Source organism: Nicotiana tabacum, chromosome 3, assembly GCF_000715075.1.
Source record: "Nicotiana tabacum cultivar K326 chromosome 3, ASM71507v2, whole genome shotgun sequence".
Taxonomy (NCBI): domain Eukaryota; kingdom Viridiplantae; phylum Streptophyta; class Magnoliopsida; order Solanales; family Solanaceae; genus Nicotiana; species Nicotiana tabacum.
Window position 1 is genome coordinate 177,267,555 of NC_134082.1, and position 71,392 is coordinate 177,338,946.

The 71,392-nt window shown below is 38.0% G+C and overlaps 5 protein-coding genes and 1 non-coding gene across 9 annotated transcripts; 4 read left to right on the plus strand and 2 right to left on the minus strand.

Moving 5' to 3' along the window:
* The first annotated feature begins 22,943 nt into the window (after positions 1–22,943).
* On the plus strand, positions 22,944–26,525 carry LOC107758994 (peroxidase 19-like). Its single transcript, XM_016576850.2, has 3 exons — positions 22,944–23,368; positions 23,638–23,838; positions 25,745–26,525. Exons 1-3 carry the CDS (start codon positions 23,093–23,095, stop codon positions 26,321–26,323), a joined length of 1,056 nt encoding a protein of 351 aa, XP_016432336.1. The 5' UTR covers positions 22,944–23,092; the 3' UTR covers positions 26,324–26,525.
* A 1,941-nt stretch (positions 26,526–28,466) lies between these two features.
* On the plus strand, positions 28,467–31,884 carry LOC107792835 (uncharacterized). Its single transcript, XM_016615086.2, has 7 exons — positions 28,467–28,637; positions 28,724–28,815; positions 28,949–29,015; positions 30,004–30,034; positions 30,234–30,374; positions 31,393–31,418; positions 31,517–31,884. The coding sequence occupies exons 1-7, from the start codon at positions 28,596–28,598 to the stop codon at positions 31,577–31,579; spliced, it is 462 nt and encodes a 153-aa protein (XP_016470572.1). The 5' UTR covers positions 28,467–28,595; the 3' UTR covers positions 31,580–31,884.
* A 268-nt stretch (positions 31,885–32,152) lies between these two features.
* On the minus strand, positions 32,153–40,476 carry LOC107792834 (negative regulator of systemic acquired resistance SNI1-like). 2 transcript variants are annotated; one of them, XM_016615084.2, is made up of 15 exons: positions 40,243–40,476; positions 40,093–40,159; positions 39,853–39,946; positions 39,553–39,642; positions 39,387–39,464; positions 39,185–39,253; positions 38,500–38,581; positions 38,363–38,412; positions 38,017–38,238; positions 37,873–37,943; positions 37,724–37,793; positions 37,442–37,507; positions 33,639–33,791; positions 33,333–33,466; positions 32,153–32,520 (listed from the first exon to the last, which is right to left on the minus strand). In XM_016615084.2, exons 1-15 carry the CDS (start codon positions 40,352–40,354, stop codon positions 32,448–32,450), a joined length of 1,431 nt encoding a protein of 476 aa, XP_016470570.1. In that variant the 5' UTR covers positions 40,355–40,476; the 3' UTR covers positions 32,153–32,447. The 2 variants fall into 2 exon arrangements, with proteins under 2 accessions (XP_016470570.1, XP_016470569.1); XM_016615083.2 differs by having other exon boundaries at positions 39,333–39,464.
* A 53-nt stretch (positions 40,477–40,529) lies between these two features.
* Positions 40,530–40,602, minus strand: TRNAE-CUC (transfer RNA glutamic acid (anticodon CUC)). Its single transcript has one exon. It is a non-coding gene; the product is annotated as a tRNA-Glu (tRNA).
* Positions 40,603–42,520: 1,918 nt separating this feature from the next.
* On the plus strand, positions 42,521–46,267 carry LOC107792833 (GDSL esterase/lipase At5g45950-like). Of its 3 annotated transcripts, none has more exons than XM_016615080.2 (5): positions 42,521–42,895; positions 44,268–44,398; positions 44,527–44,760; positions 45,118–45,370; positions 45,867–46,267. In XM_016615080.2, the coding sequence occupies exons 1-5, from the start codon at positions 42,607–42,609 to the stop codon at positions 46,055–46,057; spliced, it is 1,098 nt and encodes a 365-aa protein (XP_016470566.1). In that variant the 5' UTR covers positions 42,521–42,606; the 3' UTR covers positions 46,058–46,267. The 3 variants fall into 3 exon arrangements, with proteins under 3 accessions (XP_016470566.1, XP_075106357.1, XP_016470568.1); XM_075250256.1 differs by lacking the exon at positions 45,867–46,267 and adding an exon at positions 45,820–45,848; XM_016615082.2 differs by having other exon boundaries at positions 42,764–42,905.
* Positions 46,268–52,161: 5,894 nt separating this feature from the next.
* Positions 52,162–53,373, plus strand: LOC107802747 (uncharacterized). Its single transcript, XM_016626303.2, has 2 exons — positions 52,162–52,696; positions 52,790–53,373. The coding sequence occupies exons 1-2, from the start codon at positions 52,162–52,164 to the stop codon at positions 53,371–53,373; spliced, it is 1,119 nt and encodes a 372-aa protein (XP_016481789.2).
* Positions 53,374–71,392: the final 18,019 nt, after the last annotated feature.

Here is a 71,392-nt window from a genome sequence, read left to right on the forward strand (position 1 = left end):
ATGCTGATTTCAAACAATGAAAGAAAACAGAAGATTTTTTATTTGTTTTTTTTTATTTGAAAGTTTTAATATTTTTCGGAATTTTTCTTTTTCTCTTAAATATTCAGCTCTTTTTTTTCTCTCTCTTATTCTCTCTGTCCGTTCTTTCCCTTATTCTCTTCCTCTTATTCTTATTCCCTTAAAATCTGATTCAAGACCTCTATTTATTTCCCATCCCAAACCCTTTAATCAATTAAAATCAACCACTTTCTCCTACCAAACTCATTATCTTCCCACTCATCCCCCACTACATTAAACTAATATATCAAACCAACCCATTACGTTTTGTCCCCCATGCCTACCATAAACAATTACCATATTCCCCTCCACTACATTTTGTCTTGTCCCCCATTTATAATAAACAACTATATCACCCACACCCCATTACATTTTGTCCCCCATGCTTAACATAAAGAATTATTCAAAAATGTTCAATTATCAAACTACCCCTCCGATCTTATTGCAATTACCATTTTACCCCGAATGTACTGCAATTTACCAAACTACCCCCATCAGCTATAACAAATCAATTAATCAAACTCAACCAAAATATAGCCAATATGACCAATTTCTACACAAATTCAAACAACAAATCATATGAACACGGATGAACAACACAACAACAATATCACATGAACACAAATTGAACAACAAAGAACAACTAAAATTTTGATTGAACAATATTTTTAGCAACAAACAAAACTTTCAGATTCAACAACAACAACAACAAACAAGTATATTCAGATTTCTAAATTCAATAATCATTTGAACTTAAAATCAACTCTAACAACATTACAACCAACAATTCCTATATTAAACTTAAACAAGATTATGAGACAAACTCAAGAAATAATCATAAATGATAAACAATAAATAAGAAAAATCAAACTTATACTAATTTCGGATTCAAGAACAATCAAACAAAGTATGAACATAAATGAAAAGATTCAATAACAATAACAAGCAAGATTCACATGATTAAACCAACATACTCCCCGACTACAACTAGATTCTTTTTATTAGACAAATAACAAGATCGAACAAGAACCAATTATGAGCTTAAACATGAGTCTAACAATATTAACAATTTCTGAAAAATACATAAAATACATGAAACAAATTGAAAAAATAATTAATTAAATTTCAATTTGAATCTAACAAATATTAAACTAACAATTTCACATGAACAACTGAAAAATTAACAAAACAATGAACATGAACAAAACAAAAATCAAACATCTACCGATTTTAGATTCGAGAAATATCAAAACGAAATACGGACAAAAATAAAACTCAAAATCTACTAACCGGATTGAAACGACGAACAACGACTAACCAACGACGACCTCGGACTATGTAGGGACTGTTTTGACGACCCCCAACCAAAACTCGAACAGAAAACTCGACGTACCGGACCTCAACTCAACGAAAGACCTTCGAACTTTGACGAAACGAAGAAGATGAAGCAACAGCAGAAGTAGAAACGTGAAGCAGACGCAGCTGGCCATGGCGAAGAGGCAGCAACGGTCGCGAGCAGCAGGTGAAGGAGCAGAAGTCGCGACACAGTAGAGCTGGTCGACGTAGGGGCAGCTGCTGCGACGAGGAAGCAGCAGTGACGAGGGTCGTTTTGAACGCGTCGAACGTGGGCTGCTGGCAGAGACGCTGGCAGGGTTTGGTGTTGGAATAAGGAAGAAGAAGCAACAAGGGTAGTCTATATGGTAGCAGCTGCCATGGAAAGAAAATAAGAAGTCACAACAATGGTGGTTTGGTCGTGGTGCTAGGTTGGTTCACGGCGAGGAAGGGTGGTCGTTTTTGTTGAATATGGAAGACGAAGAAGTGGGCAACAACCGTGTTTGGGTGGTGAGGATGGAGGGGAATGGGCAGCCATAGATGGGGAGCTTGGAGAGGATGAAGAGAGGGGAGGGGGCGGGTAGTTTAGGTTTTGTTTTTTAGGGTTTCTTTTTTTTGGTTTTTTGTTTTGTTTTGTGTAAGATAGGGGGGGTGTTGGGTATTTAGGTTATGGATTGGGTCGACCCGTTTTGAAGTGGACCGGGTCATGAGAAGGTTGGACAATATTTTTGGGCCTGTGGCTCACAATTGAAGAAGTAGCCAAATCCGATTTTCCTTTGTATTTTTGCTCTCTTTTCTTCTTTTATTTTACTAAAACTAAATTATAAAAATACTTAAACTATTATTAAGAACTAAATTAAGTTATAAAAGTGTAAATTAACTCCCAATAATAATTAACGCACAATTAAGTAATAATTAAGCATAAAATTGTATATTTGGACATTAAATGCTAAAAATGCAAACGATGCCTATTTTTGTAATTTTTATTTTTTGTAAAACAAACTTAATTACTAACAATTGTAGAATTAAATCCTACATGCAAAATGCGACATATTTTTGTATTTTTATTAATTTAACAAATAAACATGCACAGACAAATACAAATAATTATTCAAAAATATCACAAAATTGCACACCAAGGAAAATCATTTTATTTTTGAATTTTTGGAAGTAATTCTCATATAGGGCAAAAATCACGTGCTTACAGAGGTATGCATTTTACCTTACATTTCTGGAGAGTAGTTCAGCAGGAGTTGGGCATACGGGTTGAGTTGAGCACAACATTTCATCCTCAGACAGACGGGCAGTCTGAGCGTACTATTCAGATTTTGGAGGATATGCTTTGAGCTTGTTTCATTGATTTGGGGGCTCGTAGGCTCAGTTCTTGCCTTTAGAAGAGTTTGCCTACAACAACATTTACCAGTCGAGTATCTAGATGGCTCTCTATGAGGCTTTATATGGTAGGCAGTGTCGGTCGCCGGTTAGGTAGTTTGAGCCGGGAGAGGCTCGGTTGTTGGGTACGGATCTAGTACAGGATGCCTTGAACAAGGTCAGGATCATTTAGGATAGGCTTCATACAGCTCAGTCCAGGCAAAAGAGTTATGCCGACCGTAAGGTTCGTGATGTGGCATTCATGGTCGGTGAACGGGTGTTGCTTCAGGTGTCGCCTATGAAGGGTGTGATGAGATTTGGGAAGAGGGGTAAGCTTAGCCCTAAGTTCATTGGTCCGTTTGAGATTCTTGATCGAGTGGGGGAGGTGGCTTACAGACTTGCATTGCAGCCGAGCTTATCAGCCGTGCATCTAGTGTTTCATGTGTCCATGCTTCGGAAGTATCACGACAATCTATCCCACATGATAGACTACAACACTATCTAGTTGGACAAGGATTTGTCCTATGGGGAGGAGCCGGTAACTATTCTAGACCGGCAAGTTCGTCAATTGAGATCGAAGAGTTTCCTGTCTGTTCGTGTTCAGTGGAGAGATCAGCCTGTTGAGGCATCGACCTGGAAATTTGAGTCCGATATGCGGAGCCGTTATCCCCATCTTTTCTCCGACTCAGGTACTTCCTTCTTATGTCCGTTCTAGGAAGAAGGGTTGTTTTAGAGGTGGAGAATGTGATGACCGAAAAGGTCATCACTTGTTTTAGAAATAAATTCTGTGTTCCGAGGCCTTAAAACTTCCTTTTTTTCTCACCTCGATTTACATGCACAGTTCAGGCATGTATCCGGAAAGCCATTATGTGAAAATCTGTGAAGAAAATGATGAATTTTGCTTTTAAAATGAATTTAAGTTGACTTTGGTTAACATTTTGCGGAAATAGACCCGGACCCGTGATTTTGACGGTTCCGGAGGGTCCGTAGGAAAATATGGGACTTGGGCATATGCCCGAAATTGAATTTCGAGGTCCCAATCCCGAGAAATGAATTTTTGAAGAAAATTGTTTAACGGAAATTTTAAGAGTCTTTGGAAATTTGAATGTATTTGAAATTGATGGTATCGGGCCCGTATCTTGGTTCTGGAGCCCGGTATAGGTCTTATATGGTGTTTAGGTTGAGCCTATAAAATTTGATAAGAAACGGACTTGAAACGACGTAAATCAGACCCTCGATTGTGAAATTTGAAACTTAAGTGTTCTTGAAATGTTTCTTTGATTTTGATGCTAAATTCGTGGTTAAAGTTGTTAATTTGGCGATTTGATCGCATGAGTAAGTCCATATGATATTTTTGAGTTAGTATGCTGATCGCGGCAAACTCAACCTAACGCAACGATAGGAAGAGCGGGCGCTAAGACTTTTACCCGAATAGTGGTATCGGGGTCAATTTCCACAGGGAGCTTGGAATGGAGTTGCGTATTTGTTCAGACTAGGAATGCGTTCTTGCTCCTAATTGCACTTCTAACATTTTTTGGGGGTTTTGTTTAATAACTACTATTATCAACTACAAGTTTAAGCTAATTTATGCTGAAGGGATATGTTCTAGGTTGTGATTAATATAGAGAAAGGCACTAGGGTCGTGGCATCACCTAGGTGGTTAACTAACGGTAGAAACTACTAATAATAGATTGACATATTTGGGATCAATGTTATAACCGTTGCACAATTGTACCCACTCTCACACCTCTCGGTAGGGAGAGCGAATTTGCCCAATTGACTCTCTCGAGACCAATTGGGTAGGTCAATTAGACCAAGCAACTTGGGTTCAAGTAGGGTGATTACTCTCTCGAGGTTTAACCCGTTAATTGGGACTACCATTTCTCATGGGTCCACCCCAATTCCTTGTTGGGTCAATTTTGGGGTCATAGACTCTCTTTCTCAAGAAGAGTCAAGACCCACTAAGCTAGAATCAATGTTTGCAACCATCAATCCTTAATTAAACCATAAAATTAACCCAAATAACAAACACCCAATATCAATCTATCATTAAGAAGCAACACCCATTAATTACCCACACTAGGGTTGAGCCACAACCCTAGCTAATGGGTTTAGCTAGACATAATTAAAGAAGAAACTGAAGAAATAGAAGATGAAACAACCATATTAATTAATTACTAATGTTAAACTACAATAATCTATGATGAAACCAAGCTATAAATGCCCAAAATAGGCCAAAACATAAGTCTCACGAGTGCAGCAGCTATCAGATGTAAAAAACTTGACCTAAAAATGGTAAAATGTTCTATTTATAGTGGGCTGGAAAAACTGGACAAAAATGCCCCTGCGGGATTAGTGCGGACCGCACAAAGTTGGCACGTGGCCGCACTGGGTTGCTTGACCTCTGAATCTTGCTCTCTGAAGATGGTGATGCGGACCGCACAAAGTTGGAATGCGGCCGCATGAAGACTGGCGCGAACCGCACAAAGTTGTTGTGCAGCCGCATGAATGGTTTTGGCAGCTTCTCTGAACTTCACTGACGCGGTCCGCGTGACCATAGAGTGCGGCCACATGGAGAGGGACGCGGGACGCCTGAAGTGGGACGCGGCCGCGTGGTTTGCTTCTGGAATATGACACTCTCTGAACTTCTTGGACGCGACCGCATAGCAAGATTGTGCGGCCGCATGAGTGAGACGCGGGCCGCATGAAGTGGGACGCGGCCGCGTGGTTTGCTTCTGGAATATGACACTCTCTGAACTTCTTGGATGCGACCGCATAACAAGATTGTGCGGACGCATGAGTGAGACGCGGGCAGCATGAAGTGGGACGCGGCCGCATGAATTTGACTTGTAGTTTCACAGTCTCTGAACTCCTATGGTGCGGCCGCATGACATGATGGTGCGGTCCACACCAAGTTCTGAATGTCCTTACTTTAATGATCTTTGACACTTGAGCAGGTTTCACTCCGATTTGAGCCGATCTTTGATGATTTGTCACTTTATAGCTCAAACCTGCAATCAAGCGCAATCTGTAAGCATTTTGGGACTATTTTGTAGCAAATTACACTCAAAGCACAGGCAAGTATGGGTATAAAACATGTTAAAATCCTACTTATCAACTCCCCCAAACTTAAACCTTTGCTTATCCTCAAGCAAACAAAATAAGACCTACCCCTCAAAGGCAACATCCAAGCAATTTCAGCTTATCCTAATGTAACCTCAACAAGCATCAATTGGGACTAACAATTGCCCTCAATGCGAATGCATCATTAACACATTTAAACTTTGAAAACTTGTGGATCAAGTGTGACACAAGAGCATCAAGAGTTGACACATTTCATCAAAGAACTTTTCTCAATTACTTTGATCATTGTGGAACCCAAACTCACACATCCTCAACTCTCCCTAAGTGAACCTCACCTTTTAGAGTATTGACACACAAACCGAGGTTGATGGATTTTCACTCATCCCTCTCAAGGAAGAGGCCACAAGTCCGGCTCTATGTACCATATGCTTGCCCCTTATATAAGTATCCACTAATGTAGGTTCCCTTCAACTCAAAATCATGTAGGGCTTTTGTGGAGTCATTGTGAAGGCTTTTGGGTAAGGGTAGGACATATTTTTGTTCAAGTGGGTTCAATCTTCCCTTAAGCACTTCTTTTGATTCACTTTGGCACATTTTCTTGACTCATTTGAGTATTCACTTTTTTTTCAAGGGGTTAGAGAGACACATTGTCACTCTTTCTTATGCAATTCAACACATTTCTCCTTTTTCTACTCTTTTTTTCACACCCTTTTTCATTTTTGTTTTCTTTGAATCCCCTTTCTGACCTTATTCAATTCGGTCTTTCTTTTTTGTCTTATCTTTTCTTTCTTTTTCATTACCTTTCTTTTCTTTTGCTTTTGTACCTTTTACCACATTGTTTCCTTTCTTGTCTCCCCCCCCCCAAACTTAAACATTTTCCATCTACTCAAAGGAAGATTTGGGTGCCAAGAGAGGGTATCATTAAGAACGGGTATAGTCTTGTAGCTTTGGTTCTTGAAAGAAGAAGGTTCAAGGCTCAAAAGGGTTAACTAGAGATCATTTCATTGGTAGGTCATGGAATTGTTCAATCTTAGCATTTTGGATCAAGGAGAGCCTACAATCACTTCTCAAGCCAAATTTTGCCTAGGATTTCGCCTCAACAAACATTCGGGGCAAGTTCTAGACCATCGGCTCGGGACTTGGACTCGCAAATCAAATTCTCACCACACACACTCAAGGATTGCTAAAGATATCGAGTCGGGGGCCCACAACGACCTTATTTAGGATTCAAGCGCACAATGGTCCAATACGACCACATGATGACTGTTTGGTCAACACAAGAGTCTCAAGTCCACGACTTTCACCATCCTGAGCACAACACTATGTCTTTGACCATGGGATCAAAGGCAAATGTGTTAGACCCAAGTGAAGCTTTGCCTGAGGTACCCTTGACCGCAAAACTTGAAAATCAAAAAAAAAAAGAAAAATCAAAAATGGACTCAAACTCTTAAGAAGGTTGTCACGCCATCTATCATTGGGAAGAGCCACCTGGTTCGCACAACACTCTACCCTTGGAAAGAACCGTGACATTAAGAAAACCAAGGGCTTATTGCAAACGCCAAAACAAAACAAAAAAAGGTACGAGCCTCCTATGAAGCTAAAAACGAAAAATGTTAACGAAAATAGAAAAACTGAATAAATATGTACAATAGGGGAGTAGAATATACAGCGGGGGAAGTGGATATGTACATAAAGTAGAAAAGTAACTAGAATGAAAAGTTATATACATACCAACTATCAACTAGCAACATAAGTTAAGAGTCAAATAAATATGTACAGTCATCCCAAATGTATCAACCATCAAAATAGTAGGGCGCACCCCCACGAATAAAAGCTGGCATCGTCCCCAATGCCAACTACCAAAATAAGCATATAAACAGAGAAAGGATATCGAGTGGCTCCTCAAGCCTGATCCGTCGTCATGGGCTGATCAGTGGTCCCCTGGTCCTCTGTACTGGTGGGAACCTCAGACTAGTTCCCGGCCTGCTGCTGCTCTGCTGCTGGGACAGGGGCCGGGTCATGGACCGGGTGAATATCTGGTAGAGCACTGGAAGTATCCTCTTGAACCTGTGCTACCTCTATCACAACACCCTCAGTGCTAGGAAACTTCTTCTTCTTCCTTGGGTGCCTAGGCTCCTCCTCCTGCTGTGGCTCAGGTACAACTACTACTGGTGGAGTTGCTAACTCATCAAAGAACAAGTCTAAAGGCAGCTGGTCTACCGTTAGCTTGTCAACCTTAGCTCGGAGCACTTTCACCTCTTCCTTAGATGCCCGGGATTTTCTCATCTTCTTTTGTTCTCTGGCAAGCTCCTTTAGAGCTTTGCCCTGTGCATCAACTGCCTTTGTCAAGGTAGCCTGAGTAGCCAAAATCTTCTCCTGCTTGGCCAGGAGTTTCTTCAATGTCTCCTCAATGGACTGAGGAATCTCAACGGTGGCTGGAGCAGACTGGGCCGCAACTGTGGTAGCCAAGGTGGACAACTTGGATGTCGAGACTGACATCCAGTTGTTCAAACTGGCTAATGTCTTTGCTAACTGCTAGGCCGTGAAGGGGTTGGATTTGGAGGTGGGAACCACTGGGCCAGTTGAAGAACTGGGACCCGCAGAGGAGTATGGGATGTCCGGAACAGTAGTGGCAGCAGAAGTAGGTGGCTCAACAGAAGACTCTACCGCAACTAGCTCCTCAGACTGGCCAGTCGGGGCAGAGGTGGATGTTTTTCCCTTCTTATCCCCCTTCGGGTTGTCTGGCCCCTGAATACTAAACTATAAAAACGGGGACACCGACCGGACTCCAACATCGAAGGGGTATTTCTTCACCTTTGCATCTTCAAAGTACATTGTGAGGGTGTTCGGGTAGGGGTAGTTTCTGTCCGTATTAATGCCAATGGATGTGATCACACTGTACATAACATTCCCCACATTGATGGGGAAACCTGCCATAATGGACGCAATGAGAACCGTTCGGGCGATTGGAATGGTCTGGTCATGGGACGAAGGGTCCAACCTGTTGCATACAAAAGTTAACCATCCTCTCGCCTCAAAATTGAGGTCCTTTCGCAGTATTTTCTTCCCCGCCTGAATCCACTCCGGAACAGTACCCGGCTGAGCTAAGAACTGTGCCACCCAAGGACGAGTTTCCTCTTTCAACTCTAACTTCTCTATGTATAGAGAGTCATCCTCCTCATTGAAACCCAAATACTCGTTCAACGCCTCTCCCGAGAACACTATCTTCTTATCCCGCACTTTGGTTGCAATTGAACCTTCTGTGGTGTGGGCCACATTGCTGTAGAATTTTTTCACCATATGTTCATTTGCATCGACCAGCTCATCTTTGAAGAAATCCCACCCCACTCTAGTAATAAATTGTTCATGGACTCGGGGAAGGTAGGGTAACAAATCCCGGGTGACTACTCTTCTTTCTGGAATCACCTTCTTCTTGGGCCACACTTCCCGGAATTTATGAAAGGCCACCTCCTTGACAAATCTGTCCTGCCATACAACTGGGTTTCTAGTTCTTTCAATTCCCCCAACTCTAAGTACCCCACTATTTGGGACCTCCTCATCACTCTTATTTTTATCTTCTGCACCCTCCCCGGATTCTGATGCTGTGGGGGAGGTGGAGTATTTGGCACTGCCTGCTTCTGAGCCCTCAGACAACTCAGGTTGTATAATAGTTGGAGCTTTAGCTGGGCCTGCGGGGGCTTTCCCCGAATCAGTTGAGACATCCTGGGAGGGGAGGTACTCACTCCCCGACTGCTCCTCACCACTCATCACCTGCTTTCTTGTTTTTAGCTTTGGTTGGGGAGTGAGTTTATTCAATTTTGCTTTACCTCCCCAGGAGTGGTCACCTCCTCGTCCGGGTTGCTTAGCTCCACGCCCTCAATGTTTAACCATTTTCTGCACACAAATAATTCTAACATTGTTAGTTCAGGCAATTGCAGAGTTTAAGTACAGAACAGAAACACAGACAGAGAACAGATGATAGCAGTGCGGACCGCACAAACAAGGCATGCGGACCGCACTGACCAAGTTGGGAAATGAACACCTCTCTGATTAGGAACCATACGGACCGCATGAACAAGGGGTGCGGCCGCGTGGGGGCCAACGTGGTCCGCACAAATTGGTCATGCGGCTGCATTGGCCATACTATTAAATACTGGTGCCCTCTGAACCTCACCCACACGGACCGCGCAAACATGGGATGCGCCGCGTGAGGCATGGGGCGGACCGCACAAACCAGGCATGCGGCCGCACTGGGAAGTATCAACCTTTAGGCTCAAGGCTTACGCAGACCGCGTAACAGAATGATGCGGCCGCGTAAAAGGCGTGTGGACCGCATAATCAGGGAGTGCGGCCGCGCTGGGCTTTCATTACAGGGGCAATTAGGGTTTTACAAAAAAACTCAAGTCTTTCACGTTTTAGCATCCTACTTTGTCCCTACTCATTTATAACATGCCCATCATTTTAAAGAACAACAAGAACAATATAAAACTATCCTAATCATGAAACGACGAAGAACAAAAAGAAAAACGAAGAAGTTATGACTAGGGAAACATGTATAAAGTTTAAATTAATACTAAGTAAAGACTAATGTGAGAGATATGTTACCAGGAAAGCGAAGAAATGCTCTTGATATTAACACTAAGAAGGGTCTCTGATGTGAACAGTAACTTTTAGGGCTTAGGGGTCAATTTTTGCGAAAAGTTCTAATGAAGACCCTAATGGCCTATTTATAGGAAACACAGCGGGGTCCAGCACTTACTGTCCAGTGCGGCCAAGTGAACACGACCGCGCTGGGACTTTACCATTTACCTGGTGCTGAAACGAAAGCACGCGGACCGCATGAGACGGGTTGCGGCCGCATGAGAACCACACGGGCTGCTCAAAATGGGTCGCGGCCGCGTGAACGCAGTTCAGAGACTGATCATTCTTTGCCTTTACCGGTGCGGACCGCACAAGCAAGGGTGCAGCCGCACTAGCCATCATCAGAAACTTGGAAATATTTTTTTTGGCCGGTGCGGACCGCACAAAGTGGGATTGCGACCGCACGGTCACTGTTCAGAGACTGTGCACTTTTTGCACAGTTGTTTTTCACTGGTTCAATTACAATTCCCACAACATCTCACAAACCATTAGCTCAAAAATCCTAATCTACAACAGAAATCAAAAAAGAAAGAAAAAGACATGGGTTGCCTCCCAAGAAGCGTCTGATTTAATGTCGACGCATGTTACCATCAAAGTCACTTCAAATGAATGAGTGCCACCATGTGGCTATCATCAAACTTTCCCAAGTAATGCTTGACATGATGCCCATTGACCCGGAAAACTTCACTATTTTTGTTCTTGAGATCAATAGCACCAAATGGGGTTACACCAACAACTTCAAATGGACCACTCCACTTAGACTTAAGCTTTCCCGGGAATAACCTCAACCGGGAGTTGAACAGAAGAACCATGTCACCAACTTTGAATTCATTCCCTCGGGCATACTTATCGTGAAGGTACTTCATCTTGTCCTTGTACAAGGACGAGCTGGAGTAGGCATGAAATCTAAACTCGTCTAGCTCATTGAGTTGCTCAACCCGGAGATTCGCAGCGACATCCCATTCTAAGTTCAATTTTCTCAAGGCCCACATAGTCTTATGCTCCAATTCCACCGAAAGATGAAAAGCTTTCCCAAACACCAACCAGTACGGAGATATACCAATCAAGGTCTTGTAAGCTGTCCGATAGGCCCAAAGAGCATCATCTAATTTCTTCGACCAATCGGTCCTATTGGCATTGACAGTTTTGGACAAAATACTCTTGATCTCTCGGTTGGAAACCTCAACTTGGCCACTCGCTTGAGGATGATAAGGAGTGGTCACCTTGTGATTTACACCATACTTGGCAAGCAATGAATCAAAAGCCTGGTTGCAAAAATGAGAACCACCATCACTAATAATAGCACGTGGAGTGCCAAACCTTGTGAAGATACTCTTTTTCAAGAACGTCACCACACTTCGAGCTTCGTTGTTGGGCAAAGCGACGGTTTTGACCCATTTCGACACATAATCAATCGCTACCAAGATATAGGTGTTCCCACAAGAACTCACGAACGGCCCCATAAAGTCGATACCCCACACATCAAAAATGTCCACCTTTAGAATTGTGTTGAGAGGCATCTCATCCTTTTTTGAAATCCCACTGGCTCGTTGGCATTCATCACATCTCTTGACAAAATCACTGTCATCTTTAAACAAGATGGGCCAATAGAAACCGCAACTAAGCACCTTAGAAGCCGTCCTCACCCCGCCATGATGGCCACCATAGGGAGAGGAATGACAAGCCTCCAAAATACTCAATTGTTCTTCTTCCGGGACACATCGGCGAATCACACCATCGGTGCAAATCTTGAACAAATATGGCTCATCCCAATAATAATCCAAACTATCCCGCTTGAGCTTCTTCCTTTGGTTAGAAGGGAGCTCATACGGGATTATACCGGTCACAAGATAATTTGCCACATCGGCAAACCACGGCATATCATGCATAGATACCGCAAGGAATTGTTCATCCGGGAACGCATCATTGATCTCAAAGCCGTTAGAAGGCCACCCCTCTTCCTCCAAGCGGGACAAGTGGTCCGCCGCTTGATTCACTTCCTTTCCGGTCCACAATTTCTAGATCAAACTCTTGAAGAAGTAGCACCCATCTCATCAACCTTGCTTTTGAATCTTTCTTGGTCATCAAATACCTAAGGGCGGCATGATCGGTATGGATAATCACTTTGGCCCCCATTAGGTATGGTCAGAACTTTTCCATGGCAAACACAATAGCTAGCAACTCCTTCTCAGTGACTGTATAGTTTCTTTGAGCTTCATTCATCGTCTTGCTTGAGTAGTACACCGGATGGAACATCTTGTTTATCCTTTGGCCCAAGACCGCCCCTACTGCAACATCACTAGCGTCGTACATGAGCTCAAATGGCAAGCTCCAATTGGGTGCGGTAATGATAAGGGTAGTTGTCAACTTGTGTTTTAGAAGCTCGAACGCCTCCATGCATTTCTCATCAAAGACAAAATTGGCCTCCTTCTCTAACAACTTGCACAACGGGTTAACTACCTTAGAGAAATCTTTGATGAACCTTCGGTAGAAACCCGCGAGCCCCAAAAAGCTCCTCACCCCTTTGACAGAAGTAGGTGGAGGTAACCTTGAAATGACTTCAATTTTGGCTTTGTCAACTTCAATACCTCTCTTCGAAATCTTATGACCCAATACAATACCCTCTTCTACCATAAAATGACATTTTTTCCAATTGAGAACTAGGTTTGTATCTTCACATCGGGCCAACACACGATCCAAATTTGTCAAGCATTCTTCAAAGGAGTCCCCCACCACGCTAAAATCATCCATAAAGACCTCCAATAAATCTTCCACCATGTCGGTGAAAATTGCCATCATACATCGTTGAAAGGTCGATAGGGCATTACACAATCCAAACGGCATCCTCGAAAATGCAAATGTGTCGTAGGGACAAGTAAAGGTCGTCTTTTCCTGATCTTCTGGGGTGATGAGAATCTGATTGTACCCCGAATACCCATCTAAAAAGCAATAGAATGACCGACCCGCAAGACGATCAAGCATTTGGTCGAGGAACGGCAACGGGAAATGATCCTTTCGAGTTACCTTGTTAAGCTTTCTATAGTCCATACAAACTCTCCATCTCGTCATCGTCCGAGTAGGAAGCAACTCATTGTTAGCATTGGTTACCACAGTCATCCCGCCCTTCTTCGGTACGCATTGCACCAGAGAAGTCCATGAGCTGTCAGAAATAGGATACACCACACCGGCGTCAAGCCATTTGATAACTTCCTTCTTGACCACTTCTTGCATAGCTTTGTTGAGTATCCTTTTGTGTTAAAGTGAGGGCCTCGCATCCTCCTCCAATATGATCTTATGCATGCAAAAGGCGGGGCTTATAACCTGAATATACGCCAATGTCCATCCGATCGCCCTCTTGCGCTTTTGTAGTTCCGCCAAAGTGGCGTCAACCTGCACGTTAGTCAAACAAGACAAAAGAATAACAGGCAAAGTGAAATTAGGGCCCAAGTATTCATACCTGAGGTGAGGAGGAAGTGGTTTCAACTCCAACACCGGCGGCTCCTCAATAGATGGATTGGTTGGGGGAGTTTTGCGATTCTCAAGATCCAAAGATAACTTCCTAGGCTCATAAGAATACAAGCCCATACCATGCAAAGCGTTTACATATTCAACTCTCTTAGCATCATCATTAACATCCATGTTCAAGAGCACGACCTCAAGTGGGTCCTCAACATTCACCATTGCGCTTGTATCATCCACTATCACCGTCGTGACAATGTCAAAAACGAGAACACCTCGGTGCTATCCGGTTGCCTCATAGATTTGCACACATGGAACACCACCTTTTCATCACCAACACGAAAGGTCAACTCTCCCGCTTTGACATCTACCAAAGCCTTTCCAGTATCTAGGAAAGGTCTTCCAAGGATAATTGGCACCTCAAAATCCACCTCACAATCCAAGATAACGAAATCAGCCGGCAATATGAACTTATCAACACGAACAAGGACATCATCAATAATCCCCAAACGCCGCTTCATTTACTGGTCCGTCATTTGAAGCCTCATAGAAGTTGGACGAGGTTGTCTGATTCCTAAGGTCTTGAAGACCGAATATGGCATTAAATTGATACTTGCCCCCAAGTCACAAAGGGATTTTGCGAAGTCAGCACTTCCAATGGTACATGGGATAGTGAATGCACCGGGGTCCTTAAGTTTCGGAGCCATGGAATGCACAATTACGCTCACTTGATGGGTCATCTTGATTGTCTCACACTCCATTGATCTCTTTTTTGTAACCAAATCTTTTATGAACTTTGCGTACCCCGACATTTGCTCGAGTGCCTCCTAATTGTACTTCTAACATTTTTTGGGGGTTTTGTTTAATAACAACTATTATCAACTACAAGTTTAAGCTAATTTATGCTGAAGGGATATGTTCTAGGTTGTGATTAATATAGAGAAAGGCACTAGGGTCGTGGCATCACCTAGGTGGTTAACTAACGGTAGAAACTACTAATAATAGATTGACATATTTGGGATCAATGTTATAACCGTTGCACAATTGTACCCACTCTCACACCTCTCGGTAGGGAGAGCGAATTTGCCCAATTGACTCTCTCGAGACCAATTGGGTAGGTCAATTAGACCAAGCAACTTGGGTTCAAGTAGGGTGATTACTCTCTCGAGGTTTAACCCGTTAATTGGGACTACCATTTCTCATGGGTCCACCCCAATTCCTTGTTGGGTCAATTTTGGGGTCATAGACTCTCTTTCTCAAGAAGAGTCAAGACCCACTAAGCTAGAATTAATGTTTGCAACTATCAATCCTTAATTAAACCATAAAATTAACCCAAATAACAAACACCCAATATCAATCTATCATTAAGAAGTAACACCCATTAATTACCCACACTAGGGTTGAGCCACAACCCTAGCTAATGGGTTTAGCTAGACATAATTAAAGAAGAAACTGAAGAAATAGAAGATGAAACAACCATATTAATTAATTACTAATGTTAAACTACAATAATCTATGATGAAACCAAGCTATAAATGCCCAAAATAGGCCAAAACATAAGTCTCACGAGTGCAGCAGCTATCAGATGTAAAAAACTTGACCTAAAAATGGTAAAATGTTCTATTTATAGTGGGCTGGAAAAACTGGACAAAAATGCCCCTGCGGGGTTAGTGCGGACCGCACAAAGTTGGCACGTGGCCGCACTGGGTTGCTTGACCTCTGAATCTTGCTCTCTGAAGATGGTGATGCGGACCGCACAAAGTTGGAATGCGACCGCATGAAGACTGGCGCGAACCGCACAAAGTTGTTGTGCGGCCGCATGAATGGTTTTGGCAGCTTCTCTGAACTTCACTGACGCGGTCCGCGTGACCATAGAGTGCGGCCGCATGGAGAGGGACGCGGGACGCATGAAGTGGGACGCGGCTGCGTGGTTTGCTTCTGGAATATGACACTCTCTGAACTTCTTGGACGCGACCGCATAGCAAGATTGTGCGGCCGCATGAGTGAGACGCGGGCCGCATGAAGTAGGACGCGGCCGCGTAGTTTGCTTCTGGAATATGACACTCTCTGAACTTCTTGGATGCGACCGCATAGCAAGATTGTGCGACCGCATGAGTGAGACGCGGGCAGCATGAAGTGGGACGCGACCGCATGAATTTGACTTGTAGTTTCACAGTCTCTGAACTCCTATGGTGCGGCCGCATGACATGATGGTGCAGTCCGCACCAAGTTCTGAATGTCCTTACTTTAATGATCTTTGAAACTTGAGCAGGTTTCACTCCGATTTGAGCCGATCTTTGACGATTTGTCACTTTATAGCTCAAACCTGCAATCAAGCGCAATCTGTAAGCATTTTGGGACTATTTTGTAGCAAATTACACTCAAAGCGCAGGCAAGTATGAGTATAAAACATGTTAAAATCCTACTTATCATATGCATGTTTGGTTTGTATCCCCGAGGGCTAGGGTGAGTTTCGGATAGGTTTCAGAAGGTTTTTAAACTTAGAAAAGTTGCAGGTTTTCAGTTTCTGGTATTCTGGAGTGTTGTTCTTCGCGTTCGGGGAAGGACTCTCGCGAACGCGAAGGGTAAGTCAGGCTGAAGGGCAATTCCTTCTACACGAACGCTAGAAACAGGACGCGAACGTAAAGACTTGGAGGTGCTAGCCTTCGCGAACGCGGACCTGCTATCGCGAACGCGAAGGCCTTTTGGCCGGGACAGGGGGGAAGGGATTTTGTTCTACGCGAACGCGATGGCTTGAGAAGCTAAAGCTCCACGAACGCGAGCCACTAAATGCAAACGCGAAGAAGGCCTGTCTAGTGAATTAAAAACAGTAGCAAAATCGGAATTGAGTCCATAACTTCATATTTTCAAAACTAGAGAGCATTGAGGCGATTTTCAAAGAACAAGTTCTTTCCCAAAGCATTGGTATATGATTCTAAACCTTTTTCTTTCGATTTTCCATTGCATTTCATCAATTTTCATCCAAAAATCTAGGGTTTTTATGGTAGAAATTAGGAATTTGGGTAGAGTTAGGGTTTTTTGAATAATTGAAATTTAGATCTCGTTTTGGGGTCAGATTTCGAAACTAATTGCATATTTTGGCTCGTGGGTGAATGGGTGATCGGGTTTTGGTCCGAACCTCGAGTTTCGGCCAAGCGGACCCGGGGTCGATTTTTGACTTTTTGGGAAAATGATGGAAAAACTATAATTAAGCATTGGGTATGAATTCTTTAGCATTTATTGATGTTGTTAAATTAATTTGGGCTAGATACGAGTAATTTGGAGGCGAATTCTAAAGGGAAAGCGGCGTTTGAGGCTTGAATTAGCCGTGGAAGTTTGAGGTAAGTATTTGGTCTAACCTTAGCTTGAGATATTAGGAGTTGTGTCTTAATTGCTATGTGTTAATTGTGGAGTACAATGTATAGGCATGTTGACGAGTATCTATACGTCGGTGTCAAGCATGTCCGTGGGTCTAGTGTTGTAATTATTGTGACTCCGTTGAGATTTATTCATGCTTAAGATGTTGATTATCATTGTTGGTTCCCTTGTCGGGATGTTATTGTTTATGATATTTTCTCCCTTGCCGGGATGTTAATGTTTACGATATTGTATTCCTTGCCGGAATGTTGCTGTTATACTTTTGTTCCCTTGCCAGGATTCTTTTGTGATTGATGTTGATTTATAAATAGGATCGGGTTGCACGCCTGCAACAAGATATATTAAATGGGATCGGGTTGCACGCCTATAACGAGATAAATAAAATGGGAGCGGGTTGCACGCCTGCAATAAGATAAATGAAATGGGAGTGGGTTGCACGCCTACAACGAGATATATGAAGTGGGAGCGGGTTGCACACCTGCAACGAGATATATGAAGTGGGATCGGGTTGCACGCCTGCAACAAGAAAGAAGTGAAAGTGAATATTGTGTTTGTTTTCCTCATTATTGTTGGCAATTAAATTCTAGTTTCTTTACATTCCTCTTTGGTATTTTGTTGTTATTTGATACTCCCCGTAGCATGCTTTCCCCTCCCCATCTTTAACTATGAATAGCTACTTTTATTTTCCGTTGTATATGATTTATTTGCATAGGTTTATTTGGTAGTCTGGTTCTAGCCTCGTCACTACTTCGTCGAGGTTAGGCTAGGCACTTACCAGCACATGGGGTCAGTTGTGCTGATACTACACTCTGCACTGTGTGCAGAAACTGGTACCGAAGCATTTGGACCGCAGTGAGGTTGCTGCCTTCAGTCCAACAGATGACCCGAGGTAGTTCGCGGGCCTTGGCGTCTTCTTCTATCATCTCTTTTCTGTTTTTACTTATTCAGAGACAGATTCGTGTATTTTTATTCAGACTTTATTTGTAGTACTCTTAGACAGTCTGTGAAATTGTGTCACCAAATTCTGGGTAGAGATGTATTTAGATTTCCGCAGTTTGTATTAAGTTAAATTATCAGATTTCGTCTTCCGCTTTGTTTTTGATATTATTATCTCCGTTGTTTTGATATGTTTTGAAATTATAAGGACTTAAAGACTTGAAAAAGGTAATTAAATTGGAATAGTTGGCTTGCCTAGCTTTCACTAATAGGCGCCATCACGACTCCCGAGGATATGAAATCCGGATCGTGACAGAATCGTAATGGCAATATGACTCTTTCTCAAAATATGTATCTTTATTGTAGTTTATCCATTGAAAACACAAAAACAACGAAATCACTTTAAGAATCGTTTATAATTTGGCAGTGTATCCATATCAACAGAATACAGAGTGAATGCTCTGATACCATTGTTGAAGAAAAATAAGGGGCGAGAACAACGAGTTGTGTACCATATTGACGCAGCGGAAATCGTTGAACTCACCACCAAAAAAATTGCCTCAAGTCGAACTTTGAATCACAAGGAAACAAAGTTTATTTCACAAACTAAAAGCCTTCCTTTTTGTGTATGTGATTTTTGTTGGGAGAAGAAGAGAAAATTTTTCACACGCATTCTTCTTTGATAGTTCTTCTGTAGAACAGATATATAGAAGAAGAATAGGAAAAACAACCACTCCACGTTCTTACTTCTCTCAAAATAACGTGCGGTGGTTTTAGGAGTAATAAAACCTACGTTTCCTTATATCCAACAGGCTGTAATTTGCGGCCAATTCAATGAGGTTGAACTTAGACGCAAAGCTTTTTGATTATTAAGCTATAGCAGGAACGCATAATATCCGATAACTCTAGTCTTTTTGGTTTGCAATAAAGTGACTCAAATGTGTGTTTGAGCTACTTTAAGCAAGAATTGTCTCTATCTTTAGCCTCATCTTTAAAAGCGATTACAGGATTCCAACTTGTGGACCAAAGAATAGGCAAAGTGGAATGATCATGACAATATGAAAGTAAAAAATATATTGTACATTTCACAAATGGTCACTCACTTGGAAACAAAAATTTGATACTTGAGAGGGACTTTTTTTAATCCTCTTTTTAGGGCCACAAATTGTGGATTGTTCTTTCTCCATTAAAGCTTGGCATGAGAGGTATGAAGCCTGAAGTGCATGGTCCACAGCTTTTACTCAGCACATTTCTGGTAGAAAGCCAGTTATATCAACAAAGGGATGACAGAATTTTAAACACAAATGTAAAGAGGGTGTCGTTTATTAATGGCTGACTTGTGTAAAGATGAGATCCCTTTTTGCACATGCACATGCTCTACATTTAAGGCATTTAAGTGAGCCACAAAAAGGTCTTTCCAAAATTCTACTTTAGCTAAGGTTGAAATGGAGTTCCTTTTGTTGCGAATAGTTTTACTTATTAAAAAAAGAAACTGATATATATATATCAAATATATGTGACCACTTAGGCAAATTGAAAGAAATCGTCTAATTTTTTTTTATGGTCTTTCATGATTTTTGCTTACTTCATTAATGTTTATGTCACTTCTTTGAATGCTTCGGTTGGTAGGTTCAATTGAAAACCTACAACAACAACAACAAACCTACTATAATTTTACAAGTGGGGTCTGGAAAAATAGATAGTACGCAAATTTTACCCCTACCGTAAATATGAAATGTTGTTTTCAGTAGACCCTTAACAAGAGGAAAAATAAAAAATAATGAAAATAAAACAAAGAAAAATAAGGCGAAAGAAGCAACATCAAGATAGAAATCTACAATATTAGAGTACAAGACTTGCTACTAAAACCCGCATGTTGTAAAAATAGTTTTCTTCAAAACACACCGGCTCTCTTATAACAACGCCAAAAATAGTTTCACTGAAGCAAAAACTCACAAAATCTCTAGTTCCAAGACTCATTATTTTTAGGGCCGTTACAAGGTGAGAAGGGACAATCATGAGCCAAACTGCTTCTTGCTTGAATTACAAGTTGCTTTTGCTTTAGTTTCTGTCGTCTACCTCTTTTTATCGTGTTGGTTATTTATAAAACAATTAAAAAATGGGTCAAAATATTGGCCTTGAAAAGATAACATGAGAACGAATTAACAATCAACTGCACATGAAAATATCATAAGAATTTCTTCATGCTTGACTGATTACAGCAGATACCTAGCTACCTTTACTTTTCACCCTTTCTTTTCTTCACCTTAGAAAGCAAAATCAATTAAAAATTTTGTTCTTATGACCCAAACCTTAGTCACTGTTCCACTCATCTTTCACCTTTTACTTGCCTTTTTACTTATCCAGTGCACAACATAACTTTAAGGTCATCTATAACAGCACTGCCCATCCAATGATACGTACGATTCATCCCATTTGTCCCCACCCCCCACCCACACCCCCGCGGAAAAAAAATAGCAGAGAAGAAGAAAGCAAATACTACTAAGTACTCACTTTAAGAAGTTAAATCAGCGAAGTGGATGAAAGAGTTGTTGATTTACTACTAAAGCAGTAATCAAGGAGCGTCAGTAAATTCGTAAATATTGCTCGTGTGGTCCTGTTGAGGTACTTGAGATTAGGGGTATACGTGGACGGGGTTGGTTCGGTTTTTATCAAAATTAAACCAAACCAATTATATCGGTTTGGATTAGTTCGATTTTGTCAATTTTTTCGGATTTTTTTGTTACATGAATATTTTTCAATCTTACTATGTTAAAGTTATAAATAAAGTTTTGGTAAATGAATATATGTTTAGTAAAAATTAAAATTTTAACAAACAAATGATTTATTAAAATATTCTTATGAAAGAATTTTTTAATAACACATGATAGTTAATTTTTTAGTTGTCTAAGTAATAATTTTTTGTTAATATACGCTTTTAAGATTAAACGAATTTAATAATTAAACATAAAAATCAAGATGATACCTAAGTAATGATATATTTTATTTAATTTTAAATTATCGAAATACCATTTCAAATTCGAAAAAGATATGAGAAATCTTGACATATGAATATGGAAGAACAAAGAGATAATTGGCGCATTTCAGTAATACTTGATAAGAAAGTGATACAACCCATTATTTATAGTAAATAAAAATGAATGCACTTCATAATTTTATTAAATATCTCAAATATTTTTTTGAAAAAAATTCAATATAAAGTCTTAAAAGCATATATAAAAATTATATATTTATATATTGATTTGGTTTGAATTTTTTACTCAATACCAAACTAAATCAAACAAAACTTAGTCGGTTTTTTTAATCGGTTTGGTTTGACTTTTCGATTTGGTGTGATTTTTCGAATTCGATTTGAACTCCTACTTGAGATTAACTGACCCTTGTTATCAATCCGCTTGGCTTAACTACTTAAGTGGTCGATACATATAAATAAAAATGTATGTGTTTGGATAAAAGTTAGGAGCAATATTTTAAAAGGCAGGGGCATGAGGCGAGGCATTTTACTTCTGACGAGGTGAGGCGTAAGCCCTGAGACATGGGGCGTAAGTTTCATGGATCTTTAAATTTTACTAATTTCAAAAAATTTAAGATAGTATAAAATAAAAAATAATTATAAAAATTACATTATAATAACAAAATTATAACAAATAATCTATTTAAAATATTTATAAATTTTAATTCAACTATGAATAATACGAAAAGTATGACATATATCATAATATGCAAATTATCTGCAACGTCATTACAACTCAAACATCAAAAGTAATGTATTCGATACGAAATTTTATATATATATATATATCTTAAGGAGTAATGAATCTTGAAAGAATTTCGTTGTTATAATTTGATATTTTTCTTAAAATACTCCTTTTATTTAATATGTTTTCTATTTGAAAGAGAATTTATATAAAAACATAATTCACAATTTAAATATGATTCTCTAGCATCATTGATATTTAAGTTTCAACAAGTTAATAAAGTGACACATAATTCACTATATAATACCATGATAACTAATTATTTATAAATAGTACTAGCTAATACTGAGCTACTAAATTAATAAGTATTGTATCTCGTAAACGTGGAAAAACTAATATTTAAAAAAATAATTATAAAAAATATGGACTATTATATAGTAAAGACATAAAAAAAAGTTAATAAATAAATACTTTTTTTTAAATGAAAGATTTATTTAAAATTAACTATCATAGCAGTCTTAGTGGATAACGTGCAATAATTTTTATTTTAATTATGACATAAAATGCTCTCGATTTAATTATTTATATTAAGAAAAAAGTAATTTTGAATAGTCAACAATTTATTAAGAAAATTTGAGGATTTACAAGGTCAGTTACTTACATAAAGTTCTATTAGGCGAGCCCAGTACGCTGGGCGTTGGGCATGCCCGAAGCGTAAGCCCTGATGACCGAGGCGTAAGTCTCACAGAACTAAGCCCCACATATAAACCCAGGGGCGTTTTACGAGTGCTCGCCACGGACGAGTTCCAATTCTACCTTTTAATACAGAGGTTAGGAGTACATTATTCAACAATGATCACAATTTCACAACTACCGTTACAAAAGAGAAAAAAATGGAAAATGGGCTGAGAAATATTCACCTGATCATTTTCTGTCCGCTATCATATTTATTTATTTATGTAGAATATTATATTGGGCATCTTCTCACGGGGTGATGATTCTCTTTGGAACATGGCTACTTCTTGTCTGTCTATAGCAGTCACCTTTCGATTTTTCCTATATACTTCTTCTCCATTACTGTTTGCTATTTGTCTTAGCCACTAAACCAAACGACCATGTCTTTCTCTGCATTTTCTTCTTCTTCTTTCACCATTTTTATGTTCCTCTTCTTCTTCCTCCTCATTTTACCTTCCTCCAATTCTTTGCTCAACTCCCCATCCATCAATGCCACCCTCCGACGACAGCCTCGACAACTCTCCGTTAATTATTATGCTAAGACTTGCCCTAAAGTTGAAATTCTCGTTGGCTCAGTAACCTCCCAGATGTTCAAAGATGCCCCGGCCTCTGGCCCTGCCACCATTCGCCTCTTCTTTCATGATTGCTTTGTTGAAGTAAGTCCCAATTCCAAGTGTAGGCGAATTCAAAATTTAAATTTGATAGACTTCGTTGCACTCCTGTTATTATGTTTCAGAATTTTAATATATGTATAATTTTTCACATATATTTAAGTTCTGTTTCAAAAATACTTGAACTCACTAAACAAGGCTCCATCCGCCTCAGAATTTCTTAGATACTAACTTATCCACCGTATTAATTCTATGTGTGCTACATTTTTTGGCTTGTGAATTGTTTTTCATTATGTTTATGTAATTAAATGCAGGGGTGTGATGGGTCAATACTGATATCAACTAAACCAGGAAGCAAAGAATTAGCAGAGAAAGATGCAGAAGATAATAAGGATTTAGCTAAGGAGGCATTTGAGGGCATGAACAAAGCCAAAGCTGTAGTGGAAAGCAAGTGTCCAGGCGTTGTTTCCTGTGCAGACATTCTTGCCATTGCTACCAGAGATTTTGTTCACTTAGTAAGTACCGTCCACAATAATTAAACATTTTACCTTTTTATTTTAGTCTATCCATTTACATAATGAAAAAATTAATTTTATTTTTCTAAAATTTACCCTTATTTACATATTTCAATGTGTCAAGCTAACAATTAATTAAGGTTAATTTAGTGAATACATTTTTTTTTCTTGGAGTTTATTTTTCCTTGATAGGTATACCAAAAATAAAATGGTCACTTATCGAGGTCCGTGGACATATAGCTCCATACTATAGTTTTTCTTTGCCCTTTCTCCGTTTTTTGGTTTTCCATGGGCATATAGCTCCATTATGATGGTAATCATGGTCCTCATCTAAAAAAATTTATTTAAAAAAAAAAAGCATTCTTGTGCGACAGTTTTTGGGTTTCAGTCCGTCAGTATTTTTTTTTATGTCAGCAGTTTAAATACCAGAAGATTAATACAGAGTAGGTTTTTATTGATTAGAATTTCACAGGCAACTTCAGAATTCTCATTGGAGTCAAAATTCGGAAGTCTGGCTAAATTTCATACTGTAAATTCATCATTTTCCAAGATAAAAAAAAATGCATAAGTCCGTATTGTAAATTAACAAGTTTTATCTCTTATCTAAATTTAGAAAAAGTCTCGAATCAAAATACATGAGTATCTTGAATTATTTCTCAATAATTAAATGATGTCAATATGACAAAGTTGGTAGTTTTACTTTATTCTCTCATCGATGTACAGTTCTTAACTTATTCCTATTTTTCGTTTCAATAAAGACTTAGGCCCTATTTCCCTTTTTCTTTTCGTACGTAAGGCACCACAAAAGAAGTCGGGATAAAAAGGAAAGAGTCATTTGGTCTGTTTCTTTTTCATCGAAATTGTCTCCTTCTCATGTCCTCTGCAGAAATCTAATGCATGATATCAAGATGTCTTATCCCTCTATCCAAATTTGAAAAGAAGAATCAAACGGTTCTCAAATGATTAGTATATAGGGAGCAATAGTCCAAAATGTGCAATGCTTTTTTGTTTTTTTTAAACACATAAAAGCTCAATATAGCTGTCCAAGTTTTGGCATGATATGAGAAGCAAGACAAAGGTCATATTTTCATCTATATATTGTATGTGGTTTCAGAATATTTGAGTTTATCCAAGCTAAGGTACAAAATTGCAATAAACATGGCTCATTTGATAGTAAATAACTGATCATACATGGGAAGACATGTGAGGTACACATATATTTTAATGTAATTCCGTGGGCTCCAAAATGAATTCTTGGGATAATAACAAGCTTTTGACTTGTCTTTCTTCGAGAGCCACACTGTATGATTTGAAGAAGGGGCAAATCGTTAGAATTGTCCCACCAACTGTTTTCACCTTTTGCTCCACATTGACTACTGATCGGCCAAATAACAATAGACTACGGCAATGGAATCTTAGGAAGCTTATAATCTCATGAAATTGGAAATTAGGAAGTTTTATAGACATTGACAGTATAGGGTTACTTGTAAATTAATTACAATGATCTGTTGCCATATATAGCCTCATGCAGAATAAGACTGCGTACAATAGACCCTTGTGATCCGACTCTTCCCCGGACTCAGCGCATAGCGGAAGTTTAGTGCACCGGGCTACCTTTTTTGTTGTTGCTATATATCAAATCACATTATGTAAAAAAATTGTTTATATCATTAGCGTGTATATAATTGAATGAATTTCCTAATAGATTTAAGTTATTTTACTTTAATGGCGTCAAAAATTTGTATACTATTAGTGTAATTCAACATGTGTAATAGCATTTAAATATCGTCTCTACAAAAATATTAATTAATGTTAATTTTTACTTATAATTACTTTATAAGTGATGTAATTATATAAATTTATATGTTATAGCCTAATATCATATAAATTTATATGCTTTGAATAGGTTGGAGGACCATATTATCAAGTGAAGAAAGGAAGATGGGACGGAAAAATATCAAAGGCATCAAGGGTGCATCAAAATCTTCCCCAATCAAACTCAACAGTAGACCAACTTTTGAAATTTTTTTCCTCAAAAGGACTCACACCTGAAGACCTCGTGGTCCTTTCTGGTGCACACACCATTGGTTTTGCACATTGCAAACAATTTGTGAACAGACTGTATGACTACAAAGGGACGAAGAAACCTGACCCTAGTATGGATCCTAGGCTTCTCAAGGCACTCAAAATGTCATGTCCACAATTTGGTGGCAATGTTGATATTGTAGCACCATTTGATGTGACAACTCCTTTCTCATTTGATAATGCTTATTATGGGAATTTGGAAGCTAAGTTGGGATTGCTGGCTTCTGATCAAGCTTTGTCTTTGGACCCTAGAACCAAGTCTTTTGTTCAAGATTTGGCAAAGGATAAGCATAAGTTTTTCCAAGCTTTTGCTGCTGCTATGGATAAAATGGGAAGTATTGGGGTGAAAAGAGGAAGAAAGCATGGGGAATTTAGAAAGGATTGCACTATGCATATGTGACTCTTGGGTTGTTGGATTTAATTTCTCCTAATTCTTCATTTTTTTCCTTTTCTTCTTTTTTCCTTTTTTTATTTGAAGGAATCTAGTACACATCTATGATATCTCCTCGGGGACAGGGGAATGGAGAGTGAGATAGTGACTAAATGTAAAGAAAAGAAAGAAGAAAAAAAACATTTTTTCCCTTTAATTCTTTTGCCCTCTCTCAAGGTATTAATGCATGATTTTTATTTTCAGTTATTAAGGGATGATTGGAGTTACCCTCTTCAGTCTTCTATAAATTGATGATGATTTTCTCTCCTTCTATTTTTTTCCTACTAGTCTTATCGTGCGCGGTTTGGGCGTGTACTTAAGTTAGTGAGTATACGACTTTTTAGAAAATCGTTAGTACTACTATATATATATATATATATATATATATATATATAATTTAGTTAAAAGGCTTATCTATAAAACCTTCCATGTTAATTTTTTTATTTTTTAAATTTTCATTCACCGCCAATACTATTATTATGAAAACCAATTTAGGCATCCTAAGAGTTTTGTCCAACTTGAAAAATAATTTATTTATATGATAAATTTGATAAATAGTTGAATTGGATTTTTAGACTTAATTATTTGGTTTTAACATTAACAAATTTATTTTTTGTTGATTCCAAGTTTTAAATATTTAATTATAACTTAAAAGAGATTATAATTATGTTGCATCGTTCAAATAAGAAAATAATTATATAAGGCAATTAAAATTTAATTTATTTAAAGTACTAAATAAATATTTCTAATAGTTCAAAGAATTATAAGAAAATACACATGACTTCACCCCATAACAAAATATGGCTCATGTTTTTAAGTTTTACCCAACTTAACCCTTATTGTACATATTTTGAAAGCACTAGCAAATTCAAAATTTGTGTTCTTATAACCATTGCTTATAAAAGCTATGGAGTTAAATTTGTGTTCTCACAACCATTGCTTTCACTCTTCTTCTTCTCACATCTTCTACATATGCTTCAAGGGGCCGTATATTTTCTGTTTCTCCTCTTGTGTCACCTGGTTGCCATGTAAGAAAAATTGAAAAGTATAAGTCCATCATTGAAGATCATCCAAAGCTTTGCTTTCGAAAATAAGTTTTTTTGAGTTTGTTAGTTGTTTGGATTGGGTGTTATTCCAATTCATTGATAATATCAAAAGGAGTTCAAAATTTAAATTTGAAGTGATTTAGAGTAGATTTGAGCAAGATTTGAGTTAAATTTCAGAAAAGACGCAAAAGAAGAAGACGAAGTTAGTTTTTTGTATAATTACGTATAATAGTGTATATGAGTGTATAAATACATTTTATACACTATTATAATTACGTAACAGTGGCTGTATATGTATAATTTTTAATTTTTACAGCGCTTGTAGAATAAAATTGTACTTGTTCCAACGCGTAATGCTTTTTGTCTTTGTCATCCTAGCTTTCGTTAGTAGTCTATATAAGTAAACTTTGATTTGAGTTTAAATTTTTAACTATTAAGATTTTTATATAATTTAAATAAGGAAGGATTTTGATTACTAAATTTTAGCTAACTTTAAAGTTCAAAATATTAGGAAAATAACTTAAATTACTATTTTGTCCAGCGTAAAATCTGTTTTTAAAGGGTAAAAAAGGCGAACGACATTTCGCTAAGAGCCTTCGTGCTTTTAATATAATATAAATAAATAGATATAGATATAGATATAGATAGATTGATACATTTAGAATGGGTTCCCCAATTTGATCCTTGTATTAGTATGACAAAAGATTAGGTTAATTTTATGGACGATCACTCAATTTTTATGCTATTGCATTAAAGTTGCTAAATCATTTTTGGTCGCAAAAATCCCTAAATTATTTTTGTAACTAAAAAAACACTCATGTATACTTAAATACCATAGAAAGTTATTAGGAGAAAAGTTAACAATTAGGCAAAGTTAGAAAGACTTTTTTGTCACAAAGATAAATTAATAATTTTCGTGATATATAGATAAAATTGAGTTATTTTTTTGTTACAATTTTCTTGTCGCACAAAAAAATAAAAATAAAAATAGTAAACTTTCTATTATATTTAATTTTCTTTTCTTGGCAACCAAATAGTATATCCGCATTGGTTAGTGAAAGTCAAAATGTCAAAACCATTTTCCGCCTTCCTCCTAAACCCATAAATTTGAACTAATATAAGAACGAAAACTCAAACAACCCGAATATTGCGCCGTAATCGGACGCCTAGCTTGTCGCCGGCGAGGGAGATCCAATATGAGGGCTGTAGTTCAGCGTGTTGCTTCAGCCAGTGTAGAGGTGAACCCTTGATTTTTTTTTTCAATTTATATAGCTAGGAATAATGGTGCTCACTGCTCACCTAGCGCATAATAGCAATTTTGCAGGTAGAAGGGCGTATTGTATCAGCAATCGGGCCGGGCTTGCTGGTTCTGGTCGGGCTTCATGAATCTGACGTTGACTCCGATGCTGACTACATGTAAGCTAATTGTGACAGTAAAAAGTTGGTACTCTGAAATACTTCATAGTAGGAAATATATACTGAAGCGAATTTATATTTTCCTTTGTTTTGTTTTGTTTTCTCGGTTCTGTTAATGTTTGTAAATTTGCAGATGTCGGAAAGTGTTGAACATGAGACTGTTCCCAAATGAGGAAACTGGAAAGACATGGGATCACAGTGTAATTTTCTCTCCATTTCACCTCTCTGTTGGGCTGGTTCATTAATATTTACAACACTTACTCCCTCTGTTTCATTTTGTATGGCGTTGTTTGATGGGGCACGGAGTTTAAAATGTTATTTTGACTTGTGCATTATATGATAATTGAAGAAGAAGAATACATAAGTAATGGTTGAATAGTCAATTTGATAGGGAAATATTCATGTCAAAATTTCACTCTTGAATAGTTAAATGAACTTGAACTCTTGCAAGTTGTAAAAGTTCAATGAAGTGATATCAAATGTTTAGCAGCATGTCACTGAAATGAGTGTTATATAACTTGAAACCAATGGAACAGTTTATATGTTTTGATCAATTCATTTATTTGTTCTGTCCATGTAGTTACGAAGCTTCTCGTTGTAGAGTGAACACCTTAATTATGACCTTCTATTGCTATATGATGGTATTGCATATTTATTTCACGCCTGATAAAATATGTGTGGTTTCCAATTACTAACTGACTGTCTGATTTGAAGTCGAATTTTTTTGCTTGTGTAAGTGTTTTTTTCTTTTAAAAAATTGACCTTCTAAGCTAGTTGAATCTTAGAAATTTACCACCGATAAGCATTGGCACAGAAGAGTTCATTCGCTATGTCACAAGAGTATACCATTTCCAATTTTTTACAAGAAAAGAAGGAGCAGAATATATATACAGAGGATTCGTATCACCAACCCCAACTAGTTTGGTGTTTAAACTCTTGTAACCAAGACTAATTTGGATAGTTTACCATATTGGTTATTGGTTTGGGGATTTATAAGGTGTATAGAATATCTTTATTCCATTTCATATCTCCAATATCAGATATTCTGATGCAAGATAAATGATGGCAATGTTGCATGGCTTGAACATTTAGAAAAAGAGAACTGTATTATTTACTGTTCAAATTGTCACTTACTTTAACGTCATTGCTTCAGTATTAAGTTTATTGGCTTCTATTCTCCATTGGCAGGTAGTTCAGAAGAGTTATGAAATTCTGTTAGGTAACTGCTTTTCTTTACAAGTTGTCACAATGGTCAAAGTCTTAACAATGACGCTTTGAAAGTTTCTATGACGAGGAAAATAATGTAAAATGACTTTAAAGATGATGCTTTGATTATCACAATGATTGGAAAATAAGTTAAATTTTGATCAGGGTGTATAACAATATACTTGTATATCTAATACTACCGGATGATGCAGTGAGTCAGTTTACACTGTATGGGGTTCTGAAGGGAAACAAGCCGGATTTTCACGTTGCAATGCCTCCTGAGAAAGCGAAACCCTTCTATGCCTCTTTGGTTGAGAAATTCCAGAAAGCTTACAAACAGGATGCAGTCAAAGGTGAATAATTTTCTTTTCAGTAAATTCTCAGTTTTGATCACCTTTTTTGTTATTGATCGATAGTCCCATGGCAATACAAAAGTGGACATCTCTCTCTGTCTCTCTTGTTTTATTGCTGATGGGCTTCTACGTTCTTGACTGAACTCCTATCATACCTTCATAACAAGTTAGTATCCGTTTCAGGCTGTCAGCACAACTATTTTGCTTACTGGGGGCACTCATCACCCCCGATGTGGATTATTTGCTTATCTTTACTCCATTTGCAGACTATACATGTTGACAACTTATCCTTCAAGGTTCTAATACGGAATGCTAATGTTTTCTATTTTCCTTAACTCTCCTCTGGCAATTTCAGCTGTAGAAAGGAGGTAGCAGAAATTTAGTGCAGAATTTCCCTTAAACTAAAGAAATTTTGGGTGCAATTTTTTAAATATGTTTTGATCCGTAATGGCGTGATTTAGTAGGCAGCCCCTGCTGTGAGAAAAAGCATTAAAGAATAATTTCCTCAGACTAGAATATTTACATCATTACATCTGGAATATAAGACCAAACTTCACCAGCCATTGTAAGATGCTCTGCTATGTTTTTGAAGTGTTTCACTTGTTGAGTTCTACATCATCCATGCAGTCATAGTAATGACATCTGATAACTACTCACCGAATAAGGCTGTTGGTTTGCATCTGTGGTGTTTCCATGTCAACTATATCATTGTTGAGGCTCTTATATTTGCTTGGTGTTGAAAAACATCACATGAATAGATCCGCTTCATAGATCTTAAAGCTGAACAATTATCTGCTTTCATTTGAAAACTCCAATTCTTGAAGATACTCTAGTCTCTGTAAGCAAAAAATTAATTCACTGGTATCACTGTTCTCTTGAGATGGTTTTCTGGCTTCTTGTGTATGTGCAATGAAGTTATTGTTCTCTCTGCAACGGTCAAAAAAATTGACTGGCTCTGATGCTATATACGAGGTGCCCATCTATATTATTTTTTGTTTCTTTTTGTGTTTTATTGCAGATGGTATCTTTGGAGCAATGATGAAGGTTAGATTCCATGAAAATATTACTGTATGACTTTAGCTTTAAATTTCTGTTGAACTGGGCAGCTGTGCTCAGACTTGTGTATTTGTTTAATTTGGTAGGTTAACTTGGTTAATGATGGTCCTGTCACGATGCATCTTGATTCAGCACAACCGTCAAAATGAGGCATGAAACAATTGATGAAGTGATTCCTATGCGCTTTGGTAGCAGTTTGGATGATAAATCTCACATTCTGAAAGCCAACAAGTGTTGGGTTATTCATTCATAAAATTTTTGTAACCTGAAATCTCGAAAGGAGTCAAAAAGGGGGAAAAGAACAATTTTCCCCCCCTATCTTAACAAGAAGAAATGTAAAGTTACCCAGGTGGAATTTTATTATTCGCACATGACTATGCTCCAAACTCTTTCATTTGGATTTAAGTGTCATGGATATGAACCTTCAGTTTATGGTTGTTATCGCTTGTTGAAATAGCTGGAACCCTCATTGGATAATACATCGCACCAAAATAATTGAAGAACATCCCGCAAATTGCCTAACAGAGCACGTCGCCCACCTCTCATCAGCCCGTGACGCTTCAACTATTTCATCAGTATAGATGCGTCGTTGGTGTCCAATTTTGTTTTTTTGTTTGTATTTTCATGACTATCATTGGATAGGATTTAACAACATTAGAGTGTCCCAGTTTTTTCACTAATGCATATTGCGTAGTTTAGAGCTATGGACATTCATTCGACAATTTCCTTAAACAGTGTTACCCTTTTTAGGTTTCCTTAAGCTACAAAAGAGTGCCTCCATCAGTTCCTTCTACTATGTAATACCTTAATCAGACCAACCAGCAGATATAGAATACAATAGTTCAAAATTAATATGCTGTCACCTAACCACATATGTTCCTTGACCAAATCTTTTTTTACCCTGATCCGTTGTGTGCGAAGCATCACCTGACCGACTTCAAGAGATAGGAGGTTGCCACTGGCGTCCCTTTGAACTAAATATACATTACCAGCAACAAATATTAACTGCCGTTTCTCCTATGACTTAGTTGAGAGAATGGTTGCTGCTATAAACACCGCCTCTTTACCAAAAGAAAGAATTTCTGAGTTCCTGCATCATATGCCAACTTATTAACTGATGCAGAGCTAGACGCTAGAAAAGCTTTATTAACTGATGCAGATAGACACTAGAAAAGCTTTTATAAAGAAAGGACGAAATTGCTTCAACAGTTTATTACCACATTAGTATATCATGTGTTTAGGCATCAATAAAAGTTGCATTCTAAATAAGGAGAGAAAATCCTGACTCGAACACACTTGCTGGCGAAAATGGATTTCTCAATACTTTGTCAGAAGATACAGAAGGAATAGCTGACAGATCAGCCCTGTAACCCTCTTGTGCTGCTTTTTTAATCATTTTCTTTTCTAGCTCTAAAAAATTATTAAATATACTAGGAAATCTAATTTCTTAGTGGACGTCAGTTCGTCCAGTTGCTTTTCTAACAACTATAGCACTAATCCAAATCAAAGGTAGGCATTCTAATCATAATTATCTGGACCAAATGTGGCCTTCTGATCTTATTTCCGAATAGGTTTTTACCTCATCCAGTTTAGCTTCTATATGGAACTGCGTAACTCGGGTAACGTGTTTAAGCTAAACTCTAATAGGAACATGATACATACAAAATCCACGGAAAAAAGACAATATACTACTTCATTGTCATGTTGCAGATTCTAATGATCTTCATATCTACCCAAATATTAGGGGAATCCAAAAGCCAGTAGGAGCCTAATTCATTACGAAGTTTGTGCAATGGCTAGTTCAAAAATAATATGCGAAGGTGATCGAAAATCTTTGAAGAAATTAAGCATATTTATCAGCAGGTGAGAGCAACCAATCAACACACATCAAGTAAATCTTACTTGTCTTCTTTTCTGATAGAAGTAAAAGCGGCTATTATGTGCTTGCAGATTTCAGGGAGAGAGCTTCCTTTCACTACCTCTTCGGAGTCATCAACATATTCAGCAGAAGATTCCACTGATACTGACAAGTATGCCTATAAGAGAATGAAATACTTATCCTGGTCAGAATAGAACAAAATGATTATCTATAACTAAACTCAAAGCCCTTTTGCAGCAACATCTTCTGGAAATTCTGCAAGTGAAAGAACTATTCTAGGAATCAAAATTGGATATTAAACGAATTTGTTTGCTAGTAAGAATAATCACCAAAAAGGCATGTCCTAGAAGCAGCTGAGCAACATCAGCTCCAATTTTTTTGATGATATTCTTTGTGCTGCTGCTGTTTGAGAAGCACTTCAGAACACCTTCAAATGTAGAATCATTCCCTGGACTATTTGATCTCCTAGTACGAGCAGAAGGCTGCAGCAACAATTAGATTAAAGTAGTTTTATTAAGACTGCAACATAGAGTACATTAAAGTGGTTTTAATTTCTCAAAATTCTAGCTTGTAACCTTTGTATTAAACTAGGCCACGTTTTTGAGATGACACCTCAACAATATAATGCACAGGAAACCCACCGACAGAACCAAAAATAAAATTGGGGCATGAATCTTTTACAATTCCTAAAAAAGGAAATGCAAACGATTCATTTGTTGAAAAAGTTCAAGTGTCACAACTAAGGACTTCTGCAACACTCAAAGGAACTTGCTTGAACACCATTCCCATCGAGGAGATTAGAGAAATTTATGCCCCAGATTTTCCCAACTCATAGTAAATATCTTCCATAAAGTAGGCTGCAATCTCTATCTCTACTCCTTGAATGTGATAGAATTGAAACAAAATCTCCTGAATATCATTATCAAGACACTAAGCAACAGAGTGGTTCCATAATCCATGCACTAGTATTTCAGCAACGTATTGACCAGAGACTATATATCTGTAGGGAATTTGTGTTTAAATTCAAAAGAGATTGGGTTAAAGGTAAATATCTTTTATGATAAGTGTGGTTAAAGGTAAACATCTTGTCAAGAATTATCCTATGCATCCATGGACAACTTAACATTTCTGCCACCAAAATAAAATGAAGAGACCGGCTCAACGTGGACCAAGACAGCACAAATGGTAAAGTTGTGTTTAGGAAGTGTTAGATAGTTATGTGTAAATAGTCCTAGTCACATATGTAGTAAGAGTAGAATGTGTCCTAGTCCCATATGTAGTAGTAGAATGTGTCCTAGTCCCATATGTAGTAGGAGTAGAATGTGTCTTTGTCCATATGTAGTAGGAGTAGAATATGTCCTAGTCCCATATGTAGTAGGAGTAGAATATGTCCTAGTCCCATATGTAGTAGGAGTAGAATATGCATTATATATAGGGCTCATTGTATCATTGTTTAAAAAATAGATTTTTCTCCCGTGCATTCTCATATGGTATCAGAGCTTTAGTGAGAAAATTAGTATTGTACGTCATTCCGTCGACATCCAGGAAGAAAGATCTCATTACTGTGCAATTTTTCGGCAACTTCGTCTTGTTCTCAGGGTTCATCACTGCTATAGTGGTACTGTGCATATACTAGTACCACCATCAGATTCGAAACCCCTGTGCGACCAAATCCCAGTCCCATCGGAACAGAAAAGTCAGTCATTGTGCGTCTTTCCGGTTGACGACTCAAGATTGATTTGTGTTATCTCCTCATCGGAGTGTTGTGCGAAAACCAACACTACCATCTTGTTCGGAAAAGTCAAGCGACAAAACCCAAGTCAATCGCTCTGGCAAATGTCCCTCACGCGCCTCTAGAACTAGGGTTCCAGCGAGCGCATCTAACACACGCACCGGTGCGTGGAGCACTTTCCAGCGAGAATTTTCAAAAATTTCTTTAGGACAGTTGTTTCATGTGGTGATTCTGAGTCCACCAGTACAATTTCCTACAAATTATGAGAATTTGGAATTTTCCAGCAAGCAACAGCAACTTTTCCAGCGCGTGTGAGCCATTCCGGTCACTTTTTGACAAAACTTCTTCAGGACAACTTACTCGTCCAGTGATTCCGAGCCTACACATATAAATAACATCAAATTCTGACAACTTTAATTTTTCCGGCGGTGAACAGTGCACTTTTTCCGGCATGAACAGTGATTTCCCGGTGTCAACAGTAAGTTTTTGTTTTCTGGTGATGTTTTAGAACCTATTTTGTAGTGTGGAATTAGGCTTAGTCTCACTATTTTCAAATTTTTCCAGTGACCTTTCGACCAACTTCTGTTTATCAGCAACCACCTGGTTTTGTTGCTTAGGGGGAGTCTAGTGGCATTGTATGTCGAATGATCAATTTACAGATATTTTCACCAAGTCCCTCGCTGGTCCTCGTATTGGTTATATATGTAACAAGCTCGGTACATATGATTTGTATGCACCAGCTTAACCAAAGCTGTTAGATAGTTATGTGTAAATAGTCCTAGTCTCATATGTAGTAGGAGTAGAATATGTCCTAGTCCCATATATAGTAGGAGTAGAATATGTATTATATATAGGGCTCATTCTATTATTGTTAATAAATAGATTTTTCTCTCGTGCATTAAATAGGTTTTTCTCTTATGCATTCTCACAGGAAGTATAAGGAATGTTAGAATGAGAAATGGGTCATCTTCTATATGCTAATGCCTGTAATAAAAAGTTCCACGGTCAATATCTACAGAGTCCAAGGACTTCTCAAATAAGGTTATGAGTCTTTGACATGGCGGCTTGGACATCTAGCGAACATACTGTCTTAACAAATAAACTAATAACTCATCCCTGTATTTATATATAAAAGAGTGTACTTCTTGCCTTAAAACTGAATGTGTCATGCTGTGCAACAAAAATAGGACTGAGAACATCTAGATAGCATCCAGAAAAATGTCACTACAGACAAATCTCAACTGTCATTCGAACATGTACAAGTACCAAGTCACTAGAAATTGACTTTATGCTGCAGCAAGAATCAAAATATGATCACGTCCTCATCTCATGAAAACATGCAAAATGTCCTACAAGATGGAGAAAGAGAACCCTTTTTTTTAAGCTTTTCCAACAGCGGATTAATTTAAAGAAGTGTGGATTATCCCGGTGGAATAGCTGGATAGCATTGAACAAATAGCATAACTGTTCAATTGCAGGGTAGGACACTTTGTATGACATAAGCCTGCCATTAGAAGCGCCACACAAAGATCGCAGCATGAAACCAGTAATCAAAAAAGCGGAAAGGTTGGCAGGATAGAAGAAGTTGTTAGAAAAGGTTAAAAGAAGTATTTTCAAAAGCAGAAAAGGAGGTATGTATCAAGAGCATATTGTCTAACATCCCAACATATTACATGTATCCTATCACCAAAAAGTTATAAAGACTCTAAAGGCAAAAGCAAACAAAACAGAGCAACAATAACAACAGAATGCCAATAACAAAATACGAAGCTTCATAATGAAACTAAATTCGATAGACTAAAACAGCGTCCCAATTCTTGTATCTAGCCTACCTTCCACTACATAATTCCTACCAGGTGAATTAAGTGGAGATACTTCCAGTGTCTGTTTTTACATTTGTTAAGATCTCTCGTGATGATAGAAGAATCCATTTACCTTAGGAACGTACTTCTGAAAATACAGCATAAGCCTGCCATTAGAAGCGCCACATAAAGATCGCAGCATGAACCCAGTAATCAAAAAAGCGGAAAGGTTGGCAGGGTAGAAGAAGTTGGTAGAAAAGGTTCGAAGAAGTATTTTTGAAAGCAGAAAAGGAGGTATGTATCAAGAGCATATTGTCTAACATCCCAACATATTACATATATCCTATCACCAAAAAGTTATAAAGACTCCAAAGACGAAAGCAAACAAAACAAAGCAACAATAACAACAGAATGCCAATAACAAAATACGAAGCTTCATAATGACACAAAATTCGATAGACTAAAACAATGCCCCAAGTCTTGTATCTAGCCTACCTTCCACTACATAATTCCTACCAGGTGAATTAAGTGGAGATACTTTCAGTATCTGTTTTTACATTTGTTAAGATCTCTCGTGATGACAGAAGAATCCATTTACCTTAGGAATGTACTTCTGAAAATACGGCATGATCATTTTTAGCTTCCACCTGGGGTCATCAAAGACCTGTAGAAATTTATTTCATCATTTAGGTAACGTTCTCCTTGACAACCAAGGTTATATTAGAATGACAAAGAAACATGTAACAAATGCTCAAAGTCTGATTGCACATTTGTGATATAAGATGTCCAGGAACCATGTAGAGAAAATGTTATTATCTTCCCAATAAAGACATAAAGTATAATCTCATTGTCCTACTAAAAGAGGAAAGAAGGACATTACCTGAAAAAAGGGGGAGAGCGTGTCAGAATTGTAAGCAAGCTCATCCAAAATGATCTCTGCAGCAGGTGTTCTGCACCATCTCCGATATCAATTATATTTCTTAATCTGATGGCTTTATTTAAAGTAAAATAATTTATTGAAGGAAATACCTCACACCATCAGCTCTGGTGGTAAGACCTTGAACATCAGCCACATCCCGTGATGTATCCAGCTCCAACATCTAATTGTGAAACAAGTCACAGTTAGAATTGGTCAAATACATATTTTAAGGAATAGAATGCACAAGAATTCACCATTATGAGGAGCTTCTTCAGATAGAAGCAAGTAGATCGTTTGAGTTCAGGTAAAGCTAGTGCAAAAGCAGAAGTGTCAATATATGATATCTCCTTCAAGGGAGGTGCCACTGAATCCAGATCAGAGGTGGACTCAGTTTGGTCAGATAAATCAGAGAATACATCACATATAACCAACAGGCAGTCCTTGACTAAGCCTTTGTAGATTATTTTTCTTGACCCCTGAACAATGAGCAGAAGACAAATAAGTAATGGCATCCAATGCATACCTCAGTAAGCTAACACTTCTAATTAGCAATATCACAGACAAATAAATAATGGTAACATTTGAAAACGAAAAATATACCAGAAGCATGTTGAGCAATGAATCCCGCAAAAGGGTCCACCTCATCTTCTCTGCAAGATGAACCTCTTAACATTTCAAGAAGATTTCTTAAGGTGCATAACACTTCATTAGAATTAGAATCCTCTGAAAATCATTACCTTTAAATGCATAATTACGAGGCACAAAGTCTGCTTCAAGCACACTGACAAGGTAGTGAAGTAGTAACATCTTCCTTAAAATCTGCAATTGATCTTGTCAGACTATCTGATGAAAGGTGAAAGACAGGGTAATTCTTCAATGATGACACTACACACAAATTGATGAACTAAATGGCTGACAAAAGATTTAAGTACAACTTTGACCTGAGAATTATATTATTAATCTAAAAGAAATAAGTACAAAATTGGCCCGTGAAATTATCTTATTAGTCAAGATTGTCAGAAAGGCATGTTCAACTAAATGTATGGCCACAAAGGAATTCGACATAACTATATATCTAAACTAAAAGCTCAATACAAAACTACACACTATTGGTGAAAAAGCGTGGTCAGAAGCTAACTGTACTAGCACTTGGTTAATTGATACATGCTCAGCATGAGATACTGCTTCAATGGAAAAATGTGAAAAAGAAATAATAACTTATATACTTCTTATATGCTCAAGGAAATGCAATATATGCTCATAAATCAAGAAAAATGTGAAAAGAACCCGGCAACCGGACTAAGTATAGCTGAAATTGCAATTACTACTGGCATCTGAACTCACAAGCTATATGATAATAAAAGGAGAACATATATATTACAAGTCACGGAAATGGAAAGAGAGCTTCAATGTGGTACCGACCTCTGTTTCTAAAACTTTTGATTTCTGGTTGACTATTTTCCCAAGCTCTTGTATCAGTGAATGAAAGCCCTAAAATCACCAGAAAGATTACCATCACCAAGATACAGGTGAGAAGAATAACAAGATTCAGTAGAAAAGGAGAACACACATAAGAAATTGATGTGAATGTGTGATATAGCCAATTACATAAGATCTGGCTCACCACGGAGTCAATTGATCCACTCGAACCTTTATTTATTTCATCATCCCTATCCAACCCAAGAGTAAATGGACACCAGGCCTGAAATAGAGTATCCCAATCATTACTATTGACAAAACAACTCTGTCTAGGAACCGCGGAGTCGTCAACTATGAGAGGATGGAGATACCTCTTCAGCCACAACAGGTTCATTCGAAATGGTTGGTGGCAGACATGATTCTGACTTCTCCATTTCGGGCAAGCACAACCTAGGAAAGCGCTATTTTCACAAGAAATTCCATACAAGTAAACATGTCAAATGCGGTAATAAAAGAAAAGGGCAGCTTAGTACATGAAACATCCCACATTCATGCATGGTCTGGGAAAGGGCCGCCACCCTTAGGGTGTGATGTATGCAGCCTACCTAATGCAAGTATAGTGCTCTTTTAAACTTAAAACATAAAACGTGATGAATAAAGCTAGCGTGTACCTTATCCAACTCATTTAGAAGTTGATAACTTCCCATTATTAGTTCAAGGGAAGTCTCTTCCTTCAAAATTTGGAAAATTGCCTGCCACATCGTGCTGTTCCAGTATACACATTAATTAGATGATAGGAATCATAACATCTCAAATTTCAGATTAAGAACTTAAAAAGACTAGTCCTACTATATACTATAATACAAACAGAAAAAACATGACAAAACAGAAAGGGAGAAAAGATTACCTACCTAGTAGGCGGAGTTCCATTATCAGGAAGTAACGAAGCAGAGCGAACAGCTTCCAGAAAAGCAAGCCCTACAAAAGTATCAACAATTAGAATCGAAGAAAAAATAAACGGATGAACAAATGAAAGATATAAGAAAAACGAAAGGGCGTACTATCGTCAAGACGGTGGTGAGAGTATCGGTTGAAACCAGAAGTATCGAGAATTGCCATTGTGTTCTCCTCAATTCCTCCATTATTCCTTCCTCCGCTCTTTCGCTTTTCCATTCTCCCTTCGATTTTCTCTCTGATTTTTTCGTTTTCTCAAAAACCCTAGAAGTAACGAGTTGACTCACTCACTCCTGGTTTTTTTCCCGCCACTGTGATTCGGGTGCTATAATCATTTGATTTCATTGGCTTTGTCAGCGAGAAAACAGAATTATAGAATTTAAAATTTTCAAAATTCCGTTGCCGGGAATTGAACCCGGGTCTTTCGGGTGAGAGCCGAATATCCTAACCGACTAGACTACAACGGATTCGTTGGAGAAATACTTAGTTAACATAATTAGATTAATTAAATGCTTAAAGAAGGTCTAGGTCATAAAAAAGCATGGATATTACTTTACGACTAGCAATAAGAGACATTTCATCGTCCTTATTCATTTCGTGAGAACCCAAATATTTCCTCGTTCATATTCCATTTTCCAAATCTGAAATAAACACTTCATCGTCCATTTTTTCTAACTTAAATTAGACATCCAAATCGTTTAGCTAATGATCGGGAAAGGTGTAATAAATCCATTACTGAAGCGTACATCCACAAATTTAGTTTTGGATCCCTACATATGATATTTACAATTGGAGTAGAATGAGAGATACATTAATTAAAATTATAGTACCTAATGTAGTAGACAAAATTAAAACATCATATGTTGCTCTATTAAAAGCATCCACATTGACATCGAAAGCCTTTCTTTGAGAGATTCATGGAGTAGCAGTTGATGTTTCATTTATGTTTGATTGGAGTATGAAACGTACTTGGGCTTGGCTAGCTTACCCACTCAGTTTGCCCAAATGTATGCTATGATTAATCATCAACTAGAACTTGAATTTTACCTACTTTCTCAAGCTTTTAATTGCCTACCGTCCTATTGATTACAGATATATATTGTTACTATATGACATGAAGACGTGTCACTTTTCTAGTTCTCGATTTCAATTTGCAGCTTTTCAGGTCAATTTCGTGAATATATATTAGTTAGGCAGCAACAAATTAAATTATGTCCAGAGTTTTCTACTAACAGTGGATATAAAATTTTGTAGCATATAGTCAAAGAAATTAGTGGGAAATTTGGAATAATAGAAGGCAAAGAAAGATAAATTATGTATGTGAACTCTTCGCAAAAGGATTTTGAAAATGTTTTTTTTTTTGTTGGATTAGCAAATGGACGGATAGATTGATGATGTAGCTAGACTTCACAACTACTGGTACGACTCTTGAGTTTATAATGGTCAATGATAATTGAAAAATCTGCAACCGCCAATGTTAAGAAAATCTGAATTATTTGCTTGCACTTTGACCCATGGCCAATTCAAACTATTTCTCTTTTGTTGTACATGCACTATAATTACGAGTTAGGAGTTAGGACCCATTGATGCCGTTCAAGGTTGGCTGAAAAATTAATGTGCGTACGGCTACAACTGTATGATATGTTTGTCAATAACTTTGATATATAGAGATTGTACGACGGGAGATCATTAATCAATTCCTTCTTTCTATAGTTTCATAGGGAAAAATATTAGTTCAAGGTGTAAAATGGGGATTCTGCATTCTTGAAATATATAGTATTAACAAGGATAAATATTGAAATACAAAAAATAGTTTTCAGATAACGGAATTTGCTGTGAATGACAGGCTGACTAGAAACCAATTCGATATGTCTAAATCTTCTAGGCTGCCACGTGAGAATTTGAAAACCAGGGCGCGGATTAGCCTACTTAAAAGTAAGCTGATAAAGAAATGCAATGAAAGCAACTTAAAATTTCAATCACAATGTTATGGATGTTTTTACCCAAAAAAAAAAAAAAAGTATTATGGATGTGGCTTTTCACAATATTTCCTATTATCTCAATCTTCCTAAGTTTTTATTGGGACGGATGAAGTATGTCCCATTTTAATATTAACGTCTTAAATTTAATCAACTAACGCAAGATCTTAACGTAGTTAAAATAATAGTTAGCATTATTACAAGGTCTTTAAAATTTCCCCCTACAATTATAGTGGATATCTAGTGACTAGAGTGTAAAATTAACTAGTAGAATTACTTTGCCAAAAGATTCACACAAACGTCTTACTGACTTCAATTTCTTATCTCTGCCACCGCATAATTGGCCGCTGCTTGTTGACCTAACAATATTAAAGTCCCTTTACACTATTTAAGACACAGACAGAGTTCACTTTGCCACAGTACTATTCCGAAACAGCAAGCTAAGCTTATATATATACTCAGTATTTTCTTCTTCTTTTTCGTTTGAATGAAATGAAGTGTGTCAAAATGTCACTGAGGTTGATTCTTATATTTCTGGTACTGGTGCTTTTTCATCATAATGCTGTATTAGAAGCCATAGAAATAGGTGAGCTGAGGAAACTGGCAGCGAAGAACAATGTGTCATGTATCTTGGTGTTCGGAGATTCAAGTGTAGATCCTGGAAATAACAACCATCTTTCTACTCTAAACAAGGCCAATTACTTGCCTTATGGTTTGGACCTTTCCAATTCTCAACCTACTGGCAGGTTCTCTAATGGCAAACTTGCCACTGACTTCATTGGTGACTCTCGGTCTCTTCTTTTCCTTGCTACTACTTCTTAGTTAGAGTAATATAAAAGATACAGAATAAATAAATACTCTAAATAATTTTACAAGTTATGTTGTTTTCTGGTTGTATATGTTTGACTAGTAACTGTTGATGCTTGGCCATTTGTTTAATTTGGAAAATACATATATAGCAACCGGGCTAAGATAATTTTAAAATATAGTTAAAAGTAGAAGTACAAATTTGGAAAGTATTGTGACACATGGAATTTACTCTGTGAAAAGTTTAACCGAGTTCAAAGGTTTCAAGTCCACTCGTTAGGGTCATGCACGAGACTATTCGCTAATAATATGGGTATTTATGACCGGAATATACAAAAGAGGGTAATTTTAAAACACAATTAAAAGAAGGGGGACAAATTTGGCCTTCTTCCTTAAAAATGATCCTGCCTATTAGTAATCCATGCCTTTAGTGGATTAGTTTCTAAGCTTTGTGATCTGTTTTCAGTTTCATCACAATAGTATTATATATGTAACCAAGAGCGTACACAGGATTTTTCATAAGTTGTGTCAATATTTAAAGAAGTAGACAAAAAAACAAATATAGTAACGACATCATTTTTTTTTAAAAGTACCTTACTATAACTCTCCTCGATGAGTTTTCATATTTTGGAAGGTATTCATAACAACCTCATTAGGAATAAGACTAAATACATCCTTTTCTATGTAAGGCATCAAATAGCTACTGAAATACTCATCATCCATTCGACTTTGCAAATCGGTCTTATCAACTTCATTGCCGAAAAAGCTCTCTCAACTGTAGCAGTAGCAATTGGCAAAAGTAAAGTAAATTTCACAAATTGAAAAACAAGAGGATAAGTCACATGCTTCTTTGTCTCCACTAGTTTTATGGAAAGATTACCAAATTTTCCTAAGACCTTAAAAACTTTTATCATGATCTCTGACATCAATAATGTAATTATATTGTTGATTTATTAGTGAACTAACTATCTTGCTTTGACTAAGTTATGTCATTTTATTTTACTTGTACTTCTATTTCTTTTGCATATTATTTATATATATTTAATAAAAAGATTTGGCGATAACACAGCTTCAACGAGGGTAAATCCGCCCCTATGTAACAAATTGACAGTTACGTTGAATATGATATGATTAAAAAAAAGTTCTTGTTACCACTTCTTCCTATCTTCTTGCTTTTAGAAGACTTGAAGTAGCTAACTGCACATGAGCCAAATGCAACCATGTATGGTATCATGGATCTGAGCCATGCTAGTTTACTAATTCTCCAACTCCCTTTCCCCCACAGGAAAATTAAATAAAACAAAGTCAAAGAGCCTCTAATTTGAAGTAAAATGTTCGTATTGCAGCGGAGGCACTTGGTTACGTGAACATGACAAGAGGGTTTCTAGACCCACAAATCAACAACATGGATATGCTACATGGCATTAGTTTTGCATCAGCTGGCTCTGGTTATGATGATCTCACTGCCAATTTGTCTGTATGTTCTCCTAGTTACATCTTTATTTCACTATTTCCAAAGTCCAGCTTGGTCCTTAATTTTGTAATTCAGTTTATTTTTTTGGATTAACTTTTTGCCTTTAAATGTTTTTTTTCTGATAAAATCAGAATGCAATGTCACTAGCCAAGCAAAGGGAGTATCTCAGGCACTATGAAATCCAGTTGAGGCAAATGGTGGGAGCTGAGAAAGCAAGTGAAGTCATGAAAAATGCATTATATATACTAAGTATGGGCACTAATGACTTCCTCCAAAATTACTTTGTGGAAGTTGTACGTTCAAAGCAATACTCGGTGGAACAATACCAGAACTTCTTGATCCATTCCATGTTTACTCACGTCAAGGTCCTCATTCTCTCCTCTTTGTTTTAACAACGATGATGATCGCTAACTTGCCCGACTATTTTAACTTTATTAGAATTTGAACCTGGTTTTCCATAGATTTTCACCCTTTTCATTAACTGCTAGAGCACATATTATACAACCTATTTTTTCGCTAAAAGCATGTATTATAAGTTTAAGATCGAATCAAATATTATTATTCTCTCTATTTTTTAAATTTCTCCTGTTTCTACTTAGGGATGCATGTCTTTTTGTATAGTTCTAGGTAAAATTTATGAAAGAGTTGGCCGAGCAAAGTTACAGTGTTTCATGATTATAGACTTAAATAATATAAATTGATGATGTGAAGAACTTTGGCAGGATTTAATTCATGGTGTAGGAGCAAGAAGATTAGCAGTGGTTGGAGTTCCTCCTCTTGGGTGTGAACCACTTATTAGAACCATTCGAGATGATGAAACCAAGTGCGACGATGATTTGAACAAAGTTGCTTTCTCTTTCAATTTGAAACTCAAAAGAGAGTTACAAACTCTAAAAAGATTATTTGGGATCAAAGCTTCCTTTATAGACATCTATAGCATCATTCAAGAAGCAGTCCAAAACCCCCATAAATTCGGTAAGGAACTAATTATCCATTTCGGTCAACGATTTACAAGGAAATTCTTGACGTTTTGAAACAAAAGAAATTTCCAACTTGTATAGTATTTTCATATAGTCGTTAGTAGATCTAATTATTTTCAAGTAATAAGTTTATATACATCAAGCTTCACTTTAATAAACTACTGAAGAGTAATACTCTCTCCGTTTCAAATTAGATGATATACTTTCCTTTTTAGTCTGTTCCAAAATAAATACAGTAACATATTTCTAAATTTGGTAATAATTAAATTTTAAACTCTTCATTTTATTCATTTTACCCTTAATGAGAAACTTTTATACTACACAAAGGTCATTGCCCCATAAAGCTTTTACCCTTTAAGCTTTTAAGACCACAAGTTTCAAAAGTCTTCTTCTTTTTTCTTAAACTCTGTGTCAAGTCAAACTACCTCATCTAAATTGAAACAGATGGAGTAATATAAAAGGTCGATACCAATGAAATGAATTACTAACAGGTTTTGAAGAAACACGTAATGGCTGCTGTGGGACAGGAACAACTGAGTATGGAGAGACTTGTAAAGGGTTGTCAACTTGTGCTGATCGAACAAAGTTTGTGTTCTGGGACGCAGTTCATCCCTCAGAGAAAATGCATAAGATCATGGCTGATGAGGCTCTTAAAGCTATAAATGCTGATTTACTCAGCTGATAATCATCCTATTTATTAGTACCATTTTGCTATAATTGTTATTTTCCTACCCATAGCTAGTGCATGTTCTATATTTGCCTTGTGGATTTTTCAAGATAGCAGCAAAGTTAGCTTCTGAAATATGGATCGGAAATTGTGGTTCTCCTTTGAGTGTAGATTCAATTGAATAAATTTATTAAATTAAGAAATCATACTTATTTTTTCTTAAAAGTATATTAATGACTTAAGATTTTGGATATACAAGTTAGTTGATGACAGTGGCGAAGGCAAGAAATTCAATAAGGGTATTCAAATTTTGAACACCTTTTGTCAGTGGGCTATGCAAGGGTGCTCAAAGTTTATTTTTAATCAATAACAAGTAAAATTTTATCTTATACGTAGTATAAGTTTTTGGCGAAGGGTGTTCAGTTGACCATCATTGGGCCAACATAGCTTCGCCTACGGTCGATGATAATGTGCTTGAAATTCTCTAGAGACATAAACAGCTCAAATACTGCTCCATCGTGAAAAATCAAGAAATATAAATCAAATCATCCAATAGTTGTGAGTAGGGGTGTACAAAGGAAACCGACAAATCGCACCAAACCGATAATCCGAGTAAAACCGAGAAAAAAAATCCGACTATGGTTTGATTTGATTTGGTTTGGTTTTAGAAACGAAAACCCGACCGTAATTGATTTGGTTTGGTTTTAACTGGAAAAAGTCAAACTGAAACCACCAACCTGATATTACATGTATACACGTTTTAAAAATATTTTATATATAAAAATAATTATTGTAATGTAATTTTAAAATATTTTTAATCTTTTTCATAGTTCTCTCTTTTAATGTATTATTTCAAGCTAGAACTTAGAATTTTTGAATGATCAAATATATTTTATAGCCTATAAAAGTTAGTAACTCAAATAAAGCCCAAAGCAAAATCAAATCAATACTAATGCTAAAAAAAGTGGAAATTTTCATAAAGCACTATCTTTTAGTGGTAATTAGCTATCTATAGATACCATTTGCTATATTACAGCCTGTAGATACGTTTTCAGTTGTTATAAGATGTGTTTGATGTATTTAGACTACCGTATTCATGAATACATTAGGAAAAAGAGGCGTGAATCATGGAAGTCCAGTTAATAAGATGTTGTATTCAAGAGTTGTATCATTGAATATAGCAAATAGTCTCCTAATATAACTCAACTAGCTTCTCACTAACTCTTCGTATCCCCCAGTGTTAAGTTGAGGAGGTAATTGGTCGATTGATAGATTATATCACCCATAATCTGTATTTCTCCCTTCATTAAAGATTTTCCATCCAAAAGTATCCAAAAACAGAGCAATCGGTGGATTTTCAATTCTCCCTTCTTTCTTTTCAGTTTTTTTTGTTACAGTTCGTACAAAATAATTTTCAACCAAGAAAAATCGAGATTGATACAATTATATACAGAAATAAGTTCAAATTCGATTTTGCATATGGCAAGTTTAACAATGTTATTGCGTCATTCTGGAAAGTGGAACAGTGAGAGTAACTACGTCGATTATTCGATTGAGGGAATACTGATAAAGGAGTATGTGTCGTATAATGATGTGGTTGCGTCAATTTCTAAGCAATTGGACATAGATTTGAGCTCAAAGACCATTAATATTCAATACAAGTAGAAGAAAATTGCACGCTAATGGAAATACACAATGATATGGGTTTTAGGGTGTATGTAGAGTTGAAAAAAAAGGAATAGAGAATTCTGGATGTATCCTTTGTGCATAACAACAATTGACAAAGAAGTTGTAGTCGGAGGTAGTTTAATTCAAGGCGACATTGTCCAAATGGACGAAGCAGTTCAAAGGTATAATTTCGATACAAATGATACCCTTGCCCTTGATGTTGTCAATTGAGGCGAACCAATTGGGGTGTTCGAACTAATGTTGTACCTTGGGTCGGGCCTGGGCCTAAATGGGCCAAACGGGCCGGGCTTAACGGGCCTGGCGGTCCCGGTCTCTGGCGGTCCCGGGCCTCACGGTCCCGGGCTTCGTGGGCTCAACGGGTGGAACCAGCCCGTGACGGGCCTAAGCCTATATGGTCCTGGGCTAAACGGGCCGGGCTCGCGGGCCTAACGGGCTTTTTGATTTCCGTTTTTTTAAGGCAATTTCTTGTAAATCATATCATGGCTATATAAATAATATATATGTAGAAATCAAATTATTAAAGTGCTTCAATACATAGAAATCAAATCATTTTTGTAAATTGAAAATAAATGGCTATTTGTGCAATATGGCCGTTGGTGGTCATTGGAGGTAGGGCCCTCATTTTGAATTTTGAAAAAACTTATTTTGAAGACTGCTATAGTATACTAGTATAGTATATAATATTAGTATAATATATATATATAGTATACTAGTATAGTATATTATATATAGTATGTTATGTATATATATATATATATTTTTTCTTGTAGTATATATTGTATGGTATGTGTATATATTAGCTTATATATTTTCTTGTAGTATATATTGTATGTTATGTATATATATTACCTTATATATTTTCTTGTAGTATATATTGTATGTTATGTGTATATATTACCTTATATATTTTCTTGTAGTATATATTATATGTTATGTGTATATATTATAGCTTATAAATAATTGCAAGTTAAAGACCCAAAAAATATTGCAAAAAGATATTCAAGGGCATGTCTTATAATTTTTATTACCAAAAATGGCATATCTTTCTTAGTCTTCCTCCCCCAATGGAATGAGCACAACAAGGTACTAATACCACCATTAAAAGGGAAAAAACTAAAAGAAGATATGCCAAAGTACAAGTTACACCATAATCTACATTGTATCTCTAACAAATTTCATAAATCCTTCAAGGTTCGGAGGAGGTTGCGTTGGTGGTGGTGGAAAAGAAGCTTGTTCATCACCACTTCCGGGCGAAGCAGCATCCTCCGCAATTTCCGCCATCATTTCTTCATAAGCTTCATCTATCGCCGGTTGTGATTCCGCAATTCCAAAGTTCCTTCTTTCCGAGCGGATCCAATCTCTAAACAGTACAGATTTTTCCAAGCTTTCCCTCATTGACGCTCTATGATCACCTATTTGAAGTCTTGCTTGACTGAAAGCGCTCTCTGATGCAACAGTTGAAGCTTGAATTGATAAAATATCCCGAGCCATCCTTGCAAGAACCGGAAAATATTTTTCCCTTGCCTTCCACCATTCCAAAAGATCAAAAGAGCCGTCTGGATTCTCCTTTTCAAGTCCCTGAGACAAATAAACTTGAAGCTCATTTAAATGTGAAGTTTCATCATAATTATCACCTTGAGAACCCCTGAACTCCGTCCAAGATTTAAGTGTTTTTAAGTCCGCAACTCTTTTAGACGATTGTGAACTAGACGAAGTAGAGGTTGGAACATTTGTCCTAGCATGTTCTTAGGCAAGTTGATAATCATTATAAATTGTTTGAGCATTAATTTTAATTGAGGCTTTTGCATCTGCAAGCGTAGCAAAATCCTCATTTGAAAGATCTAAAGCCTTATAAATATTTGAGTACCAAAAGTGAGGACCTCCTAATTTCATTGTAGGATTTAACATTGCAGCAACACCATAAATAGGAGGGATAGGGAAAAAATATTTTTTAAACTTTTCTTTCATTGCATTTATAGCAAGTTGATAAATTTCCCCACCCTCCGAAAATTCAACAAATAAATCACCTGTGTGACATGAATTAATTATTCTATACGCAATAATGCGTTTTTGCATTGTCCACTTCTCATCTATCCAATGACTTGTAACAGTTAGATAATCACAATCATTACCACTTCTACCAATATCAGTAGTAATAGAAATCCGATTACTTATATGAGTAAATAAATACCGCAAATATTGTTCATATTCATGTTTATATTTATAAATATCGCTCTTAACTGTTGCGCGAGGCCAACCTTTATAAGTAGGATTAAAAACTCTTCTAATATAATGAATCCAATTAGGATTAGAAGCAAAAGTATAAGGTAAGCACATAACGGTAATCATCTTTGCTAATTCTTCACGATCTCTATTAGGATCGTAATATAAAATACCTCCGGTCACAATGTTAATTCCTGGTTGAACTAGATTTGAACCTGTACTAGGGTTAACCGTAGAATCTACACTTGTCCCCTCTAGCTGCGCTTTCATTTGTAAAAATCTAGCTTTATCTCTAGGGTGTGTATGTGCCTAGTCAAACTACCCGTGCCGCTATGGTCTCCAGTATATTTATGCGCCATTAATTTCCCACAAGTTTTACACTTAGCCTTATTTTGTTCTCTTACTTGAGTAAAAAAATTCCAAACTAATGATGTTTCTAGGCGTTTAGCAGGTTCTCTATTAAAAGTAGGAGATTCTACAAGTGGGTTGGTCGGTGCATCAGTTGGGTTATTAACAGGACTAGTAGGTGTATCATCTAAATCTGGTGCTTGGGTTTCATCATCATCCTCATTTTCCTCATTATTTTCAAAGATAATTTCATTAGGATAAAGAGCATTCATAATTTCATCATCTAATCTTTCACTTGGTGCAACATTATGACAAAATTCACTATCGGTAAATTGAAAACAAGGGTGATCACTATCAAGAATTACGGGAGGAGGAGGACGTCTAGGTTGACGACTACTTTCAAGTTGCTTATCTTTTCTAGGTCGGGGAGCCGGGGGAAGGGTAGTTGGTTGGCCACTACTTTCACCGATTTTATCTTTTCTCTTACCAAATATTTTTTTCAAAGAAAATGCCATATTAATTACAATTATGCAAACTAAAACACACAACAATATATTCTTAAAACTTAAGAGTTGAAACGAGTTTACCGGATTGCCGAACAACTTCTTGAAAATTGAAAATCGTTGAAGACTTGAAGACTTCAATTCACTAACTTCACAATTTTTCACGAAGTTTCAACAATAAAATAAGCAATTCTAGTAGAGAGATTGATGAATTGGTGAGTAAAAATGAAAGAATTAGGGGGTATTTATAGTTGAGAAATAGGGAAAAGTGTAATTATATAAAGTTTGGGGTTAAAATAAAGTTTGGGGGCCAAATGGCTATTTTAGAAACTACCAAACGGTCAAAAAAAGCCCCAAACGGCTACTTTTTAAATATGGCCGTTGGGCTGTTTTTTTTTTAAATAATAATTTTAAATTATAGCTGTTAGGCCCGATAGGCCCGCGAGGCCCGCTGGGCCCGGACCAGGCTCGCCAGCCGGTCCCGGTCTAAACGGTCCCCGGCTCGTGGGCTTAACAAAGAAGACCAGCCCGCCTCGAGCTTTAAGGGACCTCTAGGACCGGCCCACCAGGCCCGTGAGGCCCGTTAAGACCGCGAGCCCGGTCCGGTTCAAGACCGGCCCACAGTGCAGCATTAGTTCGAATTGGACAAGGATTTCATAATTTCAAAAACAAATCAAATGGAGGTTATGGTTGGACAAGTATATAAGAATAAAGCTACATTGAAAGAGGTGATGGAGCATTACGCTATATCATAAAGGTTTCAATTCCGGGTTGATAGGTCTAATGCAATCAGGTTTGAGTGTTCTTAAGTATTCATTATTTTTTTTGTATATTGTATTTTTGGTTGGACTTGTAAAGCGTATGTAGGTGTATTTTGTTGTATTTGTGAATTTTTACTTGACCTTCTCTGTTATGCGTTTTTATTTATTATGTATTAATAATACATGTATTGTTGTGGAGCATTACGCTAGTACAGAAGAATTGAATATAAAATCAAACTGTACGTAGATGTATTTAGCTGCATTTGTGAATGGTTACTTGACCTTCACTGTTGTTCTTTTTTAATTTTTATGTATTAATAATACATGTATTCTTGTGGATTACAGTGGCTCTAACTGTTTTTTATTAAATGTATTAGTTGTATTTAAATGTATGCTTATAAGTATAGGTATATTCAGACATGTTTAAATGTATAACAGTATATATATTTGTGTTGTATACTACTATATATATATATATATATATATATATATATATGCAATAATATATTCAAATGTATATGAGTGTATTTTTTGTAAGTATTTATACTGATCGTATGTGTAATGGTAATTTCTTTGCTGCTATGCATTATTATGTATGTCAAAAGATTGTGCATGGAGGTTTAAGCCTTCTAGCATTAACAAATCACAATTATTCAAAGTGAGAGAGTTCAATGATAAGCATACATGTCCGTTGAAGGATAAAGTGTATGAGCAACATCAGGCAAGTAGCAGCCTTATAGGTGGTATGATTAGGCCCAAGCTTACAAATCATAAGAGGAAATACACCCCAAAGGATATAATTGATGATGTGAAAACAGATTTAGGCGTGGATGTTAGTTACATGTTGGCATGGCGGGCTAAAGAAAAGGCAATGAATTTTTTGAGGGTTGAACCGGCTGATTCATACAATAAATTACCAGGATACTTGTATACAATGGATATGACATATCGTGGTTCACACATTAGAATGGTAAAATTCCCACAAAATGAGTTCAAGTATGTGTATATATCCTTGTATGCCTTTATAAAGGGGTTCGATCAATTTAGACCCATTGTGGTTGTGGATAGAAGCCACTTAAAATCGTATTACACTAGGACTTTCATCTCAGCCAGCACTTTGGATGGTGCAGGTGAGTATGTTGATTATAATAAAATATTATAATATTACTGCATATTAAATATTGAAATACATATTTATAATATGTATGCAATTTTATTTACAGGTCATATACTTCCACTAGTATATGGTGTTATTGATTCAGAGAATGATGCTACTTGGACGTGGTTCTCTGAGCAATTCAAGGAAGCATATGGTGAGAGGGAAAGCATGTACATTGTTTCAGATAGGAACGAAAGTATCATCAAGTCTGTATCAAGAGTGTATCTAATTGTACCACATTTTGCTTGTATATGGCATCTTTGGAACAATGTATATAAGAAATTCAAAAAGAGTCATTCAAAGTTGAGCGAGATATACTTCTCGACGACAAAAACATACACACAAGCTGAGTTTGACAGTCTAATGGAGAAGGTGGAGAAGGTAGATATTAGGGTGAAGGAATACTTGGAGTTAGCTGGATACGAAAAATGGGCTAGGTTGTATGCACCTGTCAATAGGGGATGGACAATGACGTCAAATATTGTTGAGTCAATCAATATCGCACTTGTGTCAGCAAGGGAATTGCCAATATACGACCTTCTCAAAGAATTTAGGAAACTGTTTGGACGTTGGAATTGCAACAATCGGAAAGAAGCTTTACAGACATACACAACGCTTGGGAAAAATACCAGGAGATGTTTGCCTTGAATGAGGCAATGTCTACTGTAAGTTGCCTTTTATTTATGTATCTGCTTCCTATATGTAGCCATGGTACAAGGTATTTAACTGTATATATTTAAAGGTAGCAATGGACTTTGTATCCTATATTCATTCAAGACTACTCTCTAATATTCTGCCAACATTCATATAGTATGTATTCTAATATATTCAATGTATTTAACTGTATATACGTGTATGAATTTGAATTCTGTATATATGTACAAATATGTTTGTATCTAATACAGTTGTATTTTAATACAATACATATTATGATTCTTAAAGCTAAATAAAAGTCTAATACTCTATATTAAAATCATATTTAATACGTCTATTCTTTGATATATATATGATTTGTTTTTTTAAATGTAGGCGGTGCCATCGACTGAATATTTGCATACGGTGAATGATGAAGGAAGGCATTACACCGTATGCCTCTTAGAGAAAAAATGCAGTTGTGAGCGGTTCCAAGTCGATGAATTACTGTGCCCACACGCTTGGGCTGTCCTGAAGAGAAAGTTTCTAATGCCAGAAGATTATTGCTCTGATTATTACAAACCAAAGTCTGTTATAATGACATATAAGGTGCCCGTGTATCCTTTGTCGGACCGAAAAGAATGGAATATACCAGCACATATAGCATATGAAGTTATATTACCACCCAAATGAAAAAGACATCCTGGAAGACCAAAGAAGAAGCGTGATAATCCGTTCATTGAATTGTTGCAGAAGAAAAATCAACATTCGTGTAGCATATGTGGGCAAGAAAGACATAATAAGCGTACTTGTAAAAATGCTCCACGTAGAAATTAGTTTACATTCTGACTTGTATTAATGCAAAACAATTTATCATAGATTCTGGTGTCATTTCGAATATATTTGGATATACTTAGTTGGTGTATTAAATCTGAATACGTAATTAAAATACGACTATTATATCTTCATTATATATGAATATAATCATTGAATACATATGATTACACTCAGTTATATACATAGGATATGATTGTATCATAAAAAGATGTAATATTTCAATAAACAGAACTGATGATTTTGTTTTGGATACATATCGTATATCAGAATTGAATATGATTTATGAATATTAAATACATATATTCAAATACATCTGAATACATATTAATACAATCTGTTATACACATATAGATGTCTAAATATATATTGTACAAGAGTCTAAATAGAGTTGAATACATATGAATATAAATGAATACAGATGAATAAAATCAGTTATATACCTAAGACGTATTCAAAATACAGCTGAATACATATTAATGCAATATATTATATAAATATGAAGGTCTAAATACACCTGCTGAAAATATGTGAACATAATCTGGTGAATACATATAAATACAACTTAATGAATATGGATAAATATATCATGTTGAATATTGACTGATACAATAAGTTGAATACATATCAATACAACATGTTGCATACATACTAATACAAACTATTGTAAACATACAAAAAAACAACAGGTTGAAGGACAGATGAATTCAGAAGCACAAAAATAGTCAATACATTGATTGGATGCTTGAAATGATAGTATATAAAAACTGTTGATATGGTTAATAAATTATTTTTTTTTTGCTAAACAAACCATCTTTACCAACACACTATCCAATAAAACAGTATTCACAAAAACTCCCATCGAAAATTACATTCACCTAAGACTACTCTAACATTATCTTAACCGACGTATAAGAATCAGTGATGTGCCGAAGAATCTTTGAAGGTGCTTCGCTCTCGCTTATGGCATCAGCGTCTATCTTTCACATAGCATAGTCCCAAAGGAGGGCACCATATCTTTGACAGAGTAAATTGGCATCAAATTTTATTTGTGAAACCAAACTAACAGTGCTCAGAAACTCTGTGCATGCGCGACATGCACCCCACAATCCCTGAAAGAATACATCAAAACAATTACAAACAATTCATATTATTAGAAAAATAATACAAAGAAAAGGATTAAACACATACATGCTCCCGGAATTTTGTTGAGACATATTTGAAATGAAAACAACATCAAAGGGATCAGTTGGTGCCTTGTCACTGTATGCTGAGTCATGAGTCCAATCTATGCCTTGCTTATCTCTGTAAAAACCACTGATCGATATACAGAGATACACACTTAGCTAGCTTATCTATCTCTAAAGCCACATAGGCATCATGCAATGTTGATCTAATGGAGTCATACACTTTGATACATCAGAGACAACTGCCAATACCCAATGCAGTTTTTCCTTCAAGTTGACTGGTATCAAGACATTGCCAACAGTATGCCATGGTACATTAGCCAGCAATCTGTAGCCCCTTATGTATTCACATACCACATGTGAGCACGTGATTTTTTGCCTCATATGAATTACTCCAAAAGAATTCCCAAAATTAGGTCTTTTCTTTAATTATGTGTTATTTTTAGGAATTATTATGCTATTTTCTTGATTATTTGCATTGTTTGTGTACATGTTTAATACATTAAAAATACAAAAATAAAGTATTTGCATTTATGATTTAATTTTATATATTTTTAGATTAATTAAGTAAATCGTTGTTTTACAAAAATGAAAAATTCAAAAATAATGTATTTTGCATTTTTAGTGTTTAATGTCGAAATTTCGTGATTTTCTTTTTGATTTGGTAAAATAATATTGTGTTAATTATTATTTAGAGTTAATTAGTATTTTTGATAGGATGATTTGGTTTTATAATTTAATTTAGGATTTTAGTTTTAATTTTTGAAAGAAAAAGGAAGAAAAGAAAAGAAAAAGAATTAATGAAAGAGAAAGAAGTCAAATTTGGGCCAAATTCAATTTAATTCAAGAGGCCCAAATCAAATACACCTGAAACCCCCCTAGTCCGGCCCAGACCCGTCCCAACCCGGTCTATCACCAGACTAAACCAAACGACATCGTTTGGGCATGCTTTAATCTGGGCCGTTGAATTAATTTGATCGAACGGTCCAGAGCTTCACCCACAACCCGAACCTGACCCGATTCCTGAACCGGTCCAACCCCACTCGATTAAAACGACCTCGTTTTAATTATTTATTCAATCAGAACCGTTAGATTCCAATCATCCAACGGTCCTGATTGAATCAATAATTTTAATATATATAATTACCCAAACGGATCCCGCACCCCTCAGAACCCCCCCCCATCTCATCACTCATCTTCCTCACCCAAACCCTAGAGACCAGCCGCCACCATTCCACACCGCCTTCCGGTGGCGGCGCCGGCCTCAATCTGCCTAAAAATTACACCATAGAACCCCCTCACTCCCCTCATGCCAAATCCCCACTCCTTTTTCCTCGAATCACCCCATAACTCTTCGAATCTTGGATCGAAGATCGGACCCCGAACCCTAGCCTACCCAACCAGCCCCAAATCGATACCCCAGAACCATCTCATTACCCTCTTTCCAAATCCCCACTTCACGCCCTTCGAATGACACCAGAACTGTTCGAATCTTAAAGGAACCCTAAAATCCCAAACTCCAAATCGGTTAGATATTTGAAGGTTTTGAGGTCGAAATCGACCTTAGTTGTGTGTTCTCAGTCGAGAACACTCGATTAAGGTCTATTCCGGCTTCATATTCAAAAATTGAAGATCTAATTCAAGATGGGGTTCAATCATTTGGAGGTAAGTGCCCTAATTTTAGTTTTTCTAATTCTTTTTTATTATCTTCCTCTACTCCTTTCTTTTATTTTTATAATGGTTACTTGGTCGGATTCGATTTGTTTTTTTAGTTTAGTTTTTGTGTCGAACTAAAAATTGTTCGTCGATTTGGTCTGGTTTATTCATGAGCTTCTTTAGCTATTATTCATGTCATCTGAATTCTTGATTTCTTCTGTTAATTATGGTAACCTTTGAGTCCTTCATATTCTAGGTTTAGTCAGAATAATTAGGATTAGTTTAATAATTTGGTTTAAATTCTTGTTTAATTGTGTTGATGAGAATTGATTAGTATAAGTTTAAAGTGGTCACCCAATTGAGAAGCTTCTATAATGGTAGGGATAACAATTCACTACTGAATAATTTAAAGCCATAAGAATTGAGTGGAATCAAATTTTTATATATTGAAAGGGCATTCTGTGAATCCTAAGGGCATTTCTCATTGCCTATTTAAGAAAACAGAACTCGTAGATATAGAGGAGGGATTCCACAGGAAAAAAAGGATATAGAAGATAGAGTCTGGTACTCTGAAACACATAGGAGGATATTTTGAGAGACAGGGTGATAGAATCAGATGTGAGGAAAAACTGTAACTACTAAAAAAAACTGCTACTATTCCATTGAGCTTTTCTTTGATTTCTAAAGTTTTCGATTTCTGAAACATTTTCTGATTCATCTGGGTTTAGAATGGCTGGAATTTTAGTTTGTAAAATCTTGGTTTGAAGTTCTGGCCGTGTTTTGTTGAGTATTGCATTTTATTTCTTGGTTTAAAGCTGATTTTCTTGGTTGTCTCTGCTGCTGAACACTGTTTTTGCTACTGTTCTGCTGGTGCCTCCTCATTTCCTGTGTTGTTTCTTTCGAATTCCAGGTACTCTTTTGAACTGTGGCTGGAAATGATGCCTGACTGAGTCTCTGTGTGAAGATCTGTAAACTGAGTTGAAGTTAAAATGATAAACATTAGTGTTGATTACTGCTTGATTCTGCCATTTTTTTATTTCATGTTTGCCTAGTCTAGCTTATTTTGCATACTCCATTTCCTTGATATTACATTTGTTTTAAGTGATGGATTTGGACCTTGTCTGAATGTAGTTGATTCAGGAGTATTTATTTGGACTTAGTGTAATATGTGTTGATCCAATGATGTCAAATTGTCACTTAGTTCTGCTTCTGTTTGTGTGTGAGTTTCTTGCATTTTAAAAGGGCTTTCGACTGGGTATAGAGTGAAAATTTCTTGTTGAAGCCATATTTTCAAACATATATATGTGTTTCGAGGTCCTTCCAGGTATTCTGATGGAAACTGAAGTAAGAATTGGTTGTGTTTGATAGCTAGTCTAGTTGTGTGAACGATAATGACATTCTAGGGAAGATTCATTCAGTATTTCAATTTGAGTAATGATTGGTGATAGGTCTGTTGTTATTTGGGCATGGAATGTTCTATTTTGGCAAGATAGGGAGATCGTTTGTTGTGTTTTGTTGAAATAATTTTCACTTGGAATTGCATATTCACTTCATAAGATATGTTAACATTACAATTGCTTTGCATTTGAGTCAAGGATTACCAGAATTGGTTCAAACTCAGATTTTCTTGAATGATGTAATTTTCCTCAAACATTGGCGCTGGATCGTGAAACTGGGTTGCCTTCTTTAGCCAAGTTATGCCGAATTTCTTTTCAGCGATGGGATTGTCATCTGGGCTCATGTCAAGCCCAACTACTTATTTCGCTGGTCATGTAGTAACTGGCAGGTTGGCCGTTGGGCCTCTAATCAGCCTGGGCATTTTCGTAATCAAACATGGATCGTCTATTACTAGTTCGTTGATATTTAAATTTTAGCTTAAACATTAGCACAAAATAAGTAAAAATTCTCTTACGTCTTTTAATCAACTAGTCATGCTCCTTAATCAGTTGAGGTGTTCCACATTTAACATAAACAGTTATGGCTCTCCAATTAAGTATAGAAGTTAGAACAAATTGAGATATGTTGTGCCAAATAAAATTACAAATGCATGGCCCTATACTAATTTCTTATGATTTAGATACAACAAATAACCAATTATCCTAATTTGCTATAGGCACGTTTAATAGATTATCATAGTCATGGACACATTCACGTGACATGATTATGATCTTAAAAACAACACGAGGGATGCATTCACGCAACTTCAACTAATTTTTCTTAAATAAATAAATGAAGCGTTATCAATTGGGGACACGTTCACGTGACATGATTTTTGACGCGCCAAACAAATGGGTACATGTACCCGTGACCTATTTCAAGATAATTTGCTTAACTTAAAAAGCGGTAAAAGTTAATTTCACATAGGCTCTATAAATCAGTAATTAAATAATTTTAACAAGCCAATTATGATCAAAGCGGCCGTGCTAGAACCACGGAACTTGGGAGTGCCTAACACCTTTTCCTGGGTTAACAGAATTCCTTACCCGAATTTCTGCATTCGCAGACCGTAAATAGAGTCAGTTTTCCTCATTTCGGGATTTAAACTGGTGACTTGGGACACCATAAATTATCTCAAGTGGCGACTTTGATTTTTTTTATAAATAAACAATCCCGTTTCGATTGTCACTTTATTTGGAAAAAACTTCTTGTAAGCACGTGATTTTTGCTTCACGGACAATCGCTCCAAAAGAAAACAAAAACAAAATAGTGACAAGTGACCTCGCTGTACAATTTTTCGATTTTTCGTGACATGTGCTGTTAGTCATTTGTGGTTCGGCCCATTCTGCATTTAATCTTATCGATCAAAATACAAAGTATGTCTGTCATGGTAATCAAACCGTAATTCGATCACTAAAAGAAAATCCAAAAATATATATATGCATCGTTCGTTCTAGGTTGTGATTTAACTTACTTAAATATTTTAATATGTGTGTGATAATTGTGTTAAAGTGTTACATTGTTGTTTGTTTTAATTTCATTTTTTATTTTTTATTTTTTTTTAAAAAAAATTAGAAAACAAAAGAAAAGAGTGATGAAAATCGGTTTGGGCCAAGAAATGAAACAAAAATAGGCCCAAGGCCAGGACCCCGATCCAGCCCAAACAACAGGCTGCCCGGACACGGTCCAAACGGCGTCGTTTCTGTCCCATCTAAGCTGGGCCGTTGATCTCAAACGAATTGACGGCCAGGATCACATCCCCTAGACCCGTCAAATTTAACCCGATCCAATCCCCACCCGTTCTCAACCCACTATCAGCCCCCGAACGACGTCGTCCCCCTTTAATGAATAGATCCTGGCCCTTGATCTCACATGATCCCACGGCCAGGATCTAAACCCCTAGATCGTATATAAGCCTTCTATCATACCCCACGCCCCCTATCCGAACCCCCCCTTCACTCGTCTTCTTCACCAAACCCTGAACCCCCCCGAAACCCTAGCAGCCGCCATGGCCTCCCTTTCACCAGAACCCGGCGGCATGAACGCCGGTGACCACCCCCTTAACACCCCTGAAGCATCTCACCACCCGAACCTAAATCTGTTACCCCCTAGCCTCGAATCCTCTCCCACCTTCTCGAATCTTCATTTGAAGATTCGAGACAAGACTCGATCTATACCAAACCACCCCAGATTCACACTAGACAGTCCCCTGACCTCCCTCGTGACCAAACCAAGCTTGGTTTGGTCCGAATCTACCCACAACTTCTAGAATCTCAAATCTGAGAATCCAAACCTTAGAACACAAGGACCTGAGGAATCTGGCAAGTCTTAACAGGGGTTTGAGGTCTAATAGACCTTAATCAAGGTGTTCTCGGTTGAGAACACCCCGATTAAAGTTTGTTCGGCCTCAAATGGTCAAATCTGAGTCAGACTTGGGTCGGTTTTGTTTAAACATTTTCAGTAAGTTTTTCTTTTCCTTCCTGTTTTATTCGAGTGCTAATTGAGTTTGTTAGCATGTTCTGTTGTGATTTCTGGTATTTTTTCATTCCAATTTCTTCCGTCTTTGTAAGGCCTTTTATTGGGTCGGTGGTTTTCTGTGTGTATTTGAATGTATTCTGTGACATACATGTTCGATTAGATTAGTCGTCATATAAACAATTCGTATGGCTTCCCAGTATTGTGCAAAGTTAGCTGAAGTTATTCAGGACCCCGTACGTATTGTTTATTTAAGCGATTCGTTATATCTGGCTATAATTAGTATAGTCGTCTTGATAAACGTCGTCGATTAGTTTCCTATAGCTGAAGGGTCAAATATTCTAATTCATACAACTTCACGTAAGTAAACGAACCCATTGTTGTTAATTGATTGTCTGACATTGTTTGAGAGTAGTTTGTAACTGCATTCTAAAACAATTAGAAGAACCAGGCCAGGGCAGTCTTGAATTTGAACTTTCAGAAGTTCAAAAGGCCCTGATGCTGCAATGGTTTAGGACAGTAATAACCAAGGATTAACAGGGGTAGTCTGGGGTTTGAAAAGAACAGAAAAGATTAGTTTAAGTTAGCTGACAAGTAGGGTACTGAATTAGGATTAAATTAATGTCAATGGGGAACAAGACATAAGAGCATGGGAATTAAAATGAATACTTAAATGAACCCATAACTCTTGAACAAAAGGAATAAGCCAGGCGTAGGGAACAAAATGGCTGGCATCAAGAAGATGCTTAGGCATGGGGTTTAATAGGTACGGACAGTCTGCAATTGGCAGAATCCAGGCAGCTTGACTGCACTGGGTTGTTGGCTTATAAATAAGCTGTTTTCAGAACTTAAAAGTGGCTGGACTTTTAGTCTTCAGAGAGAAAAAGAAAAACATAAAGAAATTTTCAGAACACTTTAACTAAACACTGTCCAAAACTGCACAAGGAACTAAGTTGGTTAAGTTGTTCTGGCCAAGTCAGTTATTCTAACTGGGGATGTTACTGTTCCATTAAGAGAAGTCTATGTGTCTTCTGCTGTGATTGTTACTACACTGAGCTTCTGTGTGTTGTGGATTGAGTTTTTAGTCTCCCTGATTGTCGGAACTGTGCTGGTTATTTGCTGAGCTTTGGTGGTTATTGAATTTCTGTTGCTATTGCATAAAACATTCTGGTTCCTTTCTCGGCTGGTTTCGTTTACTATCCTGTTTTCTGGGATTATTTGTTTGTTGCTCGACCAACGTGTGAACTTCATCCTTGTGGCTGGTTGTTTGTTGTCGGGTTGTTGCTGTTTAACTGCTGCTGTTGTGTTTGCTGTGTACTACTCAACTGATTCTTTCCTTCTTCTTTTGTCTTCCCAACCAGGTACACAATTAATACTACCAATGTAACTTGAAAGTTTGAGCATGAATGCAAAAGAGAAGATCTGCAGATGTTTTTTTTATACATGGACTGTTGTATTAAATGTCATGTAGTGTATAATAGTTTACATTTTTGTTTGGATACTGAAGGTAGCTTACACGCCTAGTAGATGTCAATGTAGGGTGATTGAATGTTAGTTGTATATGTATGCTATTAGGTAAAAATATTCCCAATGCAGTAGGTTGTATCCCAAACTTGGTTTAATTGTGTAACATATCGTTTAATACATGCCAAGCATGAAATTATCCATTACTAGCTAAGTTCATATCCTTTTGATAAATTGTTTTGTTATAATTATTGATAAGCCACACCTTTAGAACAAAGAACATAAGTTTACGGTCTCAACCTCAGGGAGGTCGAGCCCAGGTAGAAACGGACCAAGCAGGTCCGCATCAGATGAACAGTGGCCCAGGTCTGGCCCATCTCGCATGAGCTGGATTTGGGCCCAAAATGTTCGATCAGCAGTCCGTGCGTGTAGCCACATTTTCCTATTCTGTAAAAGCATTTTGAATCCTGCTATAACCTGCAAGCATGCAATTAACTAGGACTATCTCTGTTTTCAGTTAGTAAAGATAAACGTGACAAGAAACGTAGTTGCTATAGGATATCCTTTTAAAATAAGGACGAGATGAGCCTCGCCAAGTAAAAACGCACAAGCTGCGGGACCCTCGTTAAATGTATATATCGTAGCATCCAGTTTCCAAGGCAGGTCGTTTAGCAAATCTCACGACCCTCCCGGAATAATAACGCGATAGTCTCTTTTAAGCGCGCATCTAATAATCTTATCTCCTTAAGCTCGGGTGCACATTTATGTGACCCAAATCCAAGTCTCAACGAAATCGAAATGCGTCTCTAATCGCGGGTACATTGACTGTGACGTGGTCTGAGATGCATTTCCATGACGTTGTAAACCCTTTTAATAATGAATGAGACGATCCTCGACAAACAACAATGTAGAAGCTGCGGAGCCCTCTAAATGTATATATATTAAAAATACTTAGAATTCGGGACATGCCGTTTAGCAAAGTTTACGGCCTTCCCCAAAATAACAATACGTTAGTTGCTTTAGGCGCGTCTTAATAAGTTATTTTTCTTAATTCGGGTGCACATTTATGTGACCCAAATCCAAATCTCAACTGAGTCGAGATATGTCAATAACCACGGGTGCATTGATGTAACGTGGTTCGAGATATATTTTCACGACGTTGCAATTCTCGTAAAAAATAATAATAAAAGCGGTCAAGAGTTTAAAAATTGCACATAGGTTTAGCATGTATAAAATCAGATAATCAAGCCGAATATAACAGTTGAGCGACCGTGCTAGAACCACGGAACTCGGGAATGCCTAACACCTTCTCCCGGGTTAACAAAATTCCTTATCCGGATTTCTGGTACGCAGACTGTAATATGGAGTCATTCTTTTCCTCGATTCGGGATTAAAATTGGTGACTTGGGACACCCTAAATCTCCCAAGTGGCGACTCTGAAATAAATAAACGAATCCCGTTTCGATTGTCCTTAAATTGGAAAAACTCCTTTGCACCCCCGCGAGTGCGTAAAAAGGAGGTGTGACAGCTCTGGCGACTCTGCTGGGGACCCTTATGACCCAGAACCACTGGTTCAGGGTTAAGAATTCAAGCTTAAAATAATTGTTATTATTTGGCTTTATCTAGTATCTAATTTTTACATGTTTTGAGCCTAATGTGCTAAATGCTGCTTTAACCGCTTTGATATTATCTGAATTGTATATAAATTGTGCCGAAACCTTTCTCTTCTTACCTCCGGGGATGTGCTTACTGGTTGAGACTCCCTATTCTGTTAGTGTCATACCCTAAATAAAAGAGGCTCGGAAAGTTTCTAAGTCGGCTGGCCTTTTGGTTCCCGGAAAGGAGCTCCTTCCTCAGCTCGAGTTGTCCGCTCGGGTACACTGTCTAGAACACCGACCCAGGTTTTGAACATAGAATAACGTGACTTCATGCCGGATCCCTAGTAGGAACGCTTATTTGCATCACGTTGCATTTGACTTAGGGGACTCAACACAGGGGTTGGGTCCGTCTAGGACTAGCAACCTGAAATGAAAAGACCATTCTGATGCATCCTACTTGCTCTATACATATATTTGTTTCAAACCTGCATGTTGACCGGTTCCTGAATCTTGGGAGTGTTGGAAAAAAAAATGAAAATGAGGAAACAAAAAGAGACCTAACAGTTAAGGTATTAATTGATTCATTTATTTTGGAAAATCGTTTGTCGAAAAGAAAATGAAAAAAGAGTCTTTATTTTAGTTTGGAAAATAGGTTATTTTATCTTTTTGGAAAAAATGAAGAGTTATTTTACCTTGTTTTCAAAAATGGTTTGTCTTGCGATAAAAATGAAAAAGAGATGCTTGTTCATTTAAACCGCCCGAACTACGCTGGTTTGATTCTCATAGGGTGTGAGATACGTAGGCAACCTCCGCCGGGTCCAACCTCCCATTCTTTTTGAAAATTAATAAAGTAGCAAAAACGCCAAAAGTGTATTTTTCTTTCATAGGGTCGGGTGAAGCCATTTATATCAAAAACAGCCAAATGTTCCCAAAAGGAACGTGGAAGGCTGCCTTTGTACAAACGGCCACCTCTTGTTTTTTCACACAACCTTAAAAATCTTCGTCCCTGAAGTGCTGAGAGGTCGTGTTCAGAAATCCTCTTGAGGAAAGTGAGCATATGTTTTTTTTGTTTTGATCAAAATAAGTTTTGTTTGTTAAAATCTTATTAATAAATGTGCAGAATGAGCACGACTCCAAATGAACCCTTTGCAATCATGAATAAAATTCCCCTCCAATTGCGGCTTTGGTGGAATGATTTAGGCAAAGAAGGGCATGACGAAATCAAGAAATATCTGAAAGGCCTCACGAGTTTGTTGGATATCAGGCCACGGGGAGATATCATAAGGGCACTAGTCCCTCACTGGGATCCTGCGCACAATGTCTTCCACTTCTCGGACTTTGAACTTACCCCAACTTTAGAAGAAATAGCAGGATATATCGACAGTGTTGAGGCTCCATTGAGGCATAAATACCTGGTTGCTCCAAGAGCTGTGGCAGTACACCGGTTTCTGGACTCATTAAAGATAGTCAGAACAATTCGTAACCCTGACTTGGCAAAAGGTTTTTGCACTGTGAGTTTCGTATACCAAAGATATGGTAACATAGGAGGATTCGACAAACCAGAAAACCAGTTGTGCAGCAAAAGTAACCGTCGAAAGTGGGATGAACATAGACGGGTTGCTTTTATGATAACTTTCTTAGGGCTCCTAGTGTTCCCAAGAAAAGAAGGGAATATCGACATAAAGATAGCGGGGGTCGTCAGTACTTTGCTCACACAGAAAGATAGCACGCTGGCGCCTATGATTGTATCCGATATATTTCGGGCTCTCACGTCCTGCAAGGCCGGAGGAAACTTTTTCGAAGGTTGCAACTTGTTGTTGCAAATGTTGATGACTGAACACCTATGTCATCGAGCTCAGTTTCTGAGCCATGGATCCGCTGACAGGACCTGCATAGAGGAGTTCTATACCAGAGTTAATGAGGCCTACCTACCTAGAGGAGTTTCGGCATGGACCTCATATTTCCGTGCCCTCAACGCCAGTCAAATACAGTGGACGCTGGGTTGGTTACCGATCGACGAAGTTATATACATGCCAGCAGCCAGGCCCCATTTTCTCTTAATGGGACTTAAGAGCATTCAACCTTATGCGCCGCATCGGGTTTTAAGGCAACTTGGGAGATGTCAAATAGTGCCAAAAGATGAGGATTTAAGCACCCAGGTGATTGAGATCAGTCCCGATGGCCAGTTTCCTGAAGAAAGGGTTCGCCAAATGTGGGGCCAATGCCAATACTTAGAGGCAAATACTTGTGTATTGAATCGGATAAAAGGGGAAGTTTCGCCCGGATATCAGGCTTGGTACAAAGGGGAAACGTCATCCGCAAGGCCGGCTAAAAGACTGCACCTGCAAGAGTTTACCAGATCCTCACAAGAGCAGTGGGACTGGTTGGCCAAATAGCGGGAATATCTTGCCGAGACAGGCAAACTGAAGCAACAGGTTCAGGATATGGAGTTTGAAAGCCAATTACAGTCCGCTACCCACAAGGGAGAAAAGAACAGGTTAATCAGAGAAGGCGAGATCCTCAAAGCTCAGATTCGGAAGATGAAAAGGGAGGACGACAACCAACTGAGAAGCCGGGCGGACAAAAGATTGATAGCAGGGTTAAAAAATCAGGTCGCGGAAAGCCAGGAAGACTTGGAAAGAGCCAAGGCTAGCACAGCAAGATTGCGGACCAAGTGGGAAAAAGGTACAATGGCCCGGAGGCAGCGCCTGCAACAAGTCATAAGGGATTATGAACTGAGCATCGGGACGTTAAGGGAAACGAATGCCACTCTTCAAGAGCGGATCTTCCAGCAAACACGAGATGCCCAAGCCGATAGAAGGCGCTGTTACGATGCAATGACCAGAATGGAAAGACAAATGGAGATGTTCCAGGATCAACTTGCCAACAATGCGCAAACACTAGGATTAAAGAACCGACAGATAAGGCAGTTGTTCACGGAAAGGGACAACATTCGAGGAAGGATCGACGAGATTGGGCATTACATCTACATGAGATGCCTGGCATGCGAGCAAATGCCTCGGAAGAGCCTCCTTGTTTCCATCATGGGCTGCGTCCACCGAATCATGAATGAATTGAAAAGCCTGCAGAGGGACCTCACACCAAGGGCCGCGGAAAGGCCGAATGATGCCTCGCGGGCCCCTAAGTTGGAAAATTAATCTTTGGTCGAGTCTTGTTTATTTGGCTTTGTTGCTTTTCCATATGTTTGTTTTCTTTTCTTTTAGTCAAATCAAGTTAAAAACTATGGAGTCTGTACTGTTGCTATTTTGTTTGAAGTAATGTGTAATAGCAAATTTTGATAATGAAATTAAGTGACTCCAGAAGAATTTCTATGTGTCTTTACTTTGTGGCAGAACTACGCCTGGTCTGATTCGCGCGGGGACGTGATACGTAGGCAATCCCCATAAGATTCGACCGCTTTTAAATAAAGAAATAAAGAAAAAGAGAGAAAATAAAATAAAATACAGGATTTCCCAAAGTACTTTAAAAGGGGACAAATGAGCAAGCCGGGACGACGCATGTTGTTTGAAGCGAAACATGTAGAAACGGTTAACTGCCTAGGAGCATTGCATCCTCTATGTGTTATGATCAAATCTGTTAAATTCTAACGCTAACAAAGTTTGTTGTGGTCTGACTCCAGACAAGTTTAGTTGTTAAAGAACTCTGGCAACACACTCCTACCAAACTAGATCCAAAGGACCGGTAGCAACAAGCATGACTACTTCAGAGAATAGTAATGAAGAAGAAAGGCCGATGAGCCAGTTGTTAAAAGAATCGATGGAAAAGATTGAAAGGATGGGACTAGAGATGAATGCAATGCAGCTATCCCTAGCCAAGGCACAAAAGAGCCCTGAGCCACTGGGGCACATGACGGAATACCCTCACTCCTGCCCTTCAACAAGCCTCCCAAATCCCCGTTACCATCAAGAAAGAAGCCCTCATGTTTCCCAGGCTCCACCACCCCATCAACCTCTCCCAACACCCAATATTCCCACTTTTGTGGGACCCACATCAGCCCCCTTGCAAAGAACGACCAGTGAGCCATTGTTTCAGGCTCACGATACGCAATACTATCCCCCTGAGCCTACGTTTCATGCCCCCGAACCACAGGCTTACAATCCACACTTGGAGGTGCCGGCAGAGATTGAAAAGCCAGTTAAGGCCCCTGAACAGGATGAGGTATTGAGAAAATTCAAAAGCCTGGAGCAGTCCTTCAGGAACCTGCACGGTTTGGGCAACCAGGTCAGCGTAGCATACAAAGATCTGTGCCCTTTCCCAGACGTCCAACTCCCGGCTGGTTTCAAAATGCCTAAGTTTGATTTATATGAAGGGAACGGTGATCCCATGGCACATTTGCGGGGATTCTGTAGCAAAGTGAGAGGGGCAGGCGGCAAGGATGAGCTGCTAATAGCTTATTTCGGCCAAAGTCTGAGCGGATCTGCACTAGAATGGTATACCAGGCAGGATTCCAATAGGTGGTATACTTGGGATGATCTGGCACAGGCTTTTGCAGGTCATTTCCAGTACAATCTCGAGATAGTCCCTGAGCGTCTCACATTATTAAGAACTGGGAAGAAACCCGGGGAAAGTTTTCGCGAGTTCGGATTCCGCTGGAGAGATCAAACAGCTAGAGTCGATCCTCCCATGAGAGAGGGGGAGATGGTGGACTATTTCTTGCAAACATTGGATCCAACCTACTTTGGTCACTTGGTGACAGCGGTTGGAAAATCCTTCAACGAGGTGGTCAAGATAGGGGTCATGATAGAAGAGGGTCTGAGGTCTGACAAAATCTTGAACTACTCGGCACTCAAGGCCATGACCCAGGCTATTCAGAGCGGCACGGGAGGTGCGCTGAGAAGAAAGAAAGAAGAAGTTGCCACGATCGAGGCAGGCAGTTGGTCCAGGGCTGGCAAGCCACACTACAACCAACCCAGACCTCACAGGCCAAACTACCCATACAACCCACCACAACATTTCTATCCGCCTCGAGAACCACATTGCTCCATACACCAGGCCCAGGCATACACTCAACCTCCGGTTCGCCCGCAATGGCGCGCGCCGGCTCCCCAGAACATATATGCACCACCACAAAACACCTATCCTCCACCGAGGGCGTATAGAAACCCTCCAGGGGCAGGCTTTCGGGGAAATCCAGATGCTAGGAATGACAGGTTGCGGAAACACAGAACTTTCACGGAGTTGGGAGAAACCTACACCGCTTTGTTCCACAAACTGAGGCAATTGGGTTTGGTTAGTCCTGTCCAGACTCGAGAACCAAATCCCCCACCCCAGAATTTGGATCAATCAATAAGTTGTGAATACTGCTCAGGGATGCTCGGGCATGATACCGAAAAGTGTTGGAAATTGAGGCATGCCATACAGGATCTTATTGACACCAATAAGATCGAGGTCCAAACACCGGAGGCTCCTAACATCAACCAGAACCCACTGCCAGCGCACCACGAGACTCACATGATTGAGTTGGTGTATGATGGAGGAGAGTTGAGAAAACCCTCACAAACAGTGATGATGATCCAAGCCGCCCCGAAAGAAGTTTCAACCAGCGGGGGAACGAGGGTACAGTCGCAGGGAGAAGGCGTCAAGCCAGTAGTGATGTTGGGAAAGAGCCCGTCCGCCATAACGAGCAAACCCGAGCCAAACAAGTTGGTAATATTAGGGATTCCACCCACACCTGCAGTTGTGTTGAAAGGGGTATATAAAGAACTGGTCACCATAAAGCCTGTAGTCCAGCTGCCGATGATTGATAGCAAGGTTGTGCCTTGGAAATATGAAAAGGCGGTGGTGATGTACAAAGGAAAACAGGTGGAAGAAGTTAGTTGTGAAGCGCAAGGGCTGACTCGATCAGGTCGATGTTTTGCTCCGGTGGAGTTAAGGAGAACCAACCCAGCTGCAACCAAGAAACCTGTATCCGAAGAAGAGGCTGAGGAGTTCCTGAGAAAGATGAAGGTATAGGACTACTCCGTGGTCGAACAGCTGAGGAAAACACCGGCCCAGATCTCGCTGCTGTCATTACTGATCCATTCTGAGGAGCATCGTCGGGCCCTGATGAAGATATTGAACGAAGCTCATGTGCCCAACGAGATTTCTGTAAACTACCTAGAAACCATTGCCAACAAGATTTTCGAGGTGAACAGGGTAACATTCTCAGATGATGACATGTTGATGGAAGGTACAGAGCATAATAAAGCTCTCTACCCAACTGTCAAATGTGAAAACTCGGTAGTTACTCGGGTATTGGTGGATAACGGTTCAAGTGCCAATATCTGCCCATTATCCACTCTGAACCAGTTAAAGGTCGATCACAGAAGAATCTGCAAGAATAGCATCTGCGTTCGAGGATTCGACGGAAATGGAACAACCACTGTAGGGGATGTTGTACTTGAATTGACCATCGGTCCAGTCCTGTTCACCATGGAGTTCCAGGTGCTAGATGCCACAGTATCTTATAACCTTCTGTTTGGACGACCATGGATTCATGCAGCCAAAGCAGTGCCCTCCACCCTACATTAGATGGTGAAGTTCGAGTGGGAAAGGCAAGAGGTCATGCTACACGGCGAGGACACGGCGTGCACCATGGGTGGCGCCATTGTACCTTTCATAGAGACCGATGATGACAAAGGTCCTTGGGTCTACCAGATTTTCAATACAGTGTCGGCAAACAAAATTTCTGAAGGAGAAATCATCCCGCACCCTAGGGTAGCTGCCGCGACAGTCATGATGGTCTCGAAAATGCTGGGTAATGGATTTGTGCCGGGAAAAGGCCTGGGAGTCGAGCTTCAGGGGATTGTCCAACTTGTCACCCTGCCTAAAAATCTGGAAACTTTCGGATTGGGGTTCAAACCAACCGCAGCAGATAGGAAGCAAGCGCGAAAAATGAAGAAGAGGGTCTGGTTTCTGCCCAAACCGGTGCCACGTCTCTCAAGGTCCTTTGTCAGAGCCAGTGCCAAGGGGTCTCCAGTCCCAAATATTCTAGGACCATTGATTAGTATGAATGGGGACCTGAATCAGAGTTTCGAGAGGCTATTCGCTGATGTCAGTATGGTAGAAGCTGGAGAAGGTTCCAGCAAAACAGAGATACAGTTTGTGGGGCCTGAGGCCAAAACCAACAATTGGATAGTTACTCCTCTTCCTGTCCGAGGGGAGTCTTGGTAATAGCCTTTGATTTATGTTTTGTTTGTTTTATTTTGTTCGGATTATTCCAGGGTGTAATCCAAATTTTACTTTTTGTTTTGTAAAAGTATGAACCCTTTTATCCCGCAAGTTTAATAAAGTTCTCTTCTTTTATCCCATTTTAATTTTGTTTTGTTCTTTTGCTTTCTGAACAGTTCTCTTTTTACTGGTTCTAATGACATGGCATGCACA

What these genes read in the sequence shown, in the direction of transcription:
- LOC107792834 (XM_016615083.2), bottom strand. Translation starts at nt 40,354, where the DNA reads ATGGAAAAGCGAAAGAGCGGAGGAAGGAATAATGGAGGAATTGAGGAG. An exon ending in TCGTAATTATGCATTTAAAG is followed by an intron (nt 38,413 to 38,499) that starts GTAATGATTTTC and finishes TTCATCTTGCAG; the next exon opens with AGAAGATGAGGTGGACCCTT. An exon ending in CGCTCTCCCCCTTTTTTCAG is followed by an intron (nt 37,508 to 37,723) that starts GTAATGTCCTTC and finishes AAATTTCTACAG; the next exon opens with GTCTTTGATGACCCCAGGTG.
- LOC107792835 (XM_016615086.2), top strand. Translation starts at nt 28,596, where the DNA reads ATGAGGGCTGTAGTTCAGCGTGTTGCTTCAGCCAGTGTAGAG. An exon ending in CAAACAGGATGCAGTCAAAG is followed by an intron (nt 30,375 to 31,392) that starts GTGAATAATTTT and finishes GTTTTATTGCAG; the next exon opens with ATGGTATCTTTGGAGCAATG. An exon ending in TCTTTGGAGCAATGATGAAG is followed by an intron (nt 31,419 to 31,516) that starts GTTAGATTCCAT and finishes TTAATTTGGTAG; the next exon opens with GTTAACTTGGTTAATGATGG.
- LOC107758994 (XM_016576850.2), top strand. Translation starts at nt 23,093, where the DNA reads ATGTCTTTCTCTGCATTTTCTTCTTCTTCTTTCACCATTTTTATGTTC. An exon ending in TTCATGATTGCTTTGTTGAA is followed by an intron (nt 23,369 to 23,637) that starts GTAAGTCCCAAT and finishes AATTAAATGCAG; the next exon opens with GGGTGTGATGGGTCAATACT. An exon ending in CCAGAGATTTTGTTCACTTA is followed by an intron (nt 23,839 to 25,744) that starts GTAAGTACCGTC and finishes TGCTTTGAATAG; the next exon opens with GTTGGAGGACCATATTATCA.
- LOC107802747 (XM_016626303.2), top strand. Translation starts at nt 52,162, where the DNA reads ATGTCAAAAGATTGTGCATGGAGGTTTAAGCCTTCTAGCATTAACAAA. An exon ending in CAGCACTTTGGATGGTGCAG is followed by an intron (nt 52,697 to 52,789) that starts GTGAGTATGTTG and finishes TTTTATTTACAG; the next exon opens with GTCATATACTTCCACTAGTA.
- LOC107792833 (XM_016615080.2), top strand. Translation starts at nt 42,607, where the DNA reads ATGAAGTGTGTCAAAATGTCACTGAGGTTGATTCTTATATTTCTGGTA. An exon ending in ACTTGCCACTGACTTCATTG is followed by an intron (nt 42,896 to 44,267) that starts GTGACTCTCGGT and finishes TTCGTATTGCAG; the next exon opens with CGGAGGCACTTGGTTACGTG. An exon ending in ATCTCACTGCCAATTTGTCT is followed by an intron (nt 44,399 to 44,526) that starts GTATGTTCTCCT and finishes TGATAAAATCAG; the next exon opens with AATGCAATGTCACTAGCCAA.